At 47.9% G+C, this 71,172-nt stretch overlaps 1 protein-coding gene across 4 annotated transcripts; it reads right to left on the bottom strand.

The window, feature by feature from the left end:
• Positions 1 to 12,987: 12,987 nt before the first annotated feature.
• On the bottom strand, positions 12,988 to 59,591 carry ST6GAL1 (ST6 beta-galactoside alpha-2,6-sialyltransferase 1). Of its 4 annotated transcripts, none has more exons than XM_054205559.1 (8): positions 59,525 to 59,591; positions 44,620 to 44,786; positions 27,337 to 27,464; positions 25,867 to 26,548; positions 21,931 to 22,028; positions 17,913 to 18,014; positions 16,467 to 16,641; positions 12,988 to 14,489 (listed from the first exon to the last, which is right to left on the bottom strand). In XM_054205559.1, the coding sequence occupies exons 4-8, from the start codon at positions 26,495 to 26,497 to the stop codon at positions 14,248 to 14,250; spliced, it is 1,248 nt and encodes a 415-aa protein (XP_054061534.1). In that variant the 5' UTR covers positions 26,498 to 26,548; positions 27,337 to 27,464; positions 44,620 to 44,786; positions 59,525 to 59,591; the 3' UTR covers positions 12,988 to 14,247. The 4 variants fall into 4 exon arrangements, with proteins under 4 accessions (XP_054061534.1, XP_054061535.1, XP_054061533.1 ...); XM_054205560.1 differs by lacking the exon at positions 59,525 to 59,591 and adding an exon at positions 57,981 to 58,198 and having other exon boundaries at positions 44,617 to 44,786; XM_054205558.1 differs by lacking the exon at positions 59,525 to 59,591 and adding an exon at positions 57,981 to 58,198.
• Between the last annotated feature and the right edge of the window lie 11,581 nt (positions 59,592 to 71,172).

Raw genomic sequence — 71,172 nt, 5'->3', positions numbered from 1 at the left:
TGCTGAAAACCCACCCCAGGTTCAAAAGTAGAAAGGAGAAAAAAAAAAAAAAAAGTAAAAATTTTAAAGCGTTTCTCTTCATGTGACCTTTGAGAACAAGGGCTCAGTTCCAAATAAGCTGTGCTTGAGGGAAAACTAATGGTGTCTGCAGGCGACTGTCTATGGATGAGCAACAAAAGCACTGAAAAAAAAGTGTCAGACGGGTTACATTTCATCACCGCGTATTTGGAGCTTGGGGACAATGCAGTGATGTCTGCTGAAGGGCTTAATTTTGTCTACCCTTGTTAACAATCTCAGGAATAACTGAAATAGAACCGGCACTCCCCTGCTACTAGAGAGGCTCCCTGGAATTTAACAAGCATTTGACTAACCCATATAACAGAAGCTGTTGCTTTCTTTCAACCCACTAAGAACCATTCTCTTTAAAAATAAGTGGAACTACGGTGTTAAAGCAATTACAAGCCAAAGCCACTCTACTTGACAGAGGCAACGCTGGTAAACTCAGATAAAACCTGTTTCCTCCAAACATGGGAACACATTCAGTTATAAACACCAGAATAAACCCATAAGGTTAATCTGCAATATAAAATCTTAATGGGAAATACAGCCTCATCTGATCACCACTTACTGAGGCAGAAAATAGCGAGCCATCACCACGTAAGACACCTCTGTAGGAAGTTTCTTCTGTTTACCAGGCATTGCTGTTCTTCCTGAAGCAAAAGGCAATAAAAAGGTTTGGAATAAAATTATTCAAGTCTTAATATAGTCTTGTTATCACATCATTTTCCACCCTCTCTTTCAGGGCAGCTGATTTTTAACGGAAAAGTCTTTCTGTTTGATCAAGTTGAAGTCTATCATCTCTCACTGTACTAAATAAAAGTCACGCTTCTTTTACTGCAAAGCATGAAAAAAGAGGGCAAATAGGCCCACATTAGCCTTCCCATCATCGCATTTCATAGCTGGATCTGTACAAATGCAGTACAAACCCCACACATTTTACAATTAGCTGGTTATTCTATTGAACGTATGTAAGATACATCTCAAAAGAATTATCATAAGATATACAAGGTCTAGGGAAAATATAAGAACGTTTGAAAGCATGCAGTTGGGAAGACTGAGAGTCCAAGATTTCTTTATTATTGGAATTATCTAACATAGCACAGTGCTTTATCATAAAACAATTTCCCTTTGCAAAAAAGCACAGAAGATGATAGAATAAAAGTATGTTTATGGAACAAAGGAAGATTGATTATCAAAGCAACAGTAAGAGCTCTATTCAATCTAATTTCTACATATTGTTTTTTTAATATCACTTGCCTAAATAGATGAGTCTGTGGGGTTTTTTTTAAAAAAGGACTTTCCATTAAAAAAATAAAACAAAGGCAACACACTAGTAAATCAATGAGAATCATAGAATGTGTTGGGTTGGAAGGGACCTCCAAAGGCCATCTAGTCCAACCCCCCTGCAGTAAGCAGGGACATCTTCAACTAGATCAGGTTTCTCAGAGCCTCATCAAGCCTGGCCTTGAATGTCTCCAGGGATGGGGCCTCCACCACCTCTCTGGGCAACCTCGGCCAGTGCCTCACCACCCTCAGTGTAAAGAACTTCTTCCTAATGTCTAATCTAAACCTGCCCTGCTCTAGTTTAAACCATTGCCCCTCGTCCTATCGCTACATGCCCTTGCAAACAGCCCCTCCCCATCTTTCCTGTAGGCCCCCTTCAGGTACTGGAAGGCCGCTATAAGGTCTCCCCGGAGCCTTCTCTTCTCCAGGCTGAACAACCCCAGCTCTCTCAGCCTGTCCTTGTAGGAGAATAAGATTTATAAGACAGGGTTTTCAGTGCCAAAATACCTGTAGCTGAGGCTGTAAGTGCTAATGAAACCAGGAGCACTGGCTGCTGTCATCAACCCGCACAGTAACATCAACCATTCACTGCTCCTGGAGAGGGCACTTGGTCCTTGCTCCATCACTGGCCAAGACCCGGCACCGTGGTACCCTGCCACACTCAGCTGCCTGATGCAGAAGTCTGTATCAAGGCCGCTCATCACACTACAAATTTCTGAGCCCCTCTCAGTGGGAAATGCCTCCATCTACTGAACTTTCCATCTGATACCAATCCAGAGGAGACACTTACCCCCACACTGCGTCAGAAAGTTGCTCATTAACCTGGAAGGTCGTAGACCTGTCTGACAAACAGGGATCTGCATTTCCAAGAAAAGACAGGGGATGTTTATTTCAGTTGTACTTCTCCGAATTAGCTTCCAGATAAGAATGAAGTAATTAAAACATGGGGGATAGAGGAAATCCATCAGACCTGCTGGAACAGACCAGAAGAGTGAAGTGGTTACAGAAACTAAGACGCTCTGCAAGGCTGTGCTTCTCTTGAATGGGTGAAACCCAATGAAGGGACCCAAACCCATCAGTTAGGAGTTCAGGTCTGACCCATCTGTCAAGACAGAGGTTTATTTACAGAGTAAATGAGATCCAGGCAAGCAACACTACAGCTTCCTAAACAATTAGCGTTTAATGAGCAGCTCCCCAGGTCAGGCATCAGTTCTGTCTTTGGGCAATGTGCAGCCCCACTGTGGGAGCTTCCTCGCTGCAGTTCAGGTGACCCCAAAGGGATGTTATCTTCTGTCTTTTCACTGATAACCCCACCTGCACCGCAGGTTCATGTGCCGATGACCTTCAGATATCGACTTACCAACTCATGAGATTTGTCTGTCTTGGCAGACAATCCCAAAGCAAATGCCATTTCCCCGTGTTTCAGGCATGCGATTTCCCCGCAGGTTTCTTCAGGACAACTGGCTCCGTTGCTCCAACAGGCACTCATGCCAGTCAGGCCAAGGTTTGGGCTACAGGCACTGCAGGATTCATTGTGGTGAAAACAGCGAAAACTTTTTAGCCTTCATTTTTTCCACCTATATCTTTTAAGAATACTTTTAACAGCATTTTCTTTTTTTCGGCAACATAAACAGCTAAGTATTTGCATTTTTTTCAAAACTGGGAAGAGTGATCTCAAGTTACCCAGCTAACAAGCCGTTTCTTTTGCGAGCTTGTGGTTGATCTGCAAATCAGAGCACTAAATGCCTTTTGGCAATCCGTATCTTCTCCCGAATAGGTTAGCAGGGAGGAAGCTGAGGACAGCTTAAAAGCTGGGGTCCCAAGAGTCGGGAGGGGAGGAGAAGGGGAGGAGACACGCAGGCACCAAACCCCTGGGGAGTTCCCCCGCTCCTTGGGGGTTTGTCCCGCTTGCACACTGCAGAGCTCCTTGGGGTAAATCAGTCATCGCTTTCCCAACCGTTCAGCGTGTTTTGCTGTACCTCTCGCGAGGTTGTACCCTAAGGATGCACACAGACACGTCACTGCTTCCCTTCAGCCGGTTTCAGTCGGAGACTGGTGTGTTTCTCGTTACTGCTCATAGCAGCAGAGAGCAATGCTGGATAAATTAATTTGTAATTGGCAGAGTGGCTTGGAGATGAACAGAGGCATTCAGTCTTGGGAGGATAAACGTTAATAACTTTTGCTTCCAGGAGGAAAGTAAAGTATGTCAGAAAATTATAATTAGAAAAAATCGTGCAAGAGGGGGAGAGCCACATGCACATATTTAAATGGCCGAGATGAACACTAAAATGGTGTAAATTTTCTCCCAATTTAACAAAAATAGAGAGGAACATGAGACTACTGACCATGTACAACAGTGTATCTCCCATACACTCGTAGCAAAGCAGCAGGGAACCCCCCCACCCCAAGAGCCCCCTCACAGCCAGGACCACTGCCCCAGCGAACCCAGGAGCCCCCGTCTCTCTGCCCGGAGGCAGCGGGGAGAAGGGTCTGGGGGGCAGCACCTTCCCAGCTGCATCCCCTTCTCACACGGAAACCCATGAGAGAACATAAAGGAACCCATCGGGGGTCATTTCTTCCCACCACCCATGGCCCAGCTCATCCACCAGTGCAGCACCACCCCTTGGCCGACTCCACACACATCGGGGTATTCGGAGATGCAATCACGTCAGTATTTTAACTAAAACTGACGAACTGGGGATAGGCAAAGTCCCCAAAGTAGTGCAACTGCTGTTCTGAGGTGACGCAAAATTACTTTGGAAGAGAAAACCAGGTTTTTCAAGGCTCTCAAACAGTTCAAGTGACTCTTCATTTTAAATACTCGATTCCTTAGCTTTGTAATGAGAAAGTTGCAATTGTGCAAGTTTTTATAACACACACCAAAGGCTGTTTTAATTTAAAAATGTATTTTTAAATACTATTTTTCTCCGTGGGAAGTATCTACTTGCGGTTGAGGGGGGAGGCTGTGGTTTTACGCCATTTGATACATTTAGGCATTTTTCTTGGAGTTCCTTTCTTCCAGCCAGATATCTAAAAGCATCATGTTACCCATCTTGAGAGAGAAACTGAGGAACAGCTGTGATAACAGACACTAGAAAGCTCGTTTTAGACTACACTAGCCACTTTAATTACTTCCAATACTACAAAACCAAACAGACAAAGAATCTTCGAAGCGGCAGTGAAAGCACCAGCCAACCTACGACAACCTGAATAGACTGGAAGCACTGACCTTGGGAACTCAATTATGGCAGGCAACGTTCGTTAAATAGGAGCTGAATGAAAGAAACTCATTTTCATTTACACGTGTCCTTTCGTTTTAGTGTGAAGATCCCCACTGATTAGACCCGCTCGCATTTTGAAGCATGTTTCCACTACCCAAATTCCAACCTGTGCTCCATCCTCGTAACGGATATTGCTGTTCTGTTAGAAATACTGAATCTGCAATACGCCTATGAGAAAAGCGCCTGGTGACTTCCATCCTCTCCCAAAAGACAAGAAAAGGAGGCTACACGTGGCAAAATTAGAAATTCTGATGCACTGAAAACACCTGCCATAAAAAACAGAGAATCTCAGCCCATGACAGCCCTCCAGCTTGTGGGTCTGAATGTAGCGCATAGGCAGTTATCCATTACCGAGGCAGATTAACGACTTTTCCCAGACTTCAAAATTAAGATGTAAATATACACCAGACTAACAAGTATCACAAGTAGAATGCAGAAGTGCAATCCGGCCACATATTGCACTATTATGGGAAAATTTGTGCTGCAGGAAGCACATAGAATAGCAAGGCCCTTCAGACCCCCAAAGTTATCCCCAGGGCCAGGAATGCCCTTCACCGCCATTCTTGCTTAAAACACTACTGCTTCGCTCTGCAGGTTTTCGCATCTTCCCCTGGTGCAAGTATATGGGTGTACATATATATACACACACATACGACTCATATAGCAATAAAAGCCAGCAGAGTCCCAACAGCACACAAACGGGCTTCTTAGATTGCACTGAACGGCACAAATCTGGCTAAGTGAGAAGCAGCCCAGCACATCGGCACAGAATCACTTCCCGCAGTCCCCTCGTGGAGCGCTGGGTGCTCACACCAGTTTCACGGGGGGAACTGCTCCAGATTCGGCACCAGGCAAGGGCTTATTTGGGTTTGCAAGTGGAAACGGTTTCCGTAGCACTACAGGATTGCTGATGGACACCTGTGTATATCCTTCAGTAAAAGACCTTAAAATATCAATACTGCAGCAAAATTGCCCTGACTCAGCACACTCATGACTAACAACTATGTATAATATATACTTCATAAAAATATATAAAATTTCCTGAAGCTCATTTCACAGTTCTTCCCATTCTCACCGAATACGCCTTTATCCTGGTTACTTTCCCTGATGATCATTAAGTATTTTTTTAGTGTTTGACAAATGAACCAGGGCCAAGAGCTGCCCTTGGTGGAGTAAACACCTTCGACTTCAAAGGAAGACATGCTTTTACCGGCTGTGTTGTTGGAAACTGCTGCAATCGGTTCCGCCAGATCACTATCTTCAATCAGCAAAGCAAAAGCTACGTTTGCAAATAAATACAGAGAAAATTTTTAACTTGAAGGAAGTTAGGCAAGCAGTGGTGGGGGGGTCTCTCCAGAGCAGACTTTGACCAAGGAAACTCTAAACGACTCCTGATGAGTCTCTCTTGTGCCCGGGAGCCTGACCGATGTCACCAGCTCCTCTTGCTTCCACAAGCACCGCAATTTGCAACCTCATGTTGAGAAGCCCCTGCAGTCTCAGTACCCCCTTGGAAGAAAAATATCAAGTGTTTCTGGTATTTGCTGATCCATAGAAGAGCTTTGAAACACAACTTCATCACAACTGAAAACCTCAAGCAAGATACTGGGGTGTTCCCAACAGCTCTGGGGAGTTTGGAGTGATTAAGCTAATGATGGTTCTCCGGTATGGGGCTTTTGTAACAAAACGCTTGGCGTTTGTACCAGAGATGCAAAAAATCTGACCTCGCACACTTTCCTTACGCTGAGAGCAGCGTGGTGCATATGCTGCCACGTACACTTGTTGTACAGTACTGGTACCTCTTTCTCAGTACTTTAAAATCCATTTACAGTCGTACCCCTCTCCCATCCAGTGATCTTCTTGCCGCACTACAACCTCAGCTTCATCTGCTTCAGCAAACCACGACGCTGACCTTTCCTGGGCCCACTTTTAGAATTTTTCTGTGTTTATTTATTGTTTTTTCTCTGAGCAACTCCCTTGTGACCCACCCACTCACGGTTACAGCTGGGCGCAGCGGGGAATTGCAGACCTTGGCTAACAGAAGGGTATGCCGGCAAATTACACTTCACGAAAACAAAGTGTGACTTCAGGTGACAGTATCAGCTCAGCTGCTGTGAATTTGTGTATCAGCTTTTCCAAAGACGCTTTATTGCTTAGGGTGGAAGATTACTGAATAAAGCATCCACATAATGCTGAGGCTACGGAAATACCAAACACAGAAACTATCTGCTCACAAGATAGGATGGATAGGGAAGGATGACAGGGTTAGACTGCTACATAGACACGGGTTTCATAAAGGAGAAACATACTCACAACCTTCACCACCCCTTTCCAACTCCCCAGAGACCTTCCTGGGCAGGGAAAGGTGCAGCGGGATGAAACCCAGCCCCTCCGCGGTGCAGGGGTCCCCGGGCACCCGCAGGGACTCTGCAACGCAGTGCGGCTGCTCACACACTTTGGGTCACAGGGAGCAAGGCAAGTTTCTTTTTAATATTAATAGCTTTATAAGAGAACTGAAAATGAATTGAACTTAAAGCTGTTTCCTGTATTGTCCATTTTATGGCAAACAGCAGTGGAAATAGCTGGTTTCTTGACATACCACTTCCTTGCTCACACATACCACCAAGACTACTCACTTGCTATTATTTTCCATTCTCTGACACATACAACAATGGTGTATTATAGCACCATCATTATATTTTATTATTAAACAAAACTGTGAAATTAAAACAGAGTAAATGAGAATTCCTCCAGGGCACTGGTTTGGCACATACAGGCAGAAGAAAGTTAGCAGGAAAGGGACTGGAGTGCAGCGCTGGATGAAACTTTCACCGTGAAACCTGGAGCACCGCAGCCTCACCAAAGCCCAGCTCCCACCTGCTGGGGTCCTTACATACCCCAGACCCACCCACACTCAGTCCTTCTGCCCTCTCCTTTCTTTTACACATCTTGAGAACTGAGATCTGGGGAGACTTCCTTCCTTGTAGGACACAGCTAGGGAGGACTCGGTTTTATTAGTCTGGCACCGACTACTGTGTTTGAGTTTCATATTCCTGAGAAGAGAAACCCAAAGATTGGCATTGTTGTAATATGGGTTGGACGGAGCACCCACCCAGCCAACCCCACCCAACACTGGTGTCCCAGCAGAACGTGGGTCAGGTCAAGGAGAAGTCAACCCAACAATGACTTCATTTATGAATGCATATCCCTTTTGTGGCTTTCCATTGGCATCCTTCACCAGTATCTCCAGTCAGATCTGCAAAGCAGAGACTCCCAGCTACTGCTGTTTCACCTCCACTTGGTGGCAGAACCTAAATGGTTCAGACCAAGAGGCACTGTGTCTACCCGCGGGCCACAGGGACAGCTCAGACCTGGACACAAGCTCAGTATGGAAGCTCAGAGGCAATGGTTCACCTCACATGTGAGGTGAGCTCAAAGACGGCTCAAGCTACGAAGCTTGAGCTTATTGAACTTCTTGAATTTACTGAACAAGACTACAAAAGTCATGAAATCATGGGGCAGAAAAAGCACTCCAGACGCCTGGCATCTCTGGAGCCGCTGTAGAGCTGCACAGCTGGAGCCCAGCTGGACACACAGAGCTCAGACCTGCTGCCAGGATACACGACTTATCCATAGCATTACCTCATGCCGTTCAAAAGCAAAAATGCCAAATCGCTATCGCATTGTCTGACTCACTCACTGATCTTCCTATGCAAACAATTCCTACAATTTGAAGTAGGAAAAATACAGCTAATAGACCGTACATCTTATTTATGCAAACTAGAACTGTTACTCAATCATTAAAAATAAAGAAAACAGTTTCTCAAAACTATTGGTCACAATTAGCCTGGGCAGGCTCAAATTATCTGCCATGACAATCCTACTTTAACAAGATTAAGTTGCTTCTTGTTAAAACTGCTTTCAGCATCTCAGTCCTAACAAATAAAGAAGTTTCTTCATCATTTCCCTTAAGTTCATTAGCTTGAGTCCCAACTCACGCAGCCAGTACAAATAGCCTTGCACTGGCAGCTGGGGCAAGGCAGCGCCTTCTAAATTACCTAGAAAACGCCATTCCCCTGGCAACAAATTGCTTTGCAGTTTGTCCTCGACGCAGGAGGTCCAGCTTGTCTTCCTAAATTCAAGTGCAAATGCCTCCTCACACACATTTTCTTAAGAAACATGGGCCTTCGATATACCTTTGGTAAAGCAAGAGAGAATCAGATAGGATACGGAGGAAAAACCAGGCAACTGAGAGGAGAAACAGATTCTTAGTTCATGAAAATGATTTACAGCTTCCTTAAAGGCAGAGTACTTCATTGCTTTATCCCAGTTCAAGATCTGGCTCTGTTTTTGAGAAGCAGTTTAAGTGGCAATGCAACTATTCAGCGTTTCTGAATAGGTGTGGAACACTCAGCTGAGCAGGAGAAAGCTAAGTTCCTCCTCCATATACTTGTTAAGATTAGTGTTTATGTAACACTTGACGCCACAAATAACACTGATTTTGTGATATATGAACCACACGTTGAGCATGCCATTCAGTTTTCCTATTTTTACGCTGCTGGATGTGCCTGAATCCGGTTTCTAATGAAATACATCCTACTTTCACACATATTAGTGATTTTATTTTCTTTGGGGAATGGAAATAAGTGCTACAAATGCTAGTACCGTTTTCCCCACCCAGGGCCCTGCATTTCGTTTTAGTCTTTCAATATCAGAGAAGGTCTCAGATATTCCACATTTTGACAGATTAGGTTACAAGGACCTTTTGAGGTTCTCCTGCACCGATAGAATGGGACATGCATAAGGATTAACACCATTACTGACCACTTCTGTGTCTCCTGTGCTGAAGGGGGCAGGAGCTGGTCCCTCTGCGCGCCCCAATGCCACACGGCAGGCACAGCCACGGTGGCCACCGGGAGCACTTGGGGACAGAAGGACTGCCGGTACAGCGGAACCAACGCGCCGTCTGTCCTCCTTCAACCCCCCCCATTCACACCACTGGGGACCATCGTCTTCTCTGTCACGTGCTGATAGCCGTGACCCCGTGAATCCTCCCAAACCCACCTTCTCAGAGAGGACACGCAGATAACTTCTGCGATGCTTATAGAGTTGCCAACCCATACAGAGATTTGGAAAGCTCCTGTTGGTCTGTTGCAGCAAACAACTTTCCACCCCAGGGGCTTCACAAACCCACACGAGGTTTTAGAATTCCTTGAAACTTCAAACGACACATCCCTGTGCTAAAATTGTGACTTGGAGAACAGCCATCGCCATCTACTGAAAAGGAGTTTGTCACAGGTTTGAAGCGGCGTTGGCTCACGGAAGTCCCTCACTACTGTTTTTGTAAAGGACGCCAGAGCCAAGCAGGAAAAGCACCGCAAGACATTTGCACGAATGGAAATAAAGACATTCCAAGCTGGTTTTGTTCCCAGAAGCACAGCTTCCAATGCACAGTGACCTTCAAAACCAGCAACACGGTCAGAGCTGGCTCGGAGACAGCATGCCGAGTTCACTGTGTCTTGGGAAGTATCTGTTTCTGTTTAAAGAGCTCTAGTTTCTGCCAGAAGTTACTCGCACCAAACCAAGCCACTTTCAGTCAAATCCTCCCGCCCCTCCCCTTCTCTGGCTTTCAGAGAGTTATTTGGAACAAATTGCACTAGACACACACTTTTCCAAATCATTTCCGAGGTCAGTTTTTCCCTGTTCACCTTCCATTCTGCCTTTGCAAACACTCATGTATTTTCCCAAAACATACTTCGAATGAAGCATTTTTTTTTTCCCCAAGTACTCATTGCTTAAATTTTCTTCCCAAATAGTTTTGGTCATTGCACATTGAACACATTGAAGCTTAGAGTGCTAAGCTTCAAGTCTGACCTGGCCGTCCGAAGACGCAATTGATAAGAAATTCTCCCTTCATCACACATGAAGTGGCATAGTAAGTTTAGGCGAGCAAACAAACAGATACAAACTCATACGCGGAGACACAAACATCCTACTGCGTCACCTTACCCTCTACCAGAGGTGGGCAGGAGTGTTTGTTCTCCCGCTGGGCACCCGGAACCAAGGCCTGCCAGCACACACGCTCAGAAGAGCAAACAGGTGAAGAACGATGAACTTGCGAGTTCCAGAGCTCTCCCTGTAACAGCGGTTGGACCGTGGCCGGAAATCCCACCTGAACGCAGAGCTGACATCATGGAGGATAAGTAGCAGCAGGGGTGACCAATCTATAGAGGGAAGGCATTTCACAGGGCTTGGATGACAGATGGGAGTGTGAAAGCTGGCCCATATGAGGGCTCCTTCCTTTTTCAGCGGAGATAGCGTGAGGGTGCTGTGTTTGCAACCCTCCAGCGCAACCCCATGGAAGATGCCCTCCATTCCCAGCTCTAGAAGAGCAGACAAGCTGTGCATGACACGAGCTGCGCATTACCAACTCCAGAAGACACCAGATCTCCCTTCCTTGTGTTACGGGATGACCAGTCACAGTCTTGTGTATTGAACCCATCTTCCATACCCTTCACAAGACAAGGCTGCTAAACAGCTCGATGCGTTTAGTCCAAAAAGAGAACAAATTATTATTTGATTACAGAGCAGAGAGGGCCACTTACCAGTTTTCCTTCATTTGCATTTTAAAAACAAGCTAGAAGGAAGCCCATCCTCTTCCTTGCAAGTTCTGTCATCAAAAAGGAGCCCTGATCTGTGGCTCCTTCTCGCCTGGAGTGAGGCACAAAGCCGGCTGGCTCCCAGCTTGCTCCCAGCATCTCCCAGTGAGCTCACTGTCATCAGCCCCAGGATGGAATACTAGATAATGCAAAGCTTAAACTTGAAGTCAAGACAATTCAGGGGTGATGTCTCTGTGAAATTTAAGCTGGAGTTCCCATCTCCTTCCAGTATTTCCCTTTCGTTCCCTTGCCATTCCCCTTCCCTTTCAGTATTTCAAAGGCCGTAGCTTCTGCAAGTGCTATAGATTAGTTTATACTGCAGGGAGAAGTTATGAAGTTACAGCTAAGGAAGAGTATTTCTAAGCAACATTCAGAAGCAGAAATAACAGCACAACTGAGAGGAGAGATCTTTCCTGCATCGAAACCCAAAATAATCCCCTCATTCTCCTACTCCCCAGAGTTGCTGACCTTCCCCCACACCCTTCCCATATCATTATGGAGCATCTTTCCCAGTACTTAGCCCTTCAGTGGCTGACTGGGAAGGGCCGTGTTGCTCTTTTCCTGCTTTCCACATGGATAGAAAGCTGTTCAACACTCTGGAAATGGTTACAGACTGCAGGAGGGATGAGGCTTTTGTTACAGTCTAGCTATTGCTACCCATTAACTTAGACTTGGCTCTTCTAAATACCAGACTTGTCGTCACTTGCAATTTATATTAGATTTGGATCTACGCAGCCAAAAAGAGGGAAAAAGGAGGATTAACACTGGCCTATTTTAAGCTCTGTCATAATTCTTGTAAAACTCTGTTTAGATTGTAAATGAATCACATTAGATCTAGCTAAAACTGTTAGCATCATGTTGTAAATGTCATGCCCAGTGCAACACCATTGCCCGTAAGTAACCGAGGGCTCTGGAAGTCCCTGGGGAGCCTGTTTGATGTTTTGCCTTCTTGCAGGAGCACTGCAGAGGAGGAGGTGGTTTGGGGGACCCCAGGCGAGCAGCAGGCAGACTGCGCTTGCTCCCCTGCAGCCAGGTACTATCCATCCATCACACGGCCCAAGCCCGGGAGGGCAGCTGGACCCGTCACCCCAACAGGGGAGGGGAGGGAGAATAACAGTGTGAGAAATAGCAAATGAGACAGCCTAGGAAAGAAAGGCAGAAGCTATTCAAATCCCAACTAAGCACATACTAAGAAGGCAAATCGCTGTGGAAGACAACCCTGTGATCCAAGGGCGAGAGGTAGGACCATTACAAACTAAGAGTTTGGAGATGGAAAGAGGTTTGCTACAGTTCTCCTGAACAACCTCTGCTGGGTTTTCCTCCATAAGCTCTCTCCTTCCCTAACAGTGAAAAGAAATGCTTAACAAGACACAACCGCTCATGGGCTTCATCACATTCTTGTCCTAGTGCCCTTGAGCAGCAGCGTAAGGACCTGAATTTTTTTACACGTATCTATCACATGACATACAGTTTGTCAACACTGACAGATCTGACCCATCCCAGATGGGCTGTGCAGAAAAAGCCAGCCTCGGAGCTGGAGGAACAGCTCTGCAGCAGTCCTCTCGCCAAGATGGAGCAAGAGCTGAAGGCTTACTGAAACGAGCAGGCGAGCAGCTCCCTCCCGGCCCCGCCTGCGCTGCCGCAAGTCCCCAGGGACCCAGAGCAACGACATGTACACTGGTTTCACCAAGCCAAGAACAGGCCAATGACTTCACAGGATTTATTCAAAACAGGAGAAGAAATAGCTTTCTTTACAGACATCATGAAACGCATCAGTACGGAAGAGGACAGGGAAGGTGTTCTCAGCAACGTGCAGCGATCTCAGAGTTACTACTGCCACCATGCCACTCCGGGAGAGTCCCCTTGAGCAGGGAGAAGCTGCCCTCCTCAATTCTACCCGTGTTTCAGCGTGAGAAGCAGAGCACACCCTCCCTCCCCACCGCTCATGCAGCACAGTGGCAATGCATCGGCTCCCCACCTATTCAGAAAGCAAACATCAACGGAGAGATCACCTCGGTTAGCTCGCAGAGAACTGGAACTCATCTGGCCAGCAGTGACGTGGCATTTCTGTTACTGGAGATGAGCCAGCAAGTAATTTGCTAATAATTGCAAAGGCAGACCAGCAGAAAGCTGGAAAGAGGTACCGACTTCCAGTAAGTTCTCCCATTTGTGCCTTGGAGCATCTTCCCCAAGATGTTTTTGAAATAAGGCTTCTTCTGTACCAAGCACAGCACTGTCCTGGAGAATTAAATGTTCACTAAAATTTATTTTAAGCAATTAAACAAAAGTAAAAAGATTAAAAAGTCTTGCAAGAATCACTGAAATGTGAATTGCCTCCCTCTTCCTTTGCCAAAAATGCCACATGAATGATTTCAGAAGTCTTACAATTTGAAAGGAAGTTGCCATTGTTATTTTACAAACTGTTTATAAAATCAAATATTTTGGACTAAAACTTTAGCTTATCAGTACACAGCTGTGACACTGTTTCCATAAATCAGCCCTGCTCCAAAGAGTTCCGAGGACTATGGGAACAAGTTTTAAACTATTTTTCTTGTTTGTCAATGGACCAGGTTCCTGGCTGTCATAACCCCTTTGAAGCAAAAGAAACTATATTCGGCATTTGATCCTGACTTGTGCAATCTCTGCTTAGAAAGCATCTCCTGCGGCTCCCATACACCATGATCGGTTGAGATGAAGACAGAGATATCCACCTACTGCATGAGCCTGGCTCCACCGGGAGTAAAATTATTGCAGTGGCTCATGCAGATAGCGCGTGGACGTACCGCAATGTATTAACACCGCCTTACAGTTGGGAAAAGTTAGGCAACAAAGTCCTAAGAGCAAGTGTTGCAACATGAAAGAGCTGTAAAAACACCAGTGCTTAAACCTAACAAATTGGACAACCCTGATTTAAAAAGTGCTTTGACAGTCCTGAAAAATTCCTAAACACACTAAAAACTGATCTGTTAGCAATGCACATTTCGAAAGCCGGGCAAAGTAACTTTCCCGTGAGTATAGATGTCCTCATCTGTGCCCTGATTAATATGTTTCACCAAGTTTTTCTCAAACAGGAGGGGGTGGTAAGCTCCCATAGTACAGGCACGGTCGTGAAACTTCTGGTAATAGTGGCAAATGTCCGTCTGCCGTTTGGAAGGGAGAAATTCGTACACGTCCACTTCATCACAGAGCGTCATCATGATCACGATGCCTAGGGAGGGAAAGAAAGCAGACATCCCCGTGTCAAACCAGACAACACGTTAAACATTCCTGCGAGACAGGCTGTCACCAAGGAGCATCCAGCCCCAAGGGGAAGGGTTTTCTTTTTGAATGTTCAGACAGGAGAGGGAGAAAACAAGGCTGGCCAGATGGGGCTGTTTTCTGTAGCCCTCTCTCGCAAAGCCCACGATCAACTTGATTACGGCAGATTGTTTACAGTGACAGCCATGCCAAAAGGCCAATTTTTAAGAGCGTTATCATTCTCCGCGACCTTCGTGGAAACTCGGGCGTCTGCCAACCCTGCACTGCAATTAGCTGATCCAAACAGCCCATCTTGGGTAAGCAGCCATGAGACCTTCATCTTTTCCCCACCTGCCTCTTGTGAATGCAGGGGATATGAAAAGCGAGGGTGCCTGGAGATGGCTCAGGGAGCCTGAGCATCTTCTGCTCTTCAGGCTCCCCCAGCTCCCCCGCAGCAGAGCAGTGCTGCCCTCCTGTGCCTTCCGACAGGCACATGAACCGCTTGAGGACAGTCACGCCAGTGCTGGGCACAGACCTGTCAACTCGCTGGCCGAGATCAGAAGTAAGCCATAGTTACTGGCTACTTTTCTTCCAAGTGCAAGAAACAGCAAATATTTTTGCTATTACTAGGGAAATAGAACCAATGTATAACATCACAGAAAATCCATGCAGTATCTGAGACATCGGGGACCATGCATGAGCAGAGGAACACAGTTTACAAAACATTAGAAGCACCCATCCGTGAAACCGCCTGTTTAACTAAGGTGCATTTTAAACACGTTTTCATCCACCTTTTCAAATTACAATTTTCGTTCACGCTTAGGCCTTCCAGCAAACACAGCGCTGCAAACCAGAACTCGTCTGTGCCCCTGAGTCTGGCGAGGTGACTTGTTTAAAAAAGCAGGTAACTTGACTCAAAGTTAAGCCACAGAGGAATTCGCTGTCTGACATGGCCTGGTGCCTGCCTCCAAGCCCCTGATTCCAGTTAACACCAAACCAACTTTGCTGCTGAAGTCATTGACTGTGCTGTTACGCAGTTGTTCTGCACGTATCCCAGCAATGATGAAATAGGTGCTGGGCAAGAGCAAGGTTGTAGAAGAAAACGAGATGCTAGATTGGCAAAAATAAGAACTGGCTCTGTTTACATGGATGTAGAAGGGCGCAGAGGAGGGGCTAAAGCACAGCAGCGGGACACCCACATGGCAAACAAAACCGTATGTCTATGCTGTGACTCCACATATATGTGAACTTCCTGAGAAGTTCACTCCTTTTTGTTCAGCTGATTGTGAGATCTGCTCTCCGATAAGAAGGAAAAGCTTTGCAACAGCAGAATGGAAAACGACCCCCTTTGCTGAGAGGCTGGATTTAGCATGCTGATGAACAAGACAAACGTTGGCATGCTGAATAAGGGGGAACATCACTGAACTTTTCAGAAAAACTATTCACCCTGACCATCCCCAATGCCCCATTAAGTCTTTAGCTAAATATCTTTTTCCGTATATCTATATTTTCATAGTTACATATATTTTATATATATATATATATTAAAAATGGGCAAGCACTTAGATTTCATCTGCAGTAAGCAGATTTATTTGCCTGACAAGATCCGAGCCTGCAGGAGCCGTATCCTTCCTCTCACACCCCGTGGGAACTGCTCTGGCGCTAGAAGCTAGAAATCCTGGAGACCATCTCAATGGTGCAATCTGCCCTCCTGTTTCCATGTGGAACCAGGCCATGTTTGTAATTGCTGTTACAGAGGGGTGCTGCAAACCGCTACTTTAACACAACTGAGCTGCTGCTTTAAAGACAGGAAGTTTAAATTTTGGCATAAGACAAACACTTGAAAAGCAACTCTGATAAGCACCATAAATCTGCAGTGGCTTGGAAAAAAGGCATCCTGGAAAGTTCCTGCAAACCAAACAAGAGGTTTAGAGGGCAATTATCTTACCGAGCATTCCTGATGACGGTGGATTAGGCTGAATATGCTCCAAGGAATTCTCCTGCAGAATATCCCAGAGTTGCCACTGCATTTTTGGATTCAGGATATAGAAGGGCTGCTCTGGGTGCACACTACGATATGATTTATAGCTTTCAAAAAAGTTGTAGTCTGGTTTTCTGTACCACTGCAAAACAGAAACAAGAAGTCAGACTCTTTTTTTATTTCTATCCTGCTCTTTCCCATAACCAATGGGAAACGAGGATGAGTGAACCTGCTGCTGCCAGGGAGAAACGGTCCTGCTATACCTGCACACACTCACCTTCTGTCCCCGCCCCCCCCATCTGACCTTTGACTCAGTGAACAGAGCAGGGAAAAACCCAAACCTCCTCTCTTTGGCAGTGAAGTAGCAGGAAATAAGACGAGCCATCTTGTATAACTTCATTCTGCACCCCCCAATAGCAGATGATGTTGAGAAGTCTACCTTAAATGTTACAGACCCTGACTCCTCTGCATGCTGGAGTACAAAACATCCTATTCTGCAGGCAAGTGTCCCCCTCACAGCCTCCTAAACCAGGTTGAGCTGACTTGCATCCTAAAACTTTCCCTTTCAATAAAAACACTTAGGAAGGACTTATGTGTTCTTCAAGTCATCTTGAGATTTTTTTTTTCCTATGCTAAAAACATCCCATCCTGGTTTCACTGACTCTTAAAAATGCTGTATGTACACCCTCGTGTCTACTGGAGGTGTAGGACTAGACACAAGAATAAATATCACTGAGAAAATAGGAAATGGGAGTCCAGAGAAAGGAACACAAAGACCTCTCAGCTACAGACAGAGCTTAAAATAAAAGTAAAGAATGGACTATTCATTCCTACCCGCTTTCACCCTAAGCCTCCAAAGCTCATCACTTATCAAATAACACTCTTTTGTGCTCAAAATGAAAAGTGAATGCTAGAGGGATTGGAAGACCCACAAGTGAAAGCCTAGCTGACACAGAGAGGAGACGTTTGCTAAGATCTTCAGAGGGTTTCCCAATCTATTCATAATGCATTAAGTATATCTCATGTCTGACCGGTGCTTGAGATATCCAACCATTGACCGTCAGCAAATCTTACAGCAACTGTCAGAAAGAGGAGATCATCCTCTGACGAGATGGCAACTGCTGCAGCCAGCAGTGACCTCCTCCCGGCGGCATCAGCTCATGGGAAAGCAAAGGTGGTGACTGTTACACTTGGCCTGAGGCCTTCACAGGGATCAGGAACAGGCAAGTGTCCCCCTAGGAGCACCCATGCATGGGATAGTCTCAGAAGTACATACAGATATATCCATGATAATGAAAAGGTAATGAAGAATGGCCTTAAAATGACAGATCGTCCACATTAGGAGGAAGTGGGTTAACAGAGGCACTTCAAAGCATACGAATCTGATTTTACTTACAGAAAACTCAGGCTTACCTCATGAATTTCTGCATGATATGGTGCTGGATCCCACACAATTAAGATTCCAGTGTTATACAGCGCTTCCCTCAGGAACTGCTGCTCCTCAACAGTTATGAGCTTGAATGACAACAACAAATACAATATTATACAGTATGCTGTCAGAATTAGCAGAGAGCCAAGCAATAAACCATACCTGGATGCAGCCACCCCACTGCTGGTTACTGAGCATGCCCCACTGCATGCAGGGACGGACACAATCCCCAGTGATGCCCTTCCAGTGTCCCCTCCAGTCCTATCTAGCAGCACAGGATTTAGTGGAGAGTCACAAGAAAAGCTGTCGTTACACTTTACAAGGTCTTCTTTATCCCTCTCCAATAACAAAATAAGGATACAACCCACAGAGTGACCCAGCTTTTATGATGGATACCATCGCTACAACTTCCAGAAGCAGAAGGGAACATCAGTTGCTGCCACCAGTCACCAGGACAGCCCAGGAGGAGCCTAATGCAAACACACTGTTGGCTTTATCAAGAACCTCCTCTTGAACCTAAAAAACAAGTCTGCACATGGGTGGTTTCTCCCGAGCAGCATGAACTTGGGCAGCCCGGGCTCAGCGCTGGGACAACTTGCTGTGAGGGCACCGGTGCAAGGGACAAAAGACCTCGGCACCCCAGCTGACCCTGGCACTGATCTCCACGTCGCCTCTCCAGAGCAGGGTGCTGCAACTTAGGCAAGGGAGTTTTCAATCTCACGAGAGCAGCAATGAGAAGGAAAGCACCCCAAGGGCAAAGCACATGGGCCAGAGACAGGATCAGTGCAAAGAGGCTGCTCCACCACAGGCTTCCCCAAACAAACAAAACCAGGTGGTTTAAACAGAGAAGTTGCCCTCTACAGTCTGGACATGAGCTCGTGACACCTGGGGCCAACCCAGGTCCTGCAGCAAAAAGCAAACAGTCACAATCAAATGAGACAGGGACTGATCTCCTGTGCCCTCCCCACCCAAAGGCATATCCCATGCTGACACAGCTTGTAAATATTTGCTGAAGAAAAGTATCATCATAAAAGTCAGCTCCCATTTGTCCTGATTTTCTCCATGGATTTAATGAAGAGCTAGCCAATTTAATCCTTGAGTATCCCGGCTAACCCCAGCAGCAGGCTGCCTTCCTGGCTGTCCCCACAACCGGAGCACAAGGACGCGCTGGCCAGGCCAGACGCGAATTGTTCCAAAAGCAAAAAAGGTTTCCTCACATCTGTTCTTAACTCTGCGGGATTAGGCTTTGGCCTCGACTGCGTGTACTGCCCGGTTTCATTTCCTTACAGTAGCTAAAGTATCTAGGCCACTTGTTGGCTGGAGCGTGCAACACAGCAGGTGTGAACTTCTGCCTCCGCTCCGTGGACACCACAGGAGAGGAGAGGATGGGGCAGCTGGCATCAGCCAGCCCCTTCACCAGGTACGAGTGGGATGGAGCACCGCCACGGGACAGGAATTATTTTCATTTCATTGTTTCTATTGAAAGGCTAGAAAACTTTCAGGAACTTTTCTGATGTGAAACAGGTGAAGGGAGGCTTCAAGAGAGACTGAGCATCAGAGAAAGGTCAGCCAAGCAAAGCCATATGAGTTGGCAAAGGCACCCAAACCCCTAGAGAGCTGAGACAGGCACAAAAGCAAAGGGATAAGAAACCAGGTGGGGAGCACCCCCACAGCCACAAAGCATTTGCTGTTTCCTTCCCCACACCACAGAGCTGGCTCTCGGCACTGCTAGTTATCTATCAGTCAACTTAACCCGTTTGCTGGGGGAATCTGGCTCCCCAGATAACTTTAGCACCTATTTCTTCTGTTTAACGTCAACTGATTCTTTCCAAGTAGTTAAATTCATTTAAATTGCTATAGGACTGATCTGTCTTGCCCAGCTTTTTGATCCTAATTAGTCACCTGATCTATTGATTTCCTAGTTAATTTGTTCTTTAGCCAATTCACCGTTTAGCAAGTATCTTACTCATAGAGGCCCTACTCTCCTGGTACGTTTATTGACCATATCAAAACAAGTTCCTTCTCTCCTGCTACCGCAGTCAATGCCCTGTAATCTAAGCATGCTCCCCGTTCCCATCACAGTCTTACTCCGTTCCACCGATGTGCTATCTTCTTTCTTTTCCTCCCTGCAGACTCGTTAGTGCCAATAACAGCAAATGCAGCCAAAGCAGAGTGCTCTCCATGACAGCACAAAGCCAGCCAAGGAGAACTGTAAACAAGGGCTGGGAGGAACGAGGTACTCTGGTCCTCGGTCAGCTCTGCAGAACAGAGTTGTGTCCTACAGAACGACATTGGCACTCCTCCCGCACACTCTTCTGCCCTTATTTTTGCAAGATGTGACTGCCTTCCCAGGGCAAATTGATGCCTTGTGTAAGACTGCAGGAAAACATACCATTAAAGGAAGCAGTACTGATGAACCAGTGAAGGTCTAAGAAAATAAGCAAGGCAATGTTAAAGAATTTCTCTATTTAGAACTGCCACTAAGCTTGTGGACAAACAAGCCTATCCTCAGATCTGAGGATCCAAATTTCTACCCCCCCCCCCCAGTATCAATCTATTAATCTTTCTCTATGCAGACCCCACTCTACTGTTGAAACCATCCACCCCCAGATATGTGCTAGAGACTGGTCAACAAATTACAGAAAAATATCTCCAAACAGTTATGAAGCAACTTCGGGCCGCTGGCCACACATGCCAAAGGGCTACTACTCAATAGAGACTAGTTCTGACAGATTAGATTCCGGAGATCCCGTTCCCTTCATTTTGGGAATAGACCAAGGATTGATGAATAGCAAGAGCCAAAGTAAGAGCAGCCAAGACACAATCCCATCCCTGTTCCCAGCATCCACTTAAAATGTAAGAAAAGCCAAACCCAGAACAAGAACAAACTACAGCTCGTCCAGCCAGTACCTGATGGCTGCAAGCAGCTAAAAACAAAACACAATCAGGCAAACCCACTAACAAGAACGTTCAAATGATGTCGCCATGACTAGAACAGCACCGAACCATTAAAAGTGCAAATGAAAACACGGAAGAAAACCAGGCTCCCACTCCAGTGATCCCTGAAGATAACAGGGACTGCAATAAGAGCTGTTTGGCTTGGAAACTCCAGCAGAGAGACTCCTGCACGATTCACATGGAGAGCATCTTTTCTCCCATTTAGCACATTTAGCATGTTTTAGTTAACTTTAGTCTCAAAAACTGCAACCATTACGCTCTCCCTGTAATTGAAATTTTCTAAGCTGGTGTCTCCATTCAGAGGGGATGGTGGCAAATAAAAAACATCACCCATGGCTGCAGGCTGATCTGCATGGAGAACAGAAGCACTATAATGACACGGCTGTAACGACACTTGGTCCAAAATAAGAGGATCCGCACAGACAGTTATTACTGCTGTATTACAGCTGTACCATCACACAGTTACCCTCCTCCCTGTGCAGATAACCCTGGTGCCACACAGGTCATGTACATGGTTTTGCTAGTAAATTACTTCATATCACAGTGAGTTTGGCAAAGGGCGCATCCTCCAGAGAAAGTTTTCTTAAGTGATAACACCTATATGACATCATAAAAATACACACAGAAGGGAAAGATAAAAAAAAATGGAGAGGTCAAACAGGGCTGAGGAAAAAAGGTGTCGGCAGCCAGATATGTCTGCTAAAACCAGATCGGTTCAGAAAGAACAAACTGTCCCACATCCGACTGGTGGTTTAACGCAGGGGGAATTGAGATGCAGCAGCACAGAGCATGGCGGCCAGGGGGGATGGCGAGCAGAAAGAGCAGAAAACAACATTCGCACAAGAAGCAAGGGCATACTTCAGAACAAACCCAAAATGAACTAGGGAAACTGGTTACAAGCTAGCTCCATGTCTTGCCTCTGAAGAGGATGGCCAAGCTCCTGCTGCTGCTTTGAGAAACTTCAAACCTTGTTACATGGCAGCAGAGGGGAGGTACGCAGCTCTGCCATGCTTGGCCCGTTCGGCACAAGTTCGTCAGACCTACCTGGGAGTTCACAAGGCGAATTGTTGTCTTTTGCCCCACATCTTCTTGAAACCCCTTGGTAGGAGCCCCATTGAATCGCAAGACGGCATCGTGGCTGTCTGAAAGCAAAACAGAGTGAAAACCCATGAGCTAACAACTGTTTTTTGAGTGACAGAAGAGATGTGTAATAGGTTATTCACCTGTGCTTCTAATGCAATCTGGCTAGTCCTTGGCTTTCCACGTAACAACTAGAAATACCAAGCCAGATTCTGTGGAAGAAGTTGTTAGTCTAACTTCATAACCAACACACTTGTAACAATCCACTTTTTTAAACCACAATCCACTGGCCGTCTGAAAGAGCAGCCCTAGCATTTGCTCTGCACAGAGGAGCGCAGCATCTCCTTCCCTCTCCCTCGTCTTCCTTCCAAACACTTTACCAGGAGATAGACCAATACAGAATTCAATTACCATGTGGCTGGCCACAAACTAAGGAACTGGGAAATAACGGTGAGCCAGCGTCCTCTCTAGCAGCCTGGAGGCTGACCAGCCTGACAAACACGTATAATAACCACAGTGGAAAGTGAAGCCGACTTCAGCCTGCCAGCGTACCTCCTACATTACAGAAATAAAACCACTGCTGTGCATTTAACAGGCACAGCTTGTTACATGCCTTGGGATTCACGGCATTTTCCTCTGCTGGCATCATCTCTTAGGACAGCACAGCATTCCTCCAGCACCCTCCTCTGCCTTGGCACAGCCGGCCACACTGCCGGAATGCCACAGAGCCAGGCTGCTGCTGCAGCACAGAGGGCATTTGTGCTCGTCACCTTGGCACCCTGACTTCTACTGGTTAGATTTGGATAGGAAACCTTTCATGTTACCAGAGGCGTTGAGTTAGAGGAGCAGGAACAAGTTCTTGCCTTCACACTGAGGCCACACTTCCACAGGTCACAGCAGCTGTGGGGAATTGCCGAGTCCCCAGCCAGGGCAGAAGGGCTGGCCTGGTCCAGAACCGGGTCTTTTTGAGATCATTTTCTTGAAAACAGGGGTGTTCTCACAAGCAATACTGAAGGATCAGCAATTGCTGGCAGCAAAGACTAGTTTCTCAGCTACTTTATTCTCATAGACAAGTGGATCTTGTTTAGAGCCCTTGCAAAGCAACACACCAAACCCAGAAAGGTGATGTTTCTGAAAAAAAACCAAACAAACGTGTCCACGCTGAGAAGCGGCTCTGTAGTTACCGCTACAGACCCTCAATTCCATGTCCTACCTTGCATCAGCGGAGTACAGGGTTATAATTTCCCTGTATAACTTCATCCAGACACCAAGCGTCATTACACCCTGAATTTGCATTTTAAAAAGGGTGTTTAATGACTGCAGAGGCAGTGTAGCTGGGTCTCTGAAGCCCGCTGTCTCCAGGAGGTTGTGCTGCGCTCGGTATTTCCCACATCAGATTTTTCACTGGCAATTCATAACCTCCAATAACACCAAGAGCCCAGTAAGAGAAGAGCTGCTTGTTTACAAGCTTCTTCCTGTTCTGCTCTGCCTCTCTTACATTGACTAATTGCTCATTTGATATCTTAATGTGATTACACAGAACAAATATTTCCTGGCCATTGAAGGAATAATAATTCAGCAATCCCTTGTGCTTATCTAGGCAAATGCTTAATTTTAAGCCTGTCAGGTGCAGTACCTTTCTGGCACATTTCACAGAAATCACAGAACGGTTTGGGTTGGAAAGGACCTTAAAGATCATCTAGTTCCAACCCCCCTGCTTTATTTCTCCAACAAAGCCACGGCTTTTCCTACATGGAAATATGGCAGGTCAAAACTGGGAAAAAAATCATACATAAATACACTGAATACTCCTGAATCCTTCGATATTCTCCCTGCAAGTGTCCAAAACTCTGCAGAATCACTAGCAGAGATGACTGCTTGTGCAGAAAGGTTAAAGTCTGCGACCCAAGCACAGGGAACACAAGCCAGGGACACCAGCAAGGGGTTAATGGCACTCGCCTCAGGCACATTACCCAGTGACCTTTCCAGCATCCATCCCTTGTGATCTGGAACAAACTGGTGCTTCAGTTTCAGGGACAGGCTCAAGCGACCGACCGTAGGAACAATGAAATGGCTTTCCATGTCTGACGTCCTCTCAGCTGTGCCGCAGCCAGAGCGCAGCCCATTGCACTTCTTGGCTGCTCCAATCCTGAATCCAGGACTGCATTACGACATGCCATAAACACCATCCCTCAGCTCTTGAGAGGGTCTCCTTACAGAGGAACGAGCAGTTTTATCAGTACGCTGGAGTCTACGAGAGACACTCTTGGCCGGAAGCCAGCTGTGTCAGGGGAGGGTGTTCAACAGAAGGTCACTTCTGTGGAAACCTTTACTGAACTTCAGGAGGCACCTAAATAAGCCAACGCAGGTACTCAAAGGAAAAGTCAGAATTGGCTTCCCAAGTCTTGACCCACCTAGCCTCAAACATTCCTAAAGAGGTGGAAACAATGACATCAACTAACTCCCCCCTGTAATTTTTAGCAGGAGGCAATGCTATCCTGGTTCATGCCACCACTGTCTTTTTCATCACATCTTTCATAGCATTTTAACACACCTCAGACTGTTCAACCTCATGCTAGCACCTGCCCACCTGTCCTGTGGACCACAGAGGAGTTTAGGGGCGACCTTCTGAGCAAGTACCAGAACAAAACCCTGACCCTCCCACGAGCACCTAGGGATTACAATTCTGAAGGCTTTGCCCAAGTTGTCCATGAATAATGGATTAAAAGCTATCCATCTACTCACTTGCAGCTCAGTGCAGGCCAAAGCGAACTGATTAAACAGACAACTTGCAAACACACCAAAGTCTGCCACCAATTTCCATCGGAGAGAAAACTCCTAGGCTTTAAAACTTCCCCTTCAGTGAAGCTGCAGTTTAGCAAAAACTGAGGGAACTGCAGGCATGGGAGAGTTTTCTACCATGCACAAAATCCCTGGTTTCTGCTGCATGCTGCTTTCTTAAAGGCACAAAATGCTTTGGTATCAAAACATGCTTCTTTATAATCCACAGTATGAGAACAACACTTCAACATTTATTCATTAACCTCAGATAAATACGGTCAGATAAGACTTTGCAAAGCACCACCAAACTTTGTCTAAAGAAGAGATAAAATTACGCCCTGTCAAGTTTTCCCATGGTCTTCTGGGCCACTCAAACTCAGGCACTGCCTTATGGTTCAGAATGAAGCACTGCCACTTTTGGAAACCCATGAGCAAGAGTTACAGCACCACTGAGGTTGGAGGGGACCTCTGAAGATTGTCTGCGCCCAGCCCCTCTGCTCAAGACTGGGTCAACTACAGCAGATTGCTCAGGGCTGTGTCCAGTGGCTTTTTTCCCCATTAGCATTTTCTTTTACTTCTTCTCTCAATAAGTCTGTCTGAATGAAAATTTTTCTGACCGTTGCCTGTGCAATGAGCACACTGGCAATTACTCAACCCACCCCAAACCCTCTTAAGAAACAAACACTTGAGTAACAAAGATCTCTCTCTGGTATCCAGTATTAGCGCTACCCTCTGGTGATGCCAATGCATCACCAGAAAATTGAAAGGACTGGATGGAATAGAACTACCTGCCCATCCCTCAACTCAACCCTTCCACTCCCTTGGGGCTTGCCTGTTTTGGTCTGCCCAAGCTCTAAGGCTCACAGGCCCTGTGATCTAGGGCATCATAAGGCAGCCTACACTGTGCGGTGTGTACAGAGGAAGGGAATATCTGACCATTACTCCCATCTCCTCCCAGGCTGTAATGTTCACTACCTTTAGAAGAAGTTTAAGGGTAATATTTCAATTTATTTTGAACACCTTTGTGACCACACCAGAGGTTTACTGGTAAGCGCATGACAGTAGGTTATTTTTATAAAACAACGTTACTTGACTTTATGCTAATAGAAAGATACCAACCTATCTCTTGTCCCAGGTGAGATGATTTCAGAGACCCTGCTGAGGACACAACGGCACAGCGACCCAGGCGGCCCACTGTTTCATTGAGGCTTTTCCCTGGTAGGTATTGCTGCCATTCAGAGGTATCAAAAGGACCATCCGATCCCTCTATCATGGTCACATTCACCCTGTCCCGTAGCTGGCAGAGCAGCTTTTCTGGGCTGAGTTTAGCAGCATTCCTCTTCCCATTGTAAGTCACATTGTACTTGTTCATGGACAGGTAGTTTTTCCTGACTTTCTGCAGCCTGGGTATGAGGTTTCTGGATGAACTGTCTTTATCCCATACCTTCACAGAGTCTGCTGCTTTCTTGGACTTTTCGGCTGTTCCAGAGGTGCTGCCTTTTACTTTGTTGTGGTTACTAAACCAATTTTTGGGTATCTGACCCAATTCACTGGCTGCTTCATGGAAAAGGCCCTGTGATTTAAGCGGGTTCCATTTTTCTGAAGTCCTGTGAACCTGCAAATCATCACTCTCGGTCTTGAAAGGAACATAGTAGCTTCTTCTGGTCTCTCTCCACAGACAAACAGTCAGAGCTACCAGGATCACCACAAGAACACACATGAATTTTTTCAACACATTGATGTGAACCATAGTGTATGGTGCATCCAAAGGGGACACTGAACACCGGGCAGGCAGCTGGTCCTGGGAGAGAGGAACACATCTCAGTCACAGCTGTGTGCACAGGCATGTGTTTATATAAATACGTATCTGCATGTGGACAAGGGGCCCTCAGAGGCATGAACACTAATGAAGCACGTAATAAGGCATATATTTGTGGAAAAAAACCCAAAGCTATGAGTTCATGAAGAGGGGGAGTTTCACCAGCCTGGTACTGACACACTTGGTGACTTCACAGGACACTTCTGCAAGCCTGCAGTGGGCTGTGTGCACTCCCAACATGAAGCCTCACTAAACAGCTGCTGGGAGCCAATTAATCCACCGTAGGGTTTGAGGCATGTTTAGGTTCATAAATTAACCTGGCAAACATTGCTGTAGGGATGATACCCCTGGAGAAAGCAAAGGCAGATCCTGTTGTACAGGTCCTCTTTTGTGCTACCTCATATTAGCAGACACCTCCAGCTCCCATCATGTTATAAAAGGGGGCAATTATAGGAGGAGTGCCAAAAAGGCTGATGAAAGGAGCTGATGAAACATATGCCGAGGCATAAACACCTCATGAGCAGCACACTGGACCACAGAAGACAGAAGGGCACTGCTCATTTCCCTGCGTGGCTGCTCCAGGATGTGTCCAAGAACATGGAGACAGTATAGACACAGCAGGTACCCCAGTGCTCCTCAAGAGACAAACACATGCAGATCACTGGCCACTCTAGAGAGACCCTAGTGACAACTCCCTCCTTGAGCAACTTGCTGAAAGCAATCTGCGCTAATTGTGGTATTGCAAAGTTACTGAGCTACCAACACACTACCTGGGGATAAAGCAGCAGCTCTCCAACTCAAGTCATTTTTAGCTGTTGGCAGATTTTCTTCCAAGGGTTTAAGCAGGATATCCCAAAACACAACAGTTCTGTGACGCACTGAAGAGTTCAAGAAACACCTGCAAAAAAAGAGGGAAAGAAAAAACACCCTATTATGGAAGAACCTCATGGTTCTGGGAATGAGCAAGTATTTCCTCAGATAAGCCCTGCAGTCCTACAAAATCTGATACCCAGGCATGGCAGGGCCAGCAGCAAACACAATGACACAACGTAAGTCTTCTAACTGCTTAAATGCCCACTCAAAATGGGCATCTTCCTTCTTGGTTTGAAATCCGCTCTCAGCTAAAGCAGGAACTGGTTTGCAGGCTGTCTGCTGTGTGCTCCCACCACTCTGACAGCCTTCTCCATGGTGAAGGCTCTGAGCAGTGGATTCACCCATAATACGTTGAAGGAAAAATCCCAATGCTGATGCTTAACATAATGAACAGGGGAAAACAAAGAAAAAGCTAACTTTTCCTAGGGAAATATCTTACTGCCTATTCTTGGGTGATTATCACGCACTCTTCCTCAAACGCAGTGGCAGAGAAGACTCCTAGCTTTTTTGGAGCGAGTCATATGAAAAGTTGCTTTACAGCATACAACCACAGGTCCTCACAAAATAGTCAAATGTACTTTAGATTTTACAGTTTCACTCTACCAAGGAAACGCAACAGAAGAAAGGGAGATTTCAGTATTATACAATTCAAGAAGTAGCTTGCTTTTGCAGGAACTCTGAGTCAGTACAATGCCACATAAGCTAAATTACAAATACTACCCTTCACAGGATTAAATACTAAATTATTAAAGCATCCTAATGCTGTCTGCTTATATTTTCTTTTAACTCTATTAAGGAACTCAACTTGATTTCTTACAGAGTACCCCACAATTAAAAAGCAAACATTGTTCTACCTCCAGTTCTTAACAACAAAAAAGATTCAAGGAGCACAAGTAATTCTAGCTTTTATTGAAATAATCTCCTCTGCCTTGACAGACCATCTCACTTTTCATTTGCTTGAGAAGCAAGCGCTAGAAAGGCATGCTGAAGTCTTTTTGGCCAGTATGGTTTCAGACACCGAGGTAGGGCAGCATGGGGAAAGGGGGGATGTCAGGAGGAGATGCAGGACATCGTGGCACGCTCTTCTGCTGAGGAGTCAACGCAAGGTTCCCCATGCTGTTTACAGTTCCTCTCCTGCTGTGGTCTCTGCAAGATGCTCTCACCACCCCTGCCTCTCCCCTAGCTCCTCCGCAGATGGAGACCCCGGTGGTCCATCCCACTCCAGGTCTGCCTGCTGCCCTCGGGGACAGAGACACATCAAGGCAGGAGAGTGCAAAAGCCACTTGCTAAAGGGGAAAGCACCACTGAGTCAGCCTCCACGCTGTCAGAGGCTCTGCGGGCAAACCACACTTGGACAGCAATGTTTTCCAAATCAAGAGAGAGAAAAACCAAAACAGAGTTGTCCAGCGTCAGCTTAGTACAAAACTCTGAGACACCTCTCTCCAACCATGATTCCTGCAGCCTCCCTACCTGACTTTACTGACGTTGTTCTTCTTTACACAAGATGAGGGTCTGGCTTCCAGGAAACTCAACCAAGATCTTCTGTGCGGGCAGGACAGAGCCTCCACACCATGGGAGGTGCCCTGGCTGCCCCACAGAGCAGAGCAGTTCGCTCTGGTCCCTGGAGGGCTCTGACATGTTTTTGACTTCAGAAGCTTCTCCTGAGGTGTAGGTGATAGCAGGCGCACCTCAATACTGTCAGCTTTTGTTTCCCAGGGCCAGGATAATCCACAGGAGTGGCAGGTTCATCGTGGTGGAAAAACCTTACAGCTCATTGCAAGTTCCTGCTGGGACGCTCCTCCCGATGCCGCACGGCAGAGGATGCCCAACAAGTCACAACACCTCCCCTCTAACCCAGACTACACAAAGGACCCGGAAAACTCACCTCAGCACAACATGATCCCTACCTTTGACGACTGTGCATGCTGCTGCAACGCAAACAGTTATTTTGCTTTGATTCGTAAGTTGGTAATGTAGGTTGTGCAAGCAAGTACATTTTAGCAGGCCCACAACAAATCAAGGCACCTTTTGTTCACCAGGGCTTAACTGCGGTGCAGTTTAATTATTATTACTACTTCACATGACACAATTTTATTTTATTTGCACAAGTAGTGTCCTAACATGAGGTCCCCCTCAAGCATTCTGCCACGGATCCCTTGCTGAGCAGGAAGGCAGCTGCTCTTCCAGGCAAGGTAGGATAGCCCACAAGTGGGGCTCTCTTCCCACACCTTTAGGTAAGCACGCACTTCTGTATCACAGCGGTTAGTACAAATGGGCTCTTCTGGAGGAAATGTATCACCTACACAAGGCACAAGGTGTCAGCTATGAGTACTATGAAAGAAAGGACCAAAAAAACCATCCCCCAAACCTGTAAAAATAATTAAACAAACAGCTGCTGCCTTCTTCAAACCTAGAGCCCGACGTGGCTGTGGGGTGCAGTGCTGGCCAGCCGGCAGGCAGACTACGCCCACACAGCAAGTCCTCTGGGGGTAAATTAATCCTGTGCAGAGAACAAGTGAGTGATGCAGTATCTCCAAGGTGGTCAGGGAATTATATCCTGCCCACACACTCTTATACTTAACGTTTATTGTCCAAGCATCTCACTGGACTCAAGTCTTAATCACCAAAGTGCAGAGAGTTCTAAAGCCCAGTCACCTCTCGCGTCCCAGATGCTGCTGCCCACCCGGGGAGCTGCAGACAGCACTGCCCTGGCAGAGAACATGGGGCAATCCCCGTTTACACAACCCACAGCAGATTTACCCTAAAACTGCTAACAGTGTCTTCACCTCGTTAAACAAAAAGTCTATCAAGCGCTTATCCGTCTCCTATAGCGACCGACAACAGATACACAGAGAAACCATGTAAGTATGGACAAACATATGAATATATTTCTCTTCCAGTTCATGCACATAGCTTCCAAAAAGCTGTGTCATCAGCTGTACCAAAGCCCATCCTCTGCACATTTAATTGCTTCTTGAAACCACTCACATTTCCCAAACAGCCTGAAGCAATGAATTCTGCAATTGTGCACCACGCAGAACCAACCCCTCCTCTCTCCGCTTCGCACTGGCAAACCCCATCGCACCGGCAAACCCCATCGCACCGATAGTAATCCTTCTGCCTTTGTTTTTCTGCACGTTGTTCGTAGTCGCACCACCTCTCCTAACACCATCCTTTCCCCACTTGTTGCTCTTCCAGGCTGAGTCCCGCTTGTTCCAATCCCTCCTTGCACAGCAGCTTTTCCATACCTCCGACCGTCTTGCTCAACTTTCCGCAGCACTGCCAGCAGCCCGCGGCCATCCCTCGAGGCAGGCACACCGGGACACCCCGGCTGCACACGCTCAGGCGACGCAGTCCGTCAGCAAAATAACAACGGGGCTGCTTTGTTCTCCTTCCAAAAAAACTTCCTCCCACTTCTATTTCCCCTCTCGACCGTTTCTAAGCCCTGAGCTCGAGGCTGTCGGTAATGACTGCAGGATATTTTGCAAGCAGCACTGACTCACTGAGAGTTGTCCCCAGCACAGGGCGGAGGGGCAGGAATAAAATATGACTATACCCCTGCTGGCGCAGGCTTCCTTTGCCGTTGCACTGCCCAGACACTCAGGATCGCCGGATCCCTCTGCAGCTGCTCGGCGTTGTCTCTGGTCCCTCTGAAGACAAAGCCAGCCAAGCCCATAACCTGCCCCTTCCTCCTTTCCTTTAAAGATCTGTTATCGCTGCTAAACGGCAGAGATCTCGCAGCAAATCCCTGTGGGACTTGTGTGATGTTGTGAAACCTGACCGCTTTGTTTCCTACCCGCTAGGCAGTCGCTTATCCAGGACAGGAACCTTCTCATCCCACAACAGGTTACGTTTGGTTTTTTTCTTTTTTTCCGACGCTCTTGGTGAGCAATGTCACCAAAATCTTGACAATTCAAGCATGCTGTTTCTCTCTCTCCAGGTTCACCAACTTCCAAAAGCAAGAAGAGGAAACAGGCAGATAGATTTGAAACGTGACTCTTAAGCAAACAGATGATGAGACTTTTCCATTAATTCTTACATATTCTACAGGTGTTAGTTATTTTTATTGTCTGAAGCAATGCGTCCCACCAGTATTCCTCTGAAATGCTATCACCTCAAATAACACCTTTAATTTAATTTAAACGATGATTTGAGAGATGCAGCCCCTCGGGATGGGCCCACGCAGGGATCGCATCCACCTGTTTGAACGTGTCTCTCACTGGTCTCTCCGTTCATACATCAGCATCACTCACCTGAAGTTTTTTTGCCCCTGTACGCACAAAAGCTTTTTAATTTAGCAAGTTGTTCCTCAGTCTTTTTTTTTTTTTGCGTAACGTGATAACGATTTCATATTTAAACTTAGAGCATTTACACTTCTTTCCAGGTTTCCTTCATTTATGCATCTCCATCTGTCCTCACAACTGTGCCGTGCCCAAATACAAAGCAGTAAAACTTTGTTCCCAGCTTTTGCTGGTGTATTTTTTAATGTTTTTATACTCCCCCATATGAACATTTTATATTTCAACTACACCTTTTTATCCCTCTTTTGTACATGCTCAGTACTAACCCTTTCCTCCACTCGGGACCCTCTGTAAAGCGCCTGTGAAGAACGCTGTGGCTGGCAGCAGAGGCAGAATGAGTTCACATGGAAGTGTGTGAAAAGAGGATACCTAAAGGGGAAAGACATGGAGGCGTGGGGCAGGAATTCCTCCATTCAAAACAACATACCCAAGGAATCTGAAAAGGAGGAAAAAAAAAAAAAAAAAAGATTCCAGAAGTAACACCAAATCCACATTTGCTCTTAAAATTCCCTATTCCTGTCCTGGGAGAAAAAAAATAAATATCAAGAGCCTTTATGGTTTTAAACAAACTCTGATCATGCCATTTTGCGTGAAGCAGTTGTATTTTTCATGTACTCTATACATCAGATGAAAGGTGATAACGTATCTGTTAAAGCTAAAGATCTATCCCTCCGGAGCTGCGTTTCAGAAGATCTCTCTGATACACTATTTAGCCTAGCCTGTTAATTTAACTGTGTGCATTTCAATTTTGTAAATATATAAACAAAGACGACTCACTTCTACCAATTCTTGGGTTTTTTCCAAAATGTAACTGTGCTATGAAAATAAAACATCTGTTGAGCCATACACTTAAGTACATGCTTCCAATGCCACCAAACAGAACAAAATAAAAGGTGGTGAATGAAGAATTTTTACATGGAGAATGAGGAAAATAAGTGTTTTAAGTAAGGAACATGGTTACATTTCAGGTGACGCGTTGAGGAGCAGCTGTACAAGTCACTTGCTAATGAAATAAATCATTCTATTAGTGCTGCCTGCATTAAAAATCTCTGCACGTGCCAGAAAAAATATCCTGCTGTCGCAGCTGAAAAAAATCCTCCAGAACAGGAGAGGGAGGTCTGGGGAGGGGGCACAGGGGAAAGAGTTTAAGCATGTGTTTCATTTTGGTTTTGCGTTGTCAACAAACATTGGGATTCAATAAAGGCAGAAGCCTTCATTTCTGGCTGTGTCAGCCCTTTATTCCCCCTCTTTCCTGAGGTCCCCTGTTGTTTTTGGAGGGTGGCTCTGCATAGCAGCTCACTGCCTCCCCTTTCTGCCCTAACTAAAAAGCAGCAGTTTTGCTTTCACTCACTGCACACGCTCTGCTGGGCACCTGCAGAGCCGCACGGTCACTAACAGCCACCGAGACCCAAGGCAAGAAGTGACCTGCGCTGTCACGGCTTCCCATCTTCAGCCGCCGCCATCCCAATGGGGTGCCTGCACAGCTCTGGTCCAGGACCAGCCGATACCAGGGCACGGTCTTAAACAAAGTGCATGTTCGGAGCTGTTGGAGCTCAGCTCTAATAAACCACTTCACATTAACAAGTATGACACAGGCGATGACAAACCCGCTCCAGGGCATCTGAACCAGGTAAGCCACCTAGCTAAGGACATGCCAGCAGTCATGGCTGCAGCAAGAAGCAGTACACCCAGCAGCACCCACAGGGCTGAGAAGCAGCTTTCCCAAGACTCTGTTTGCTGTTGTGCTCCTCTCCAGACCAGGAGCAGACACCAACACACAGGTGCAGGGACCATCCTCAACATCGACGTACCAAGAGAGAGATTCAACAAGCAGTGCTGCAGCCCTGCCACGCTGCTGTAATGGCTGGTGACTGTAACAGGGATGGTCCTCCCGTCCCTTTGCCCACCTGCTCAGAGACTGGCATCCTCAGAGGGATGACTTTCAGTTCCGACAAGTGTATCGCATCCCTGCCCTTCGCTCCAACCCTGTCAGGAAAGCTGTTAACACCAAAAAAACGATCTTCTTCTGCAAAGCCACAAGCTCTAACCATCGCCCTGGGCCAGCAGTAACAGTCCCTGACCCTGCCAGCTAAAGGAGAAGTGGGCTACAGCAGGGTCCTTTGCAGGTGCATGAAAATGGAAGGACAATTTAACTTTTAGGACAAGAAAAAATAATTATCAGAGCATGCCATGGTGGAGAACACCATATACGTGTTTCTTGCTTGGTCGGTTACTTGCCTGGAGGGATGGAGTGTTTACAAGCTCCAGAACAGGACCAAGCTCTCGGCTGGTGGGATCAGCACCTCTCCATTACAAAACCTCGTTTCCTACCCTGTGGACAGATGCCTGCTGAATATTCCTTGTTACTAGTAATGGACAGGAAAGAGAACCCACCTGTGTGGGGTGCCGGCATGCGCCAGGCCAGCCCTGGGCTCTGGCAGCATGTTCCCACTGCAATGTGGTCAGACAGCCACCACAGAGCCTTCAGAGTGCAGTTCCACACAGAAGCCATTCCATGGTGCCCCTGGCAGCCTCACTCAGCAAGGTATTTGGAGACCGCTGCTGGTAACAAACCTTTTCAATCTCTAAAGTTGCCAACTTCATGTTCATGTTGAAGAAGGAGAAAGGAAGTGCATCGTGCTATGCACAAACGGCACCAATTCCCCCAAAACGCTGCTTCTCCTCCCGCACCCAGACCCACCAGCATCATGGCTTATCATTACCATTCCCACACTGAAGCCAACAATAAAAATTCCCCCCCAGCCCCCCAACTTTAAAGACCAGGATGTGATCACTGATTTAGGACTATTTACTTTACATGGAACGTTATGCCTTCAAATCAAACAAATCACTTCTTACTTCTTCCCAGTCATGTGTTTCTCTGTGGCGTTTATCTTTCGAAATGAGAGGGCAGTGCTTCTTTATTTTAAATTAGTGGTATGTGACAGGTCAACACTTCATGCCTCTGCAAATATCACTGTGCGCTAAGACATGTAATTGGTATTCCAAGGCCCCAGGACAATAAATACACTTTGTGCCAGCTGCAGCTACGCTACCCTTCCGGATAATATTTCTCTGGCACCAACCTTTTATGGGTGGGCATGATGTCTTCCCATCTCCTCAAGGCCAATCCCGTAACTCTTTACAACTTGCTCAGCGAAGGATCTAATACAATTTAACATAAGACAGTGAAATAAACTTGCAGAACTGTGCATCTACCATTGCTTGTTTTCAGTCCAGCAGCACTACTGAGGTTTGGTTCTCCTCTTCATACCCATAGCTCATCCCTCTCAGGGATGGCAGGGCTGGCACTCGAGAATGGTGTGCCACCACGCCAACTTCACTGGAGGACAGAAGCAAAATGGGAATTCTGACCATTGACTTCAGGAAGCGCTATTCAAACCCCTCTGCGTTAAGCAAAACCCTTCTTGCATTACCTTTAAAATAAACTGGTTTTCACAAAGAAATACATACTGATTCATGTAAGAGACAGATGTCAAGAGTGTTCATCAAAAAGCACCAGGTGCTAAGAGAAAAAGGCACATCCCAATGGCAATAAAGAGAATATTAGAATGGACACCAATCAGAGCCCATCAAAGCAAATAACTTTCAGAGAAATGGTAAGAAAAATTACTTAACAAGCACTTCAAGTACTTATCTCCAAAAATCAAAATAGTTCCTTTCTATGCAAGGAACTTGAGACGTTGAAGACAAATGGAAACATAAAAATTACAGTTAACTATTTTGCCTCTGACAGAAAAGGAGGTGGAAAAAAACCCACATTACAATAACCAGATGTTTTTCCACAAACCCAAAATGCTTGCTTTTGCTCTCCATAACCACGGTGTTAGGTAAGCTAAATTGATACCACTTCTACCACGCATCACCGGTTCCACTGCTTAAACCGAGACCGAAATGACCAGAGGAAAGCCGGGTATAACTCAACACAAGCTGTCGAGGAAGCCCTGGTCCAAGTTCAGTGTTGGGCTGCAGCAGAGCAGCCGAGGCAGCAGGGACGCAGGAATACACGTACCCCAAAGTCCTGGATATCCCTCTCTGTTAAAGCAACAGCCAGGTTCACAGAAGTCAAAATATTTGCGGTAGCAGACATGAAATACCGTGTTTGCCAAGGCATGTCAGCGAGTCACATCGCCGTGCAGGGAGCTCATGGCGTGGCTGGACTTCAGACCTTAACAACAGCAAGCGCTGCTCTGTTTTTCAAACACGTCTGATTTATTCATCTGGTAAAATGATCCCCTTGTAGCATCACTTCAAATGTATCTACTGTCAATAAGACCACAAGGTCACCACCAGGGAAGGGACCTTGCCTGAATAAAATTCAATTTTATGAATCACAGGCAATATAAAAGTATGGCACAAATCTGGGCACCTAGATATATTTAAAGACATTTAAAGAGCTTAATACACGCCTTCCTCCTTAAAGTTTCACATATGTATTTATAAAAACAGAAAACATTAATGAAACTTTCCTGATAGAGCTGTCATTTAAAACCTCCTTGCTATTTTCTTCTCTCAGCACCCCACCCCAGACCCTTAGGGAAAGGAAAATAGGTTCAATGGTTCCTCCTACCCAAACCCAAAACTATGTCCTCTCCTTAAGGAACCGGCAGAGACGATGCTTTGTGGGAGCAGAACGGCGTGCAATGCCCACCCTTCAGTGGGATGGAGGACCAGGCACAGCCAAGCACCGGCTCCAGCTGTAAGCTCCCACACAGAGCATGCCATGCGTCTGGCAGCTCCATGGTACCAGGTACAAGCTATTCAAAGAATTTTCTTTTTCTTCCCCACTTAGCACACCCTGAAAGCATCCCAGTGACAGATTAGTGTGGTTACGGGCATGACATGAAGTGGTCTGAAGCGCAACAAATCTACACGGTTGCTGGAGGGACGAAAAGACCATGCTGGTGTAACTGGAACACATTTAGTTTACTGAAGTTCAGAGAGGCCAAAAAGGCTATAAAGGCCATTTTAGTGTCTCTCCACCCTAATATCTCCTACTCTAAGTGGTTTCAGCCTGCTTTTTCCACTATCAGAAAAGCAGGTGTAAAGCCTGGAAAGCACTACCCAGCTCCTGTCCCCAAGCAACCTATCACTCGCTTCCTATGGTTGGTGCTTTAGATATAAGTCTGGCAGCACAGCTTGGAAACAGCAACTAGATGGATCTGCCATGGATCTGAACCACACGCCTCCCCTTGAAGCAGGCTGCTCTCTCCCCACTGGTATTTAAGGCCACAGAAGTTTCAGGCACACTTGTGTCTCCACTATGAAGGATACCAACCTTGTGGCACTTCCTTACTGGCACAAAGATGGCAGCCATTAGAATTTATTAGCCTTTCTAATTTATATTGAATGTGACTGAATGCAACATTCATGGTATGAAATAATCCTGTTGGCCTACTTGGGTCAGGTACCTGGTTCTTGCTCCTCCTCATCCCTGCCCCTGGAAAGGCTCAAAAACACTGAGACCTTAAGTCCCACATACCATAACTGGCTATAAAGTAAATATTTTCACAAATTCAGACAACTAGAGTCTTCTAAGAGTGCAGTTACCCCAAGCATTAGAAGAGAAATTAGTCCTGTGTGGCTCAAAGCAGGACACCAGCAGGGGTCAAGCGTGCGAGTCTGGCCCATGGCAGACAGCCGGGACCAGCGGCGTGCGCAGGGCTCGCTGAGAAAGTAGCGGGGGAGAAAAAAAAGCAAGACGACCAATGAATCTCAGCACAGATGTGTTTTTCATCAAACCCAGGTAGCAACTTCCTGCATTGAGGAAGAGATCTAGGCAGATGATTCCAACAAAAACATAAGTTACTCCCTAAAGCAGTAAAGGAGGCCCCAGACATTTTTGTATCTCCTCCATTCGATATCGCTTTTAGTACAACATATTTCAGCAGTCTTAGAGAGCTCTTGTATGGTCTAAAAGAGTCCTCTCAGCCCCCAGAGCAATGAAAGATCCCTGCCTGCCCCCCAGGACCAGCCAGCATTTTGCTGGGAGAAGGGTTGAGATATGGGAGGAGGGATGAGATACGGGAGGGGGATGTTATTGCCAAGAGTTTGAATCCTGCACACAAGCATGCAGCTCTCTTCTCGTCTGCTCACTGCCACCTGGCCACAAAGACACCAGACTTCTTCTTTCATGAAGGGAACTCCCCCCAAACATAGAAGTCAGGCACCTGTCATGCCTAGGATGAATGGCTTTGCACGAGGCCATTCTCAACCACCGATAATTTCCATTACTAGGTACAACACTCCACTCCTCACTCCCACCTTGTTTTCTAAACATAACTGCTGAAAATGGAGCCATTTCCTACCACACAGCAGCTGGAGGGCCCCGAGATAAGCACACATGTAACAGCATTAATACAGAGAATTCACGCCCCAAGAGAAAGCCAGGTTTATCTGTACCGCAATTTTTCTTTTTATAACATCACAAATTGGTTCTGTTTAAATATTGACGTTCTTCCAGCATTTTACTATATCAGTCAGCTTTGTCCTCAGGTCAGCCATGTCATAGCACTGCCAAGCCCGACTTCATCTTCCTCACTGAGTAAATCCTAAAGGGAAGCTCAAAAAAGCACATGTAAAAAAAAAAAAAAAAATCAGGGGAGCCGGAGGGGATGTTCCTTAGGACTTCTGTTGGTGTCCTGCTGCTGAGAAATGCAGTAAACCAAGCAGCTGGTGCAACCACTAGATATTAGACCATTCTCGGAAAGCTTCTTTTTGCTGGGTTTCACCTGACTCAAGCCCTGTTTGATCGGAAATTGCTTCTCAGTATGGATGGAAACACAATAAGATTGGGGGCGATGAGCAGGTCAGCTCCAAGGGCGCACTCCTGACCCAAACTACATCACTGAACTCAATGTTAATCAAATCTAGGCTGCACCACTCTCAATCAGGAAGCCTAATGCCCAAATCCACACAATTCTTCCTGGTGGACGAGAGGCTCAACGTGAGCCGTCAGTGTGCACTAGCAGCCCAGAAAGCCAATCGTATCCTGGGCTGCATCAGGAGAAGCACGGCCAGCAGGTGGAGGGAGGTGATTCTGCCCCTCTACTCCACTCTTGTGAGACCTCACCTGGAGTACTGCGTCCAATTCTGAAGCCCCTACTCAAGAAAGATATGGACGTGCTGGAACGTGTCCAGAGAAGGGCCACGAGGATGACCAGAGGGCTGGAGCACCTCTCCTATGAGGACAGACTGAGAGAGTTGAGGTTGTTCAGTCTGGAGGAAAGGCAGCTCCCAGGAGACCTTATAGTGGCCTACCAGTATCTTAAGGGGGCCTACAAGAAAGCTGGGGAGGGACTTTTTAGGATGTCGGGTAATGCTAGGACTAGAGGGAATGGATTAAAACTAGAAATGGGATGATTTAGATTGGACGTTAGGAAGAAGTTCTTCACCATGAGGGTGGTGAGACACTGGAACAGGTTGCCCAGAGAGGTGGTGGAAGCCCCATCCCTGGAAGTTTTTAAGGCCAGGCTGTATGGGGCTCTCAGCAACCTGATCTAGTGGGAGGTGTCCCTGCCCATGGCAGGGGGGTTGGAACTAGATGATCTTTAAGGTCCCTTCCAACCCTAACAATTCTGTGATTCTAAGTAACACCTCAACAGCCCAGACGCAGAAGGCCAAAGTGCCTCACTGGGGCTTCCCCCACCCCAAGGAAGGAAACTGCACTCCAGCACCAAACGCTTGGCATTCGGTTGAAACAAACGTTTACAAATCAGGTAGAAGGTGCAGAATACTGCAAAACTTCCCTCCAAGATGAGGGTGTGCAGCAAACACTATTTACAGTCATCTCTTAAAATAACAGGCCTCGATGGACTGCATGGATAAGTACAAATGCCAAAACCACCCCCGGCGGTGGCTGCCAGCTGCTGGGGTGGACTCACAGGATGCCACAGGGGGGGGTGACACCACACTTAACTGCTTTAAAGCAAGAAAGGGTACTTCCACACAGCAGCAGTCTCACACACTGTAACTTCCCGCACAGCGCTGAAGACTGCAAGGGTGATCTCGTCCCATCTCACACATGCCCAATTCATCTGAGACAAGGCCATTTCTTCTTGCTGCTCAACATCTGACCCAAGCTCAAAGTGGAAAAGCACTGGGCTTCAAGTTCACTGAACTTTAAACAAGGTTGACTTTTGATCTGGCTTAGATCAAGCCTTAGGTTAAAGTTACTCATTCATTTTCTTCAAACAAATCTGCCTACTTTCACTCCAGTATGCTTTTAAGGGACAAGTTTTTATTACTTGGGAATGCCACCATAGTCTTGTGGGAGCTGATCCTAGCTTCATCTCCACTTTTCTCCCTCTTCTTGCCGCAGCAATCCTTACCAGCGGTGGACCTCACTCTCCTTTCCATGATCTCCCCCTCCAGCTCCTCCGGACGGGAGCTCGGCTGCTACAACACCATGCTTTAAGCTTGCACAGGCATCTGAAGGTACACAGTCCTGGCTGTCCTGGGGTCTTCCTGACAGGAGGAACACAATTTCTTTTCCATCCTCAGGCCATCATACCAGTAGCCCCTGAGGCGAAGCTGGCAGAGAACCCCCAAGCCCTGGAGGTATGCTGGTTAAAGCATCTCCTCCCACGTAGAAGGGGACGCAACACTCCAATATCAAAGCAAAGAAAAGTGACCGAGAAGCAAAGCCCTCTCACGCTACTTTGGGATTATTAATTTACATTTCAGTGCTCTTTATTGTTTGGTTTTTTAATTTATTTCCAAGAATCAGTCCAATTCAGCCAAAGTTCTTCTGCTTCCACTGAAATGTGTCTCTCTCTCCAATATATAATAAATACACATAGGTATGTACTTAAATACCTATTACCACCTATGTTTGAATTATGTAATAATGCATTCAGGATACAATGAGAAATTGATATTGCTGAAATAAAAGCTTTTTCATAAGCTGTCCAACACACATATAGGTCAGGGTTTTATGTCCTCAAGGGAAATTACTTGTACAAGTCATCTTTGAATTTTTCCTCCTCCTTCTGACGTTATTAAATATAGAAATCACTAGTTAAATGCATCAGCCTGATGAATATTTTCTGGAGTCTGTTAGGAACAATAATTTTCAATTTTTTTTTCCCTAAAGTAGAGGGGTAGAAAATATAAGCCTGCCCCAGTTTTTAGGTAGGTTCCTCTCACTTTGAGTTGTGTATAAAGCCTTATCTTGTCTGGATCTCTGTAAGGCTTTATCTGTAGCCATCTCCAATAGGATGGAGCATCACCACTTCAGAAATGAGTACACTTGCAGCTAACCTCCCATGCCCTTTTTGGGAGGTCTTTACAAGCTGAACCAAACACGAGTGCTCTTTTCAGAGATCTCGGCAGATTACAGCCCAAAGAAGTGTAAAACCATTTGTGTGAGAGCAGGGAAGCCGAGCGGAAACTTCCCACGCGCTCGCCGAGAGGGGCTGGCTCCCCTGAACCCTTTGACTTCGCCAGGGTGACGCTGCTGCCGGGAGAGATGAAAGCGCCGTGCTCTGCACTGCCTGATCAAACACTCGCACGGCAGCGCTGGTGGTTAGCGCTTGACAAAACCGCTCCTCTGACTGCAGCAGTACGTAGAAGAGCTATTTTTAAGAGACCAAGGATGCACAGCACTGCGTGGAGGCGAGGAGATGGAGGGATGGAGATGGATACACCTGCTACCCGTGAGGAACCGGGTGCCTTCCTGCTGCATCTGCATCTCCACGACTCTCCTCCTGGGAAATCTTCCCTAAGGTCCTTCACATCCTGTCCAGCATCGGCACCACACAAGGGGATGCCTTAATTTCCATGGTCTTTCCCCACAGTGCAGTGGCAGGCAGCTGCCCTCCTGCCTTCGTGAGATCTGTATACCCACCTCCAGCCCTCCTCCCACCCTCCAGAAGCCTTCCTTGTTGGAAGTTCTTTCCTTATCTACATTTTCGGTCAGCTTTTCTCCCATCTCTCTCAGATCCCCTGCTTGCGGTGCCTGTTCTGGGCTCATGTCTTCTGCTTACAATATGTTTCAGAGCTGATGCATGAGTCCCAAAGGATGCTTCAAGTGCGAAGCGATGTTCAAGATGGGTGTCTTCTGCCATAGTGTACCGCAGCACGGACCTCATGCATGTAAGACAGCAGAAGCCTTGAATATACAGAATCAGGCTGACACCAGAGCAGCCACAGAGCCACAAGCACCAACAGCCAGCTCCTGATAGAGAAAGCTGCCCCAAACTGATGGGGCTGGTGGAGCCATCTCTAAAGCACATGCAAAACAGCTGCAAAAAAAGCAGATGGGCTGGCACGGCACTTCAGCATCGAGTACACAGAATTAACTACTGTGTTAATCTTACACAATATGATTACATATGCATCATCCTGTTATCATTGAAAGGAACTGTATTTTAGTATGTGATCCAAGGTTTTGCCGAGTAGGCTCTGCTGGCCTGGGCACCCACCTCAGAGAACCATTGCTAAACCTGGACGTAACACACTGAAGCACATCCCCATTCTTCTCTCCTACGCCTTCGACCATCCAGACCCCACATATCAACAGTTCCTCTTCTCCATCGGGCAGGCTGTGCTCAGCCACAAGCCGCTTTCTGAAGGAGCAGTGGTCAGGGGCTCCCACACAGCTAGATGGAGCACTGGGGAATGAAGGGGGTGCGTGCGTCTATTTTTGGTTTTACTTCCCTATTTCAGATGTGCTCAAAGGAGGAAAGAGAAAAGCCCCTTTTCCATTTCAGATATTAACACATTAAACAGTGTAACTGCTGACAAGAGGGTTGGGCAGGCCAAGAGATAAAGATATTACAGGCCGAATACATGACTTTGCTGGTTTTCAACTATTCAACTCCCCCAGAAGCCTTTGCATATTACAAGGCGGGCCTAACCAGGCTGCCTACTCTGAAACCGTGTTTAGTAACAGGGGATTGGGTTTGGCTGTTCAACAGGAAGACTTCTGAGCTTTTTCAAAAGGGTCTAAAGATTTCGTCCTGGCACAAATGGAAGGCAACCCCTCAGTTCCGTGTTACCAAAGCACATTAAGAGAAATGATATCTCTACACTAAAAGTGAATCTGTGCTGGAGAGGTTGGCTTGGCCTTACACTTCAGCTGTCCAGAAGAGTGGCATCCAACCAAGGCCAAAATAACAGTAATCAGTCACTGCTGCGTATCTGTTCTTTGCACATGCACACAGAGCTGCCCCGTGCTCCCACACCTCCTGAGAGAGGGTGACTCCCATGTCTACACAAGACCATGCCATAGCACCAGCTCATCTGAGGTCACACCCTGAGACATGTCTTTGTCCAGCGAGCAGAGGATTTCCACAGAGGAACAAGGAAGAAAAACAAAACTAAAACCCACCCCTGTAAAAGAAGTTTTACAGGCATGGAGCTCCATGACGGAGCTGCTTTTTTGATCCTCTATTCTATACCCAAATCCCACCTAACCAGAAGTCAAGCTGTCTCCAGCTTAGTTTCCTTCTTTCCCCATGAAAAGAGCAGCTGCCAAAGATGCCCAACGCAATGTGCCATACCCTTTCTTTTCCACTCACCTACCTCCAGCAGTGCCTTGCCACTCCTGCCAACACTCCCCAGGCCCCATACCGCTCCGTCTGAACATCTGCGCAAATTTTGGCTGCCCTCTGCCCTCTTTGGGGATGGAATTTCAGCACCCCCAAGCAGGCAGGCTGGTGGAGCTCCACCACCCCAGCCCAAGCGTTTCAGCTTGCAATGCTACAGGTAATACAATACTGGGAGGGAAAAGTGTTCCCCTGGCCAGAAAGGAAGAAAGGGTGGTGCATTTTCCGTATTAAAGATTCAGGTTTTAAGTGGAGGAGAGGAGATTAGCATGTTTCCAGCAGAGGAGGAAGTGGGGAGCAAGAGCTGGCACGGTTTTTGCCAGCAAGCTAAGGATTTAAAGAAGCAGCTATACAATGAGGTCCTCCCAAACCTTCTTCACACATAAAAACAGGCACAAACCCAATACTTGTATTCGCAGTCACCTCTAAAAGTGCCACCTACCAAGTTAGCCTTCCCATGCGCAAGAGAAAAGGCAGGGTCCCAGCATTACCACCTTTCCCAGTCACTGCAATGGCTCAGGCTGCCCAAGATTCTTGCTTTGCATGATCAAAACCTTACGGTGTACACTAATTGTATGCCAAAGGGTATCAGCATTCACACAATTACTGGACTAATCAAGCGCAAAGCTGAAGGACAGAGCTCTAGGAAAATTCAATACGTGGTATGGATCTTTTGGGCAAGCTCATCATCCCAGAGGGCAGTTGCTGAAAGCTGGCAGTGGGATGACAGGGGGCAGGATGCCGGCGGGGAAGAGTGACAGAAAGGACAAGTAGTGGCACCAACAATGAAAGTACTTCAGGCATGTTCAGCAGAGGTCAGTTGTGAAAGCAGCCAGCTAATTACTCTAACTTAGCACCACCAGCAATATCCCCAGACAGTTTCCGCAGAAAACCCTAACCGAAATGAGCCCCAGCACGTATCTTAAATTAATTTTATGCAAGCCAGAATAATAACTGGATATTAATTTTATGCAAGTCACAATAATCGTTGGATCTTAGACAGGTATCTCTGGAGCATAATCAATACGTATCAACATCCACAAGGGCACCAACAAGAAGCAAAATAAATGTTTTATTTTGCTTCAAAAAAGAAATATAGGATAGTTGTAAGGGGAATGGCAGAGAACCCTTCCCATGTTCTTTACCGTCCTCCCAACTCTGCAGGCAACACGAGACAGCCCCAGTGCAAACAGCAGTGCGTCTGAACGTATGTGGCCTCATCATGCCAACAGCAGCCATGCTCTTGCTGCAGGCATGTGAAAGGGAAAAGGGGGGCTGGGAAAAGAAGAGGAAGAGCCATAGTCACCACCTTCATCTCCACGTTCCTTCACTGTCCACGGCAGTTCCTGTCAAACCCTTCCAGGCAGAAGCAGGTTGCCAGGTATGATCTGTCATAGATGCCACCACGGGGACCACATCCGTGCTCTGCACGCAATTCTTCATGCTCCCATCTCCCTTTTAATCGAGTTCTCTAGCCTAGGAAGGAAATTAAGGGGAAGATGTTAGACAGCCACATCAGACTGATCAGAAACCACCCAAATGGGGACTACAACCGCCAACTGGGACCACACAGCAAGTCATCAGTGACACAGAAACACACAGAGCCTGCAGATGCTGCTGCGCCCACACCACAGGCAAAGGTGTCCTGGGTAAGACCAACACCCGAGCCGCCAACACCTTTAAACATAACTTGTGCTTGAGTAAAACTGCACACAGAGCCTTATTTTGAAGGCAAAATCTGCTGGTGAAGACCTGCTGCCTGCAGAACTCCCCAGAGTCTAACACCAGGAGTCAGGGTCCGGGAGAGCTGGTAAATGCCGAGATCAGGGCAGAAGAACTCACCCTTAGCACTGGAGTTCTAGGTCCCTAAGGAGATCTCAGCAACAAAGCCTGTATAAATGCATGTGCAAAGCCCCTCTTGCAGATCCCCCTCCCACTGAACCATCAACAGCAAAACCCACTGCCTACACTGATGCAACGGAGCAAGGATGCACTGCACTTATCTGATGACGCTTGCTGGAAACACAAAAAAGCCTTTACAGAGTTTATTTTTCTAACCTCTCCCCTACTTCTAAAAGAAACTCAGCATAACTGCAGCACGTGTCCCAAAATCCTCTTAAATAAGACATTAATCACAAGACTGTTCAGCAAGTGAGAGCACAGGGTCTGCTCGAAAAACGCCGCTTTCCGTAATTATCCTGCCCTGGGCAAGTTTCCAGTGTATGTGCATGGCCTGGCATATGTCTCACCCCCGAGGCCAGCAGCTCAGCTTTCTGCTCTCAGCAGGGAACCTGAGGGCTCACAGCTTAAGGAGAGGTCCCAATATGCCGCCATCCCAAATTACTGCCAGCTTGAACCATCCGAGGACCGTACCCCACTGCAGCACGCTGCGGCAGGGCAGGGAAAGCAGTGGGGAAGAGATAAGCTTAGGCTTTACAAAGTTTGTGTGATGAGGAAATGGAGAAAGATAGAAAAAAATAAAAAAAAAAAAAAAAAAAAGAGAGGTAAAAAGCAAGAAGAGTCAAAAATAGAAAAAAAAAAAAAAAAAGAAGACGGGTGCTGTTCGGTGCCAAGAGACACAGGTATGCAACGCCTTACCACAAGTGCTGAGGTCCCACCAGCGTCAGCTAGTGCACGTTCTCGCCGGGTGAGAAATAATGAAACTAAAATGACACTTGGAGGGTTGGGTCAAAGGGGAAGAAAGCAGAAGGCGCTGGCTGCGAGACTGAAAAATAACGTCCTGGGCCTCTCCTGGCCAGCAGCAGCACCTCGGCCTAGCTGCGCCTTTGAGAGCCGCCTCAGCCAGCAAGGGGTCAGCCATGACAGCAAGCCACCCTTGGGCAAGGAAATTTGGACAGGCTAGACCACAGGACAGCTGTAAGGCAGCACCGGAAGGCTGGATGAGTAACGCTGAGCCTGAGCCCCAGCACATTTACATGCCAGGCTAGGAAATCCCCAGCCAGCAAGCCCAGCTGAGCAGCAGGATCCCCTTGCTGCAGGCCAGGCTGACACCAGGCTTTGTGGCCTGCAGTAAAGGCATGTTTAAGTCAGAGAAATGATGCAAACAGGAAAGAAAAGGGATGCAGAGGAGCACAGGCGGCCGAGTAAGCCCTGCACACTGGTTGTCCAACCACGCAGCACTTCTTCAGGGACATCGCTTTTGAAAACATACAGCAATCCACCTCTGGCTCCCCCCTCCCTGCCCGAGTCTGCCTTTAGACATGACTGAGAAGTGAAGGCAGAGATGCCACCACAGGCGTGCAGCTTCTGCCGTGGCAGTGCCTGGGGCAGCCGCAGGGCTGGGAGAGGCACCACGGCCAGGCCGGGGCCAAGGGAGCTGCTCAGCTCTCCGCCGGCTCCCTCCCTCGCTCCAACAGGGCAGGATGCTCAGAAGTGCCCACCATCTCTGGGACATAAGAGGATGGAGGGGACACGCACCCCTCACCACGGCAGGACAGGAAGACTGCCTGCTCAGGAGCACCTCTGGCAGCCCAGCTCCTTCCAGATGTGCACAGAGCCTGTGCTGGGAGCCACCAGCTGCAGGATGGGCAGCATCCCTCCGCAGAGCTCAAATCCTCAGCACTTCTACAAGCCATGAGCACAAAAGCGATCAGGCCTCCTTGCCTTCTGGTTGAGCCCAAGCTTGACAAATTCATCAACACGGGGCAAGCGTTTGCACCACCAGGAATACTAGCAGCAAGTTACTGGAAGAGAAGATACCTTGGAAGACACCAAGGTTAAGTAAGGATCCAAAATTACCCCCTCACACACAACAATGTTGTAAAAATTATCAATGATTCTTCTTCCCTCCTCAGAGGATCTGTATGGAAAGATACTGGAGGATGCTGAACGTCTAGTACCAGTCCAGGTGAGTTTATCTGCCTGAAGGGAATTAATTAATACCTTAGTAACATCCAGGCTCCAGTAATCACAGATAGTGGGACCAGGAGGCAACTGGAAGCAGCAAGCCTCCGCTGTCGTTCAGCATCCCTCCCACTGGCAGCCGGCAGAGACTTAATGGCTTATCTTCTTTCTACGGGTGAGAAATTATTTCTCCTTCCCACCTTACCCAGCTGCAGCATAACCAATTGCCTGACGGCTGCTTTGGCAGAAGAAAACATCCTGCTGTCTGTGTTCTTGTAAAAGAAATGATATTTGTTTATTGCTTAATTGTTAATGCTGATTCATCCCAAAATTAGAAATCTTGCCACCACAACTCCTCTACAACATAATGATCAAAAACCCTGCCTGTCAGGTTAATTATGGTTAAACAGAAAACCATTAAACCACTGCAGAGCAGTGCACCATCCCGCAGTGCCTCCAGGCCGAGCGGTGCAGCAGTGGCTCAGACCAGGGTGCCAGCATGGCCAGGAGGGCACCGATGCACACTGACACAGGGTGTCCTGCCAGGAAGCAGGAGCACGAACATTCGCCACCACCAGCAGAGACAGCTGCACCAACTGCTCATGTCGGTCCGATGAGGAGATGATGTGAAGAACGAAGGAGCATGGGTAGGACAGGTCTACCTGATGCAGGGGAGTGGGATGTGAAGCCCAGACAAGGGCTCACCCAAGAATGACATGCTGAGGAGCTTCAGACCAGGATCATTCAATGAAGACAACTATGGCAAGGACCTGGAGGTGACCTGGGAACAAGCTGGAGAAGGGGCAACGGCTGGAGCAGTTACTGCCTCTCAGGCCACTGGCAGAGCTCACGGTTCCCCAGGTCACCAGTGGGAGCCAGCCAACAAATCCTCTCCACACAACCTATCAGCGAAGTGTCTTACCCTCCCCACTGATGGTCCGTAGAGAAGACTGTTTCATTGCTACCATCCGCTGATCACTCAAGTGGCTGAAGTCTGCGCAGTAGACTGAGGAGCCCAGCCCCTGGCGGAACAGCCTTCTCTCCCCACACATCACAAAACACCAGAAAGACGACATTGTAATCCTGCACCTTATTTTGTCACAGCATACTTCCTTCACGCAGCAGAAGCACTCTCTGAGTGACAGCGCTGAAGCAAGGTTCTGCCTGTTGGGTTTTTTTTTCTACTAAGTTAAAAAAAAAAAAGCGTTGTAAGTAACACACAAAGTGCCATGAGAGAGGCAAATCAAAGCTGCCAGACAGAAGCGATTCCTGCCTTGCTTCTGTTGGAGCTGCTATGAAACCAAACACCTTAAAATAGACTTTTCACATCCCTTATTGCCAGACCCTTGCACAAGGTCAGACCCATGATCAAGCCTGCACATGGGCTGAGTTTTCAGCACCAGAATTGCATTTCACGGGTGTCAGAAATTATCAAGAGGGGTGAAGTCCTGGCAAACTCCCAGAAGAGCACCCAGCCTTGGCTGGGCACCTTGTGCATGCCTCGGGTCCCCATTTATACAGCGATGCTTTCCAACAAATGCATTGCAAACTGCAGATGCTCAAACATTTACGAGGAGCACCACAGAGAAGCATGCTGGAGAACTTGAATTTTTATCTTTGGGGCAGGGTTTAAGTGCACAACGAGTAAAGCACAGTCTCAAGCAGCCAAAAGAAAAAAATAAACAAGCCAAAACCAACCACAAATATGCATTCGTTATGCAAAATGAGCAAGGCAGCATCACACTGAGAAGAAGCTGTGAAACCATGCAAGCAGAAGCTGTAGCACACACAGAAGTCAAATTTGGGCTGTACAAGTAACTTAAACACTATCCTTCTGCAGAAGAGGGGCTCAGCAGTCAAGAAAGCTGAGAGCAGTGAAGGCACTCGGGTGGTGCCTTTGGAAGGGATTTGGGGATGATGTGATCACCGCCTTGCACGGCTGACACCATGAGACCTCAACCTCTGGTACCCAGGAACAGGGTTACAGCCCTCAAGGGCAGGAACTGAAAAGCCTGTTACGGATTGCTATTGTGGCTATATGCTGGGGAAACGCACGCCCAAGTCGTGACATTATCAGGATATGCTAGCAAAGAAATCCCCTGCTATTGCATCGCCCTCCCATGAAGCGAGCTAAAAACTTGTCTGTTGAAAAGCAAGTTCAAGTGAGACTTTCAGCTTCCCACACTTGACCAGGACACGGTGCAATACAGCAGTAAGAGAAATACAGCCAACTCACGAAACAGTCGTGGCTCACGCAGCAGCTACATCATGGCCAGGCAGAAAGACCACCTGTGCAAATTATGACCAAGCCAATCCCTTCCACCCAGCAGCAGCCTCACCCAGGCCATATCCCAGCAGAATCCTTTTTCCACACCTACGAGCTTCAGAGAAGTTTCCCGACACTTTCCCCAGGCGAGGTACTGCAAGCACAAACAACATTTCCATTTCAAACCCATCTTGCTTGAGAGAAACTCAACTTCCTTGGTCCTCCTCCCCAAACCAGAACGGAATAACTGTTCTTTTTCGGTGAGCAACACCAAAAGCAGCTTCTCCTCAGGCTTTTTTTAAGAGGGTAGTTTTGCAGCTCATCCGCAGTGAACCAGTCCACCTACTTTTTGACACAAACACACAGCTAATAGTCTCCTGGTAACCGGCTATAAAAACTTCATTAGAACTACTGAAAATACCAACAGCTAATTCAGTCTGGGGACAAGTTAAGAAGTGTAACTACAGAGAAGAGAGGCAGAATGGATCTGGACATTTGGAGGGGTTGTTTTTTTCTTTAGTTTCAATTCCAGAATTTGTTTTCATGAAACCCAAGAGAAAGAAAGCAAATGATGTGCAGGGCTCAAAGATGTTCAAAGACCAGAGAGACCCAAAGCTTTCCAGGAGATGGCTGCTTAGGAACAAGGCCTGTTATTATCTGGCAGGAGCTGAGAGAGGTTAGAAGGAGCAACGTTTGCCAGGGGAGAAGGTTTCTTGGAGCGTATGGTTAGCCAGGCATTTGGCCAAGGGAAAAAGGTGTGCAGATTGGGTATTGTGGGCATGCCTGCAAGGTGCTCTTCTTTAGGCTGCTGATCTAAGAAACACGTTAAAATAATTGCAAGACTGTGACACACAGCATTAAAACACTCAATAGGCTGTGGGGCAACCTCAGATGGGGAGAAGCAGGATGCGATTACCTTCTCACCCAGCCTGAGTGTTTTCACTTTAGAAAACCAGCCAGCGATGGAAAAAAGCTAGCCACGGAAACCTCACTGCCAGCACAGCCTGCAGTCACTGAAAGCCTGGCAAGAGAGCTTAGGGCAGAAACAGTGGGCCAGGCTCTTCCAGCGTCACTGTCCCATGGCCCCTGGGCACCAGCTGGCCAAGAAGGGCACGTGTTGGGGCTGTACGCTCAGGGGATGCAGAGGGCCGGCAACACGCTCTCGGTGGCTCCCTCAGCTTACTGAGAGCGCTGCATGGTGTTTAATCTCACCCCAGGTTTGTTTTCTTCCAGATTAGGGAGTTAGAGAACCAAGGAAGATCCACGCGGGTGGATCTGCGGGGTTTGACTTGCTGTCCTCACCAGCATAAAAAAAAAAAAATCTCAGCTCGGAGGTTGCGAAGGAATAGTGGGGGGAGAAAAGGTATTTCTGCAATACCTCAAAAATAGTCAGGCTTACAGAATGTTGCCTGCAAAGAGACAGATGGCAAAAATCAAGCCAACTTAAAGGCAGGCGTGAATTTTAAAAGTATGAGTTAATATGCATTAATGACCTTGGTACACCTTCACATCTGTAGCTACAGTAAGCTTAAATTTCCTTCATTTCCATTCACTTCCAGCATGAACTAAACTAAGTTTAATTAAAGAGCGACCACGCTGAAAATTAACACTATTTCTGACATCAAATTTTACAACTAATCCTTAATTAACCCTTCTGAATTTTTCTCCTTAGATTGCAAGTGTATGATCATCTGTCCATCTAATTAAACAATACATGAGTATCTAATGAAATATTTACCCAATTGCACTCCCATAACAACTAGGAAACCCTCTCAATCTTAGAACATGGAGTTCATTGAAATGCATGGGTGTTGTCCATCTGAAAGAGCGGGTGTTTTGCAAAGTGTTTCACAAAGTGATAAGAAGTTTCCAAAATTGAGAGCGGAAAGGCAGAAGGGAGCTATGCCACACTTGAAAATTAACTCGATTTTTGCCCCAGGTGCAGACTTGGAGGAGTTCTCCTTGAATTTTAAAAATGCACTTCTAACCATGTTTGAAATTGCTGAGCCACAGCCACAAGACCTGAAATATTCCCAGTCTGCACCCACGCTACGTTATAAAAGAATAAAACAGAAGACAGGAAGTAGTGACTGCTCTGAAAACCAGCAGATAAATCTAAATAAATTAAATCTAAACAAATTCCTTCCGTGCAATTCTCCCATCTCTCTGTGCTTTCCAGATCCCTGACAGAAAACGTGCACAACACATGGGGCCACTGCTCAACACCAAGTCTCCACCACCTTTTCAGACTCCTCAGATCCAAAGGTGAATATTTTGCCAGATTCAGGACGGCTGTTCTTTAAACACACGCTAAATTAAATTTTAAGAGCTCAAAACAGGCAATAATCTCTCAGTTCCCACTTTGTATCGTGAGCAGAAAGCCTGACTAACCCATCACGCAAGTCCTTGTTGAGTCGAAGTGCCCTTCCAGCATTTGCTCTTCCCTCTTCTCCAACTGGGCACTCTCACATCTCTCAATATACCCTTTCATGTGACAGGCACAAGCAACATTTATTTCTATCGCTCCCATTTTCATCTTCAGGATTTCCCCTGCCTCCAACACTAAAACACCTCCTTGGGACTATTTCCTTCAGCTCTGTTCCTGATTCCTTCAACCTCTGTTCCACTAAAACCTGCCCCTGCAGCATTTCTTAGAGGTCACTTACAGCATGTCGCTTACTGGAGAGGAGGTTCCCCTCCAGGATGTGTTTCATTCAGAGGGGCAAAAAGCAGCTTCCTAAGCAGAGTTACAGACTCCATAAAACACACGCCATCAAGCTCTGGAAGGAAGTTGTTAAGGCACAACTGGTTGCTCTTTTATGGTCTTCCCAGGAACGCTCCACTCTTTCATTGACATAAGCATTTGTGAAAAGTGAATTTCAAGATCGCAAGAACAGCTGTTAATAGGAAGTGAACTTCAAATTCACAGACGCAATTATCTGGATGAGAGCAAAATCCATCCAGCACCTTCCAGACTCTCATAAAACATACACAGCCAGACTCACCCATGAAAAATCAGCACTGAGGAGCCAGAACCCAAAATTTCCATCTCGACTCCCTTTCTGCTAATGGACCTGACTTAAAAAGTGCCCAACTCCCCAGCAATTCTTTACACTGAATCTTTGCTGGGGAAAGAAGAGCTGCGTGGAGTATTAATATAAATTTATATAAAAATGTTAACAAAACAAAAATATATGGAGTTCGATCCCAACAATTACAATCTTGTACATCCAAATTTCTGATTTCCTTAAGACCCCTTGCAAGCACAAAGGATGGCAGAACTACAGTCGGGTCATAGGGACAATCAAGAAAAAACACAGGGATAATCCACCCCTGGACCAAAGTAAAGTCTTGAAGTTACACAGAACTATACCTTGGGGGAAGGAGAAGAATAACAAAACCCAACCAAGGAAAGAAACATCCCAATTTAGCTAACAAAGGATCACGCTCAAATTTTCAGTCTTGCTAGGCAATGCAGCTCATAGCATGAAGGTATCTTCTCTGAGCAATCAGAGGAGATTTTTTATTTATTTCTTTATTTAAAATACAAACTAACTGCTTTTGAGATGCTCTTTGCCTGAGCCGCTCTGTTCGGAAGGCACAGGGAGCTCTACACTACCCCTCCACTAGCAGCGTTTCCTGAGGGTTCTGTCTTACAAACAAATTTAGAAAAAAAAAAAAAAATCAACTCGTTACTCTGGTATTGACAGTTGAATGTTATTTCAAGATAAAAAGCAGCACCTTGAGATCAGTCATCTGCAGGGGGAAACCATGACCGTGGACCTCTCTTAGTCCCCAGGAGATCCATTTTAGAAAGTAGCTATCGCTGCTGCAAGATTGCCGTGACAATCTCTATTGTCATCCCATCGAGTGTCAACACACTCTCCCCTCAGACTGGGACTCCGCTGGCGCACGCAGGGTATTTGTGGAAAATCCAGTAAACGCAGTCGGGCTGATTTGGGCCCCTTTGATTTTCTAATCAGCGAACGCTGTATTACAAAGATACAAAGGGCAAGCCGTAATGCATATTAAAATAATATTAATCACTGCTGTCAACAACTTGTGTTTTTCTGCAAAATTTTACAGTTGAAAATGCAAACTGCTTCATCCACTGTAAGCGGGATGGGATGCAATATTTATGAGGGGAGCGTTAGCTTGTTTCCAGCTTCTCTCACCTCCTGGAATCCCAGGCGTGAGGCCAGGCTCCACGGCAAACACACCTGCCAGTGCTATGGGAGCTGCTGGACCAACATCAGTATGCAACGGACGGACAGATTGGCATCCTGTGCTGGATGTGTTTAGGTTCTCTTGCTTCCTCCAGCAGCGCAGAGGTAGGTACCAGCAGGCAGCTCCGCTCAGTTCATTTTCAGTAGCTGCCAGCTCCCGGAGGAGCAGTCTGGCCAAAGGCTCTCTTCTTCTGTCTGTATGGACGAACCCTAACCAGGCAAAGGCATCTGGGGCACAGGAGTAAATGTGAAAAAGCGGCAGCCTCCCTGCCCTTCAGCATCCTGTTGGTAAAAGGCGAGGGGGATATTCTGTGCAATGTTTCTATTTTAAAGAAAGATCTCACAAGCAGCCCTTTTTTTGAGCTATTAGAAGAAGAAAAAGCAAGACGCTGTGTTGCAGCTTTCTGGGCAACTTTTGTTCGAGAGCAGAGGTCATGACAGCTGGTGAGCAACAGAAGACCATGAGCAAATATTTAAGATCATCTGATGACTTGCTGGCAGAGGTGTAAATTCAGAGAGAGCCCAAGCCAAGCACCCAAGGCAGAAACCCAGCAGGCAGCTCCCAAACGCTGCTGGGGCACCAGCAAACCCGAGCTAAGCAAAGGCACCACTTGGGACCCACTGAGACAAAAAACTAGAGGACAGACCTCCTACATTGCACAGAGGAGCTCCAACACGCAGCCCTGCTATTAGTTTCACAGATGAGCTCTTAGTGGCTCATAGGACCAAATCTCATACCCAAGATCTGCAGACGAACATGCTGCCATACACAATCTCCACTTGAAAGGACCTTTACCGACCCTGGCACCAGTGAACACACCAAGAAGCACACCCGCAGTCTACTGGTGCACGTTGGGAAGCACACGCATACTCCCACATGGACTTCTCATTGCTTGCCAGCATCCTTCAAACTAAGGGATCTATCTTGCAAAGATGAAACCATAACAAGAAGTAGAAATGGGCTTAAGCGCTGCCTTAAAACAATTAAGTCACTGCTTCTCAGACCCAATTCTGGACTCTCCTTTTTACCACCATTCACCTCATTACTGCAGGAATCAGAAGGAAAACTCACCTGCCAGTGGAACAAGAAGACACGCATTCGCACTGGTGTCATCAGTGAACCTCAGGGAGGGATTCTATGGAGGAAGCTTTGGGTTCACATCTCACTAAAGGCTGAACTGCAGTGCATGTTACAGAAAGGCAGCAAACCTTGATTTTTACCTATAAGCAAGTGGCTCAAATATATAAGTTTTCCCAAGGTTTTTAATCACACAGGTGATTAGAGCATCTGATAACAACAATTCCTGCTGGCTAGACATCTAAGAGCACTTTACACTGAAAGCATCGCATTTCATCTTCTAGTGTTTTTTGTTTGTTTTTTTTTTTTTTTTTAATCAGCACAATTGTAATTAAAAGAACATTCAAAGGAACCACTTATATTTCACCCTCCATAGACAAGTCACCAGTCAAGCAGCACAGATTTCAAGCACATCTGAAGTCACCAGGAATTTCAGGCAGTCTCTATGTAATTTCCATGAAAATGTTTTCCAAACGCAAAGATCCCAGCAGTTGGGCCACCTTGCACTCAGAAATAAAGCCCGTCCTCAGCGAGGCCGTTATAGCGAAAGCTGGAATATGTAGGTCAGCAATCTAAGAAGGGCTATGGTTAAGACAAAGTATCAGATTGATTCATAATGCTCTTTGATTGCTAATCCTGAGCAGAATTGTGATTTACATCACACTAGCAAAATCCAAGGGCTATAGAAAAGGTCTATGAATTTCCTAAAAGATCATCAAAAGGATTCTGTCAGATCTTTTACGGTGATCTTTATGAATGTCAGGCTGAGAGCAGGAAAATGACATTTTCACCAAGGGCTGCGTGTGCCTCGGAGCCTCTCCTGTGGAAAGGGAAGAGGACAATGACTCTGCCACATCATTTCTGCCCTTTCAAAAGCTACCAACGCAACCCACCCAGCGGGTCAGGAGAAGCACAGGAGATGGAAGAACTTCAGTTTGAGCATCTCCTCCGCGCCAGCCAGCCTGAGAGGAAAGGGCAGGACAACCTGACATGGATTTTGGCCAGCCACCCATTATCATCCTCCGCTTCCTCCAGCCCGGAGCAGCGCAGGAGCAGGGAGAGATGTGTGCTTCCCTGGTGTCTGTGGTTAAGACGCCTTCATGGGCGGCATCATGCATGCGCTACCTTCAGCAAAGGGCTGCCCTTCAGCGGGACATCTATCCGCTGGCAGGGGCAGGCGGGGAAATAAGCCTCTGAATATACAGTAATCTGCTTCTGCAGCCCAGTTCCTCCTGCACCACGGTCTCAAGGACAGAGTTAAAGATTGGAAACATTACTGGCTGCCTCTGCTTTGCCATTCTTTAGACCGCCCCTGGCCATCTCATACCGGCACCTGATTCCTCCCATTCATTTCCAGCTCCTGTGACAGAGGACTCTGCCAGCAATTGCTTCAAGTCAAGATTTAAGTACTTGCCTATTTTATCCCTAGAATAAACAGGTCTCAGTGAACAACAACGCACCTCTGCAAATGCAATGCACCAATGCAAACCCACCTGCAGCTTGGTTTTAACCAAGCTACAGAGCATTTGCAAACAAACAGCGGCCACCAGAGCAAGCAGCCTGCTTACCAAAGCCTCATCAACAAATATTTGCTTGCACAGGAATCACGTAGATACGATCACGTCTCCCTCCTGTTTTCTGAAACTTAACCTCACATTTGCTGTTGGCAAGAGACGCAGAGGCGCCCAGCTGAGCGCTGCAGTCCCGCTGACAACATGGCAGCTCAGGGATGGAAACACCTGCACAGGGTGTCCATCTCCATTTCCAGGCCTGCCACCGCGTCTGCTGTAGGCAGAGGACTCCACAATATACCCACAAAGCCTACACCAAGTCACCGCTGCTGCATATGAACACAGCCCAAAACAGAGCTCCTTCCACAGTATTTTGCCTTAGGTAGGGCAGCGACCGTAAAATGAAGGAAAGCAAGCCAGATTTATCTGAAGCCAAGCTGCAGCCCTGTCCTGTCCCCAGCAGCTCCCCGAACACGCACACCTCTGCACCGCCGAGCTGCTCATCTCTGCAGCACCATCACCTCCAGCACCAACAGCACACCGATTTATGAGCTAAACCAGAAGAAAACGGATGATTTGCCAAGACTCAGCACCTGCATCACCTCCAAAGCAGCGGCTTATGCTGAGGCAAGGATATCAGCTGCCCGGAGCAGAGGAGACCTGGAGATGGGCTGCCAGCCCTCGAAGGTCCCCACGCCTGCTGCCTCCAGCCCCCCAAGCCCTCTCCCTCCAGCAGCAAAAGCTGCAGCTAACAGGAGAAGTTTGCCTCATTAGACGCTCTTGGCCGCTGTCCCAGGGGCCTTCTGGGGAAGATTTTTTCCTGGGAGTATTCTTCCTCCTGGGGAACGTTCAGCATCACTCACGTCTGTACAAACTCCTCAGTTACTCAAAGCTTCGCTTAAACCTTCCCTGACACAGTGACTCAGGCAAAAGGGCACAGCTGTGAAGCGCGAGGGATGTGTGCTTGTTCCCTTACCTTGTCCTGGACCCCAGACGATGAGGACAGCTCTCCAAGACACACAAGCAAGGCCAACAACCAGGTTTTGCAGCAAAAGCTGAGGACAGAAAGCTGCCCCTTTCCCTCTCAGTAACACACTTTAGGTAAACCTGCCCCACGATGCTGGGGTCTCCCTCCCCCGACTCCCCTCCAAGAGCAGGAGGACGGCGCAGCCGTGCATCACAGCACTGCCACGTATTTAAGGTTATCCCAGCTCAGGAAAAATTATTCCACCACCCTTTGCATAAGGAGAGTTATAAAATCCCCTTGGGTTAGCTACCAAGCTTTTAGGGAAGCGCAGTCCGGAGAGCATGCCACTAGGGAAGGAGTCGCACATCGCAAGTTATATTCATTCCTCACACATTAATAGGCAGCTCTGGTTTCTCGCTCCCTCACAGCCAAGAAAATCTCCTGCTACATCCAGCTGCCCCGCGATGGCACCTTTTCCCTCTCAGATATTTTTGTTTTGACACTGTCAATGATTAGATCCAGTTGCAGCACGCAGTTATGGAAACAGCATCGAGCAGCCGCCGCTTCCATTGCTTTACCTCCCCGGGTCCCCTTCCACCGCTCGCACTCGGAGGGGACTCGTAAATACAGCAAGGGAGATTTGCCCCGAAAGAAAACACGAGCGCGTGGCAACACAGAAAAACACGTTAAACGTTATTTTCCCTCCCTGCAGCCCGCCCTGCCGTCAGCTACTAAAAACGAACTCTAAAATTACTTACAGCATATATGGCTCGCTACAACTGGCGGGTCCGTGGGGACTGGCCCACGCCAGCACGGATCAGCGAAACGAGGATGAGGAGGGACGGGCGGAGGGGAAGGGGCCGGGGGCTCAGCGCACCCCCTCCTGTGGCGTTACCCGGCACCGGGCGGGCTCCGCCGCCAGCACCCACCGGGGTCTCCGCCGGCCCTGCCCCGCCGCCCTGCCTGCCCGCCCGCCCGGCGCACCTGCGGCCCCGCCGCCGCTCACTCAGCGCCGCCCGGTCGGTGGCTGCGTGGGTCGGTGACCACCGCCGCCGCCCGCCTTTGTTGCCGCCGCTCCCCCGCCCGGCGCGGCGCGGAGGCGGCGGAGCGGGGGCGGGGGCCGCCGCGCTGGGGGAGGCGCCGCCGCCAGCCCGGCCGCCTCCGGCGGGAACGGGGGAAGCTGCCCCGCAGCCCCGCCGAGGGTGAGGGGCGAGCTGGGGGGTGTTCGGCGGTGAGCGGTACCGGGGTGGGGTGTCAAAAACTCAGGGCGGCTGCTCGCCTGGAAAGAATCGGTCATTCAGAGCAGCAGCATCCTCCTCCTCCTCCCGCCGCGGCAGAGCTGCGGAGGAGGGGGGCGGCTGCCCAGGACGGCGGACCCCGAGCCTTCCCCCAGCGCAGCCCCGGCGCCTCCTCGCCCGCAGCCGCCCTGCCGCGGGTAGCGGAGGTCCTCAGCCCGGGGAGCCGCTGGAGGCTGAGGCGGGACCGGTGACATTGTTCCCATGGAGGACTGCGCCTGGGGACAGGGTCTTGCCTGGGAGAAAGTTTCCCCATCCCCCTGCAAAACCCGTGGGTGGGAGCACAGGACGCCCTTCCCTGCCCGCCTGTCTTTGGGAAGCCATCGTACCCCTGGTATAAACACAGTGACGAGCTCCAGCAAAGCTGCCACCTATCTGTCCATTACTACAGACTTATTTTGAATGTGCAACACAGATAGATCTATATCAGTACTTCATTTGCAAGACACAGGCAGCTTCCCCCAGGACCTTACGGAGAGCCCTCCGGCCCGTAGCTCCATCGGGCCAGCCCCAGCACCCGCGCGTGCTGTGGCCCAAGGGCTACCCACTACAGGGAAAGTGGGGCTCATGGCTACTTTCTGTCTTAAACAAGGCTCAGGCTTTAACCACTTCCAGCCTCTTCTGTTTCTCTGCCAAACATACAACCATGCGCAGGGATCAGTGTATGCAAATACATTTTGCGAAGTTACGTACTAATGACGCTCCAGGCAAGTTAACAAGATTATTGTTATCATAAAAGCTCGAGCTCTGGAACAGGAGAGACCCTGGCCACGCAAGCCAAAACAAGGGTCCCACTTAAATCAGTGCCATTCCCCACTGGGGGGCAATGGCGGCTGCAGGACACGGTACACTGTACCTGGCTACTGCATTTCCACCGCAAAGAGCAAGCAAACTGTTTCTGGGATGTATCCATGTTTTTCTGCCTTGAAAGGAGTCAGCTTCTGGTCTGGGGTCATATCCTACAAGTTTGTGTCCAGACCCAGCATCTCACTGTGCATTACTCCCACCTCAGCAGCAGGTGATGTTCTCCTCCACATGGACCTCTCCACTTCCACCAGACTAACGTCTTCCCAAGGGCTCTCCGACATCAGAGGAGATGAAACATCTGCAAGGACACAGAAAATATTTTTGAAATAAACCCCCAGAAAAGAAAGAACCAGCGACGCCGTTGCAGAATGCAAGTTCTCATTGCAACACCGTGCTCTCCCCAGGTGCTCCCATGGCACCAGTCTGAGCCAGGCACTGGGGGGAGAACCAAGGGGGACATACACAGCTCTCCTGTACGATGCAGCCAGCTGCTGGTGCCTCTCCCCGGCTGCAGGAGGGCTGGATAGGGTGCCCCCCGCAAGTGGGTTGATGCCCTGCCCGGGAGAACGAGGGAGGCAGAGCCTGCTTGCCTGGGCAAGGCTGGGGCACAGGGCTGGGGTCCCGGCCAGGTTTCCATATGGCATCCCCTGCCCTTCAGGACCCTTGACTGAGAAAAGGAGCACCAGGGATGGGGTTTCACAGCAGGCAGACACTTTCCTGCATAGACAAAATGGTTTAGAGTACTTCCCAGCATTTAAAAGCTGGTTAAACCTTACATGTACACTGAACCCAAAGGCAGATGAGCTCCCGTGGCTCTTTTGAGCAGGGACATAAGTGAGACAGGCAGCTGGCCAGCCCACATTTACCACTAATTGTGGTATGTTTATGTGGATGTTTGCTCAGAAAGGCCTTAGCCTGGGCTGAGATCCTTCACTGAGCATCTTCCCAGTCCATTTGCACTTAGGCTGCGTGGAGGTAGGTACCTGCTGTCAGTACAAGGAGCTGGCAAAGGCCTCCTGCCCACCCCCCTGGGGCGGCCCACGTTGGGCTCGCTTTCTGCCTCTCCCACCGCCCACTCGCCTCTCACAGAAGTCCTCTTCTTGCTGGTCCTCAGCTCCGTCTCGGATTGCCCTTGAGCTGTGCTGCTTGCAGGAGGGAGCATAACTTAACACATTTACCTGCCCGGATGGTACAGAAATCCCCAAACCGCTGTAAGCGCCCCCTCCTCGCCTCCTGACACTGATCATCCCTCCATTCTTGCCATACTGAGGTTTCAGACCCTGACAGCACCTGAAGATGGACCACCCATGGTGGAGGGGAACCTTCCCCTACCTTTGGAAACTCTTACAAAACCTGCAGATAACCCAGAGCAATCGTTGCTGGAGCCCGGGAGCCTCTGCGGGGCGAACCTCACCCACTCGCCTTGCCATGCCCTTGGGCAAGCAGCAGAGGAGACCACAGGGGGAGCGAGGGAGAGCATCCAAATTCCAGAGGGATGTGCTGAGCTCTGCTGGCTTTTTCAGGCTCATGACTCCTACCTTCCAGCAGTGCTTCTTTCTGGGGAACAAAGCTGGCGTCAGCACCTTCGTCCAAGTCACTTTTTCCTACGCTGCAGAAGAACAAGCAGTTACAGGGTGAGCGCTGGGAGTCATACTCACCCCTCTCCATTCGTCACTCTAAAGAGATGGGCAGCCTCCAAAGAGGAACAGCATAAAATAAAATGTTTTTGTCCTAGCGCACTCTTGCCCTGTCCCAGACGCATCCCAGGCCGGTTCAGAGACTCTTGCACCGCTCCCAGCATCAGCAGCTGCTGCTGCATGTCCCAGCGTTACTGATTCTCCATGGGGTGCAGTTTCCAGTGCCCTTGGTGGCCTTAGTGGAAGGAAGCCGGCGTGTCTGTAGGTTGCTGGCTGGCAGCTTTGCCCCCATGGCTGTGTTGATGCAACTTCTAGTTACGGCTGTCTCGGTGGGGAGGAGGGACGCTTACCTGGGCATTGCTGGAAACATTACAGAGGAGCACTCAGCTGCTCAATCAAGTGATTAATATTTATACTCCATGCCTGCTAATATTAGAAGTTCAGGAACAAAAGATTCTGCTTTTATGGGGCTGTCAAAAGGAATCTTCCTCAAAGACTCCTGTACCGAGAGGCCTATAAAGGTGGGTTTGAGTGGCTTTTGCGTGAAAAAAAATATTTTGTCACGTCTTCAATTCCTTAACTCTCTGATTAAAGCTTTGATAGCTTTATGACAATAAGTTGCCACCTCCTCAGCTGCCTAACCTGACTTTCCTTGCATCGCAGGCAAACCACACATGCTGGGCAGACCAGTTGCACAGAAGTCCCACCACACTTGGGACGCTCATGAATACCCTCACCCCGTGCAACAGCAGGTTTCTCCTAAAATTTCTGCATTCAGCACAATGAAACCAACTAAAAAAAAAATAAATTGAAATTAAGATGACCCCAAAAATCCGCATTGTGCATCTTTGCTGCCCAAAGCTGCATTCCTGACAGAGGTTTGTCTAACCTGGTCTGAAAAACATCTATTGATGAGGTGTTCCAACCTGTATCTTTTTGAGGGCTTATTTATCCTGCAGTTGGAAAGTGTCTCTCAATGTCTTTTCGAAAATCCCTATTATTGTAATTTTCCCCTATCTCCAGTGGGAGAACAATTTACTTTTATATACTTAAAGGCTTATCTGGCCTCCCTAGTCTTCCTTCCCCTGGATTAAGCAATGCCAGTTCGTTCACTCTGCCCTCATAGGTCATCTTTCCAAGTTCCCTGGTCCTTCCTGCTGCCCATCTTTGGTTCCTCTCCAGGAGGAACTCAGGCTTTATCTTTGATCATAGAATGTGTTGGGTTGGAAGGGACCTCCAAAGGCCAGCTAGTCCAACCCCCCTGCAGTCAGCAGGGACATCTTCAACTACATCAGGTTGCTCAGAGCCTCATCAGGCCTGGCCTTGAATGTCTCCAGGGATGGGGCCTCCACCACCTCTCTGGGCAACCTGGGCCAGTGCCTCACCACCCTCAGTGTAAAACACTTCTTCCTAATGTCTAATCTAAACCTGACCTGCTCTAGTTTAAACCATTGCCCCTCGTCCTATCGCTACATGCCCTTGCAAACAGCCCCTCCCCAGCTTTCCTGTAGGCCCCCTTCAGGTACTGGAAGGCCGCTATAAGGTCTCCCTGGAGCCTTCTCTTCTCCAGGCTGAACAACCCTGTCTCTCTCAGCCTGTCCTCATAGGAGAGGTGCTCCAGCCCTCTGATCATCTTCACGATGCCTGCCCTGAAGGTCCTGCCCTGAGCAGAGGGAAAGCGTTGCATGGTGTCGTACACGTGCACTTCTCTCCGTATTCTCCCTTTTGTTTGTTCTTCTCAGAGGGGGTGTTGTTACGGGCTGGCGTTCAGCCTGGCACACACTGAGCTGACCAAGGCTTGTCCTGTGAAGCCAGTTCCCCGTCAGCCCCTCGCCCGACCCCCCCGGACAGCAGTGGCTGCCAGCCCCCTCCTCGGAGTGGGAGCGGAGCACCATGCCACCCAGCCCCCTTGCCCTCCCAGGCACCTTCCTCCCCCCGGCCCCTTCAGGATCCTGGATTCTTGCGCAGGCAGGATGAGTCTTGTTTTCTGAATTCCCGTGGGTGCACTTTCCAGGCAAAAGTGAAGAAAAACAAGAGTTTGGCCACGGTGTTTCATCCCTTGGCCAGCTCCAGACAGTCTCCTGGGGCTGAGCAAATCTACCCGAGCCCGTGATTCATTAATGCTCACGTTGTATTTATCTCTTCTAAGTGTTGGGACATTGCTATTCAATAAAAATATGACATATTTAACTGGTAGAGAAACGGCAGATCCCAGGCAGCAACAGCAACAAGAAGGGAGGATGTATAATCCCTGCTGGCACATGTGCAGCGTATACACGCAGCAACAATTAGGCAGGTTCAATTGTCTCCGATTGCAGTTGCAGACAATGCTACAAATGCAAGTCCACACACAGCCCGAGCTAAAAAAGGCGGATCCTTTTTTTTTTTCCCCCTCTGGAAAATTTTGTGTCACTGAGTTGCCACACATGGAAGAAAGCAAAATCTCTCTTGGAGCCAGGACTCTGCCTGGGAATGGGTTAGCACGAATCCCAGCAGCCTGTGAGCCACCGTTTCTTCTCCAATGTCTGTCTATACAGGTAGAGAGTTTGGGATGGTACGGCAGCTTGTGAACTTGCATCTTCCTTTCATCCATCAGAGAAGGGAGAGGGGTCTGGATCCTGCGCCGGGACTCAGCTGACGGGGGATGCAGCTCTACTCATCTGCCCATCCCAGGGAGCGGTCCTGTTTTGCTCCTGTTCATGGCAGAAGGAGTCAAAGCATGGGGGAAAGGAATCAGTTTAAATACCCGGAACATATTAAAGGCAGCGATCACTCTTCGCTCTGTCCAGACACCGAGTTTTACCAGGGTCTGGCAGGGTGCTGGAGTTATTGCAAGATCCGGCCCCTAATAAACGATATGAGCAAAACCCAGCGTGGCAGGTCATGAGAGCTGGGGTTCTCAGATGTGGTTTTGGTCAGGGTGACGGACCACATCGATCCTCTGCTGCAGGGGCCCCACACCGTGCCCTGGGCATACCACAACCCCACATATACCATTTTATAATCTCACTGGGCTGTGATTATTATTTTCCATCAATCCCGCAGGCGCAGCAGGAAGGTGGAGCGGAGTACGCACAGACACAGGTAACCCAGCCCCGCTCACTTCCACCCTCCTCCCAGACTGGCGCAGGAGGCGGCCGCTCCAAAGCCAGATCGTGATGCACAGCAACACGCAGATGAGAAAAATCGCACCACTCCCTTTGGTGTTATGTTCCAGCCAAGCTAAAAATAGTGACTGTACAACTGCAGGTTGCGTTTCCTTTGTTTCCTTCACGCAGGAGAGAAGGTTCAAGCCTGAACAATTAACACCTAGAACGACGCCTGTGATCAGCATCCTAACACAGTTACGTACGCTGCTAATGTCTTCAACTCCTTGCAAGTATAAAATGGGGAAGAAGATGACATTGAGCGTTATTTAGGTAAGAGAGGAATTCACACACTTTAAAGCTTAGCGGAACCAGATAATATTAATTACTTTTTTCCCCCCACACCCCTTCTTATTATCTTGATAATGGTAAAAAACAAGACAAAGCAAGAGGTAAGTTAGCCTTTCTATGAAAACAAGAAACTCCTTTTCTGCAGGGAAGGATCACACAGGCTACGCAACCTCAGCAGGGGAATTTGCCATTGCTACAGAACCTGCTGTTCTCTAAAAACCAGTTTGTAGACTGATTAAGTTCAAAATGCAACCAAAACATCTTTAAATTACCTCTTAACTAGCTAAAGCAATATCATAATTCTGGAAGAAAGTCCAGTCCCACCTACACTGCAAGCCACAAACCTACCAAGGTAACATCAGGAGGTAATTGTGTTTTCCCATGCGTAACTGTTACAAGCAGAAAGGGACGGGGGAGGACTGGCAATTTTTCACAAACTCATTTCCCAGAGGTGAGGCGTGCTGCGGCCCCGTCAGTGTTCTGGAGGAGAGGATCATCTACCTTGGGTCACCGCCAACAGTCTGGGAGGTCACGGATGAGCAAGGGGGATTTTCTTGTCCAAGAGCAGCGTCCCCCAGCCCAGGCTCACGGGCAAGAGACTCCTCCTTGCAGAACTCTCTTATTTCTCATGGATGCGTGTTTCTTCAGGCTAGCAGGAAGAACGCGGTTGCCTGCAGCCGCTACACAGTCAGTATTCGTTCCTTTGGGCCAACAGAGGTCGGTGGCCATCCCTTAAAGATCCAGTGCCTGCAGAAGAGCTGCCCTTCACTCTGCAGACACGGGATTGCAGCTCTCACACCTGAGAAGTGACCGTCAGCGGTCCCCAGTTGTCATGGATGAGTGGAATGCACCTCACTCAAAAGAGAGAGGCAGCAATATGTTTTCTTGAGGTAAAATAATAACTTGACAGAGTTCAATAAATTTGATGGAATTTAGCAAAGTTTAACAATGGTTTACCAAGGTTCAGTAAGTTTGATGGCAAGGTTCAACTTATTAATTACTGCATGGAAGAAACATACAGGGGAAAATTGGGTTAGAATGATTCACGCAAAGACTGGAGACACAAAGGGTAAGGAAGACCCTCTCGTTGAGTCACGAGGTTCAGAGTGGACCCCTGGCTGTTTAAATGCCTGATGGAGCCTAGGTGCGGCTCGGTCCAGTCTTAGTCTCGGACTTAGGCAATGGCTTATGTCTAATGGAATTATCTATGCAAATTTCATAATAATTAATATTGAGTAGCTACATGGGTTAGTAATGTTTCACTAGTATTAATTCAGCACGCTATCGGTCACTTACCGAGGATCTGCCACCAGTAAGGGATCTCTCCACCTTGGGCAAGGAAGGATCTCTTAGTCTCAGGTAGGGGATCTCGAACCTTGAGAGGCGTCTCTGCTCGAGGGGAGAGCCACCAGGCGCGCAGTCCAGCTGCAATTCAGGGAGAGTGCCAATTGGGCCCATCCTGATGGTAATATTTATAGAGTGAAGCAGCTGGCTGCTGGTCAATAGTACAGAGATATCGTCTCCAATGTCTTCATTTTAGCTCTGGTATCTTGATCTGTACTTTGGTTATCTTGCATTTTTGGGCTTCGAAACATCTTTCCGAGACACCTTCCCTCCCTTGTACGTGAGCCAGGGGCTCTCCAGCTCGCAGGATCACCACAGGGCACGAGGGACCAAAAGTTCGGCTGGGGGGTCAAGTGCATCCATCACACCAGTCAGACCGGTTGAAGCTAGCCCAAAACCTTTGCTTTTGCCATGGTAATCCAGGCTTCAACAAATTATATACTTATTTTTGCAGCCACTTGTGCTGCTCCTTGCTCCAGTGGGCCACGGTTGGGCACAGCTTGCCTCTGTGCAAAATCAGCCCAAATCTGCCTGACTTTGCATTGAACTAAGTGAAGAGCTTTCACAGGCTCTGGCTTTCTTAGTGTTTGGGGCTTTTTTGGGGAGAGAAGGCAACAGTCTTCCCCATGAGGGTGACTTGCACAACCATGTAGTAGTAACACACCAAATCCCTCGCCTCTCCTCTCTGTACTGTAAACCATCACGGGTCAAAGATAAAAGCACATCAGGACACCATGACCAAGTCAGAAGTTGTGCAGGGTCTTTTTTTTTTTTTTCCTTCTTCTTTTACAGAGGAATATTCTGAGCCAGAAGCCGCTTTTACAGGCGAGTTTTAATCTTGTTCTCTTGTCCCCCGTGAAATACAAACAAACCACATGGCTCAAAAAATCAAATGAGCTTGGTCTGGGGCTGGCTGAGTCATCCTGGTTGATTGTCAGCCTATAGTAATTAGACCGCGTGCACTAAACTCTTTCATTACAAGGCCCTCCAGAGTCAGACCCCTGACACAAAAAAAATAATCAGATGCTTCAGCCAATCCTGCCAGCACCTGCCATTAGTGATAACATAACGTTCTAATGAAAAACAAGAACTCCAACATGGAAGCTGCTCAATTTGAAGTGTTTTTCTTGGTGGAATTTAATAGAAATATTTTTTCTTAAGTTTGTTAGGAGAAAAAAAAAAAACAAACAACCAACCACCACACACCAAAACACCCAGCAAAAAACTTAGTTAACTGAAAAGTAAATTCAACAAAACGTTTTCAAGTAGTTTTTATCAGGACATACAATTCTCCCCACTCCTCAGAGTCCTGGACAAGTGCAAGGGGGGTCTACGAGCCTACTCCTGTAGAGGAGATTTTCCAGCCCAGCCCAGAATTAAGGAACAGCGGATCCAGCGTAGCTACTTCATGCTCTACCTGGTGTATGTACGGGAGAACTGAAGAATTAGGAGCTCATCTGAGCTGAATTCAATGCAGTAAATCTAAGAAACCTTTAAAGATACATCAAATCTCAGCACACACTGAACAGAGAAAGGCGGCCTCAGCAGAAACCACCATTTCCAGGTTCATCTGGACCACAGAGGGGTTTTATACCTAGCGCGAGATCACAGGAGTGATCCTCCTATATGTAGGAGGAGTGCTTGGGTTGGACCAGACGTTTTGGCTCTGCTTACCAGAAGGCACCACCTCTCCCAGTTTCTCATCCAAAATCTTTGCTTTTGTGACGGTAGCAAAGAGAGCCAGCCATGAGGGGCCTTGCGCAGGCTTGCACACTTCTGCAGGGTCTTCTCCTGCCAATTGATCGAGCTGTCTGACTCCCTACAGCAGGGCTGACATTAAAGGATGTGTTAGACAAGCTTTAAGAAAAGAAATCATTGCATACCTTCCTTTTTAGTGACCTCATGACAAGCCAATTGACTTTAAAAGGTCCAAATGTATGCCGTTCCTGCGTGCTTCTACAAACTCTATGTTACCCTACGACCCCTCCTTCCCTTTACATCCAGAACGGTGCTTTGAATTTATGAAAGTGTAAGATTTCTTTCTGAAGTAATCACCTACGTGATGTTGTGCAATGCTGTGCTGGAAAGGTCCACTGTCCCTAGCAGGGAGGCAGCAGGATGTTTTTGCCGTGTGTCATTTGCATTAAAAGTTAGCCATTTCCCCTTGGTTCTCCTGGGTATAGTTTAATTATTGTACAGGTACCTGCATCCTTAACATACTTTACACCTTGAGATCCTGAATGATCTGCAAGCTACCTAACTGCATTTTCAAGTTGCAGACGTGGAAGTTCATGGACAGATTTTACAGCCCTTTCGCGTGTTGATCCACACTCATGTGTGCGAGAAGTTTGGCCGCGGTCCCAGCAAGGTATTGCTCAACACAGCAACATGCCACAGATTCTGCATTTTTAAAATTTCAAGAGAATTGGTGGGGTAGCGGGAGGTCTTCAGTCTCTCATTTTGTGATAATTCTGTGGAAACTCAAGTTTACTGCTTTCTGAACCTGGAGCTTGCCATTTGGGGGATTTTAAAGAGCTACGAACAAAATTCTTTCATCTTCAGTACCGATGTTGGTTTCCTGAAGAAGTGCAAGAAGAGGTTGTTGTAAGGGTGCTGGAAATGCTGATTCCAGCATGTCCTGTGTCCGTGCCACACATAAGATGACAGGTACTTTGAATCCTCGGTTGAGAAAGTACAGTAGGGGAGGCAAGGTGTCCAACAGGACTCGCCTATCTGATGCTGACTGTTTAATCTACATCCAAAACAGGATTAAAGAGAGCTCACACAGTGCCTGGAAAGGCACTTCCCAAGGGTGCCGATGCTCGCGGCACTTGGCTGCGCTTACAGCATCACAGCAGAATTTACTCCAAATCAGCCCCAGTGTGACAAACCCAGGACCGGGACTGAGACCGTGCTCACCCTCAGCCCCGCAACTGCGTGATTTAATAAAACATCTTGAATGTTTTTTCTACTAGAAGCACAGCAGGGAGGTTGTCAGGACAGCTTCCCAGTCCATTACTGTAATTTAACATCAAGATGCACTTTTTCAGGGCTGATTTCCAAAATACTTCAAAGGGAGAAGCCTGTTGTCACTCCAGTGACCGGCAACCACAGAGCTCCTGCATCTCTGACAAGAAAGGCCGCGCAGCTGCGTTTGCTGCCCTAGCCCAGTCATAGGAAACAAACCTAAGCACACAAACACCTTCCCAGCCACCGGTACCCACCTCTCCCGTGGAGTTCGTTGCCTGCGTGGTGCCAATTAAGGGTGCAAGACAAATGGCAGTGGATTTACACAAGGCAGTAGCATCCCCCAAGCTGATGGCTGTTCCTTTTCAGCCTCTCCCGGCGGCAGCAGGGAATATTTACCTCGATAGCGTTTCAACATTGCAGCATCACCAGCCAGTTTGGGTCTGGCACCTCCCCGCCGGTGCTGTGGGACCAGCCGGGCCCTGCTGTTCTCTGACTCACACCAGCAAGAGCAGGCTCCTCTCTGCTGCCAGGGGCTGCTCCTCCTGCCCACCGCTCCCAGAAAATTCCCCAGCGTCGCCCCTTATGCGACAAGGATAATTAATTGTTTTCTCTCTTTAAAATTCACAGCATGCATGCTTTTTTAGAGAAATATCAGTCCTGCACCACCCTTAGGATGGACTCACTCCATAGCGCTTATTATGTGACTGCTGGGTCTCTCAGAAAAAAATTGGAAAAGAGAAGGTGACAAAAATAGAGAGAAAAAAATAAAAAAGAAAGAAGAGCAGCACACCCAGACAGGTTTTTAATCCCCCTGTCAGAAACGTGGCTCCACTAACGCCACACAATTGGTGCAGCACGGACCCAGCAGAGGCAGGTCAGCTAGTCAGGGTAACCAACATAAAACACTTGCAATCTAGATTACGCTGGCCAGGATCCAAAGAAAACCTTCCCTCTTCCCATCGGCCTGCAAACCACAGGCTGATGGCTGGGCTGCCCATGCCTCGGTCCTCCCACATCCCTGCACGCTTCCCTTCTTCCCAAAGGGGTGCCGCAGCGGGGGAAGATGAAGGATCGGCTGCAGCCAGGTTATCCTGACACCAGGAGAGACCATTGCCCATGCCGGTACAGGAGGATTCAAGGTCCAGAGGAGAGCTGCTGAATGCTGTTGATGGCAGACCCTGCTCTGCGGGATGAGCACTAGCACCAGAGCACTTACGGGAAAGCACAATATCCCTAAAAGCACCAGCACAACTCCAGGGACCCACAGCCCACTTGAAAGCGCGCAGCTGAGGCAAGAGATAAGTGATGTTTATGCTGCTGAAGGAAAACATACAGGGGGTTCTTCTCTGGCCTTGGGATCTCAGATAAACAAGGAGTAAAGATGTCACTGGTTGATAATATGTGCACAGGAATTTCCAGGCAATGATTTATACCAGCTCTGGCTTGTTGGCCAGTGCAAAAATACAGTCACAAGCAAAACATTTGGGAGGCAGCCCTCCCGCCTCCTAAACAGGCCTCGCCTGAGCCATTTGCTCTAGTTTGCTTTAGAGGCGTTTAAGTGTGGGTCTGCGCACGCCTCCCAAGCATTCACACAGCGTCTTCTTAGCTGGTGGCCCTGAGCGCTCACTGCTGCTGCGCGCAATGCTCAAGGAACTCAAGTGCAACTTTCCAGTTGGTACTGAGGTGCAGGAGAAACAAAATCCCAGTCTTTCTGCTAGCGCGGCAGCAAGGGCAGGAGAGCAGAGCGCTGGCGAGACCAGTTTGTCTGCAGAGCTGCCTTTACAGGGAGGCTTTTCTAAGGTTCTTATTCACGGCTGGTGCGGGGTAAGCTGCTGGCGGTTATCTGTTCACGCTGCCTGGGTACAAAGGGGTCTCCCACCCGCAACCTCCACTGTCCTTTGGCATGGAGGCTTGGGTTCAAAGCACAACCTGGTTGCCACCCCCCTGGCCTTAGCTGCACAGCACAACTACCTGTTTGGAGACGGCCATACCTGCAAAGCTGTTGCGTGCCTTGGTTTGAAGCGACAACCCTTTGCTCTTCGTCCCCTCCCTTGTGGCTGCCAGCTCAGCTCTGCTGGACCCGCGGCAGGACGAGGACATGCCTTGCGTCCTCCTCAGCAGCTCCCATACAGAGAGGATGCACCTCTTCATTCAGAGGAGGGACCACCCGATGCAGAAGGTTTAAACACATCATGGAAAATCAAACAAAGATGCCGGCTCCTTTTGGCATGGATTTAAAACTATCGCCTCCTTTCCCACTGCAAGGCTGAGCATTGCAGGAGCCTCCCACCCTGCACGCCTCTGGTTGCAATGATCATACTCGGAGCACCGGGTGGTTGCTGCTGCTTTCACTGTAATCCCTCCTTGGAAACCGAAAGAGGGATCTTTCTAAAGTTGAGGAGAATGGCAAACGTCTTCCGTTCCCTGCTCCATTCTCCAGCCACTGGAGCGTCAGAGGAA

The sequence above is a fragment of the Rissa tridactyla genome, chromosome 6 (assembly GCF_028500815.1).
Source record: "Rissa tridactyla isolate bRisTri1 chromosome 6, bRisTri1.patW.cur.20221130, whole genome shotgun sequence".
NCBI classification, from domain to species: domain Eukaryota; kingdom Metazoa; phylum Chordata; class Aves; order Charadriiformes; family Laridae; genus Rissa; species Rissa tridactyla.
Note: the sequence above shows the minus strand (reverse complement) of the source record. Positions and strands in the feature narration are given on the sequence as shown.

Coding starts and splice junctions, on each gene's coding strand:
- ST6GAL1 (XM_054205559.1), bottom strand. CDS start 26,497: ATGGTTCACATCAATGTGTTGAAAAAATTCATGTGTGTTCTTGTGGTG. Junction 18,015..21,930: donor TTCGCCTTGTGAACTCCCAG/GTAGGTCTGACG, acceptor TTGTCATTCAAG/CTCATAACTGTTGAGGAGCA. Junction 14,490..16,466: donor ACCGTCATCAGGAATGCTCG/GTAAGATAATTG, acceptor TTCCCTCCCTAG/GCATCGTGATCATGATGACG.